This window comes from Rutidosis leptorrhynchoides, chromosome 9 (assembly GCF_046630445.1).
Source record: "Rutidosis leptorrhynchoides isolate AG116_Rl617_1_P2 chromosome 9, CSIRO_AGI_Rlap_v1, whole genome shotgun sequence".
In the NCBI taxonomy this organism is placed as follows: Eukaryota; Viridiplantae; Streptophyta; class Magnoliopsida; order Asterales; family Asteraceae; genus Rutidosis; species Rutidosis leptorrhynchoides.
This window is the reverse complement of record NC_092341.1, coordinates 245004632-245076720: the sequence shown is the minus strand read 5'-3', so window position 1 is coordinate 245076720 and position 72089 is coordinate 245004632. Positions and strand designations below refer to the sequence as shown.

The following is a 72089-nucleotide window of genomic DNA, read 5'->3' as shown; positions in this document are numbered from 1 at the left end:
CTTGGGTGGTCAATTGCCTATATGAAACATATTTCAATTAATCAAGTCTTAACAAGTTTGATTGCTTAACATGTTGGAAACATTTAATCATGTAAATATCAATCTCAATTAATATATATAAACATGGAAAAGTTCGGGTCACTACAGAATGGATCAACCAATCAGCCATCATCTATTCTGGATGAATTGGGGATGGGTTCATAGCCTCCTTAATCATTGGAGACAAGAAGAAGGCGATCCTTTCCATCCACCACATTGCCCTCTTGGCAATGAACCTGAAGCACTTACCGGCGAACCTGTTCGAAACACCATTTTCTCTCTCATTTCCAGAGTATCTCGTCATGATTATATACTACACCAAATTCTAGATCTTATTTATCCACTCGTCCGAACCGACAATCACCCCGGTGTAATAGAAGAAGTCAACGAGCTTCGCGCTCGGGTAGTGGCTTTGGAGAATATGGTGCAAAGGTTAAAAACACCAGCAGCAGCACCAGCAACATAACCAGTACCACCATCAACAATATCAACAGTACCATTACCACCACCAACAACAACCGCATCGCAAACCTCATAACTTCTAAAGTTTAGAAATTATCTATCCTAGCCTTAACATTCTATATTAAAGTTTAGAAATTATCTATCCTAGCCTTAACCAAAAATCAAGTGAGTTTAATTTAATATTAACTCATTAAATCATTAAATCTATATTACATCTGAAGAAATATACACATATATTTCCATAAAGACTGTAATAAAATTCTTTTGTATAAAATATTAATTGTGACATTTTTTTTAACGGGTAGGTAATACCCGAGAGATATATAAATTCACAATTAATATGTTACATTCTTCGAATCTGATTCAGCAAATCATCCATTATACTCCCTACTTTCACAACAATATACATTCTTTTATAGAAATCAAAACAACCATACTCATTCAAAAATCTAATTACATATTCTGATTTTGAAATCGTCGAATTCAATTCAAGTTATAACTGGTATCATCACTCTTAGATTCTTACATCTTTCAAAGCTATACTTTAACTTCAAAACTGTGTTAGAACATCGTATGTATATTAACGATTATAATATGTGTTCAAGCCCTTCAGAATACCTAAAGACACTTCAAATAATGAACAATCGAGATGATGATCCAACCACATGTTATCCACAGTTACGTACCTAAAAAACTCTTGAAACCAAAGTCATAATTTAACATGTATCCATGTCAGACCTTTTGGCATTTACTAGCTAAAATAACTTTCCAATCCCTTCTAAAAATAGACGATTTTGTCACAGCTCCAGCAAACCAACTTCAATTGTTCAATCGAATAAGCCTTATTATAATGATTACCCCTTCATCATTATTACCGGGGAACCTTTCATATCTCATTACATTAGCAGTAAACTTATTAACAACTTCATTGATCCTTGACTTTCCGAAAAATCTTTATATTTATCAAAACCCCATCATTTACTCATCTGCATCTTGTAACGAGAATTGCCATACAAATAATCAAAAATTAGCAATCAGTATTTTGAAATCTCGCAGCATGTCTACGCCAACAATTATATGTGTCTATCTTCTGGACTTATATACTTTGAATGTGAAGTTTCTGAAAAACACCCTAAACTGCGAACTAGTTCTCGAAATACTGATGAAGCAGCAAAAACTATAAACGACCTTAACAGTAAAAAGTTTGATGATAAATAGTAGTGTGTTGGCAAAGCTCAGAAAAAGAGAAGATTTGGTACTGAAAAATACGGATTGAGCAAACCATGAAGAAGGCTGTGGATAAATCACAAGGACGAAATCTACCTTCAAAGAATCCAAATGATTCCGTGTCTGCTGAAGTCATTATCGAATACCTTGCTCCTGACTTTAAACCCTTACGGACAATATTCTTCATCATCCTCTGATATTAGAAATTTTAAGATATCATCGTATCTTTCATTATAAATATCCTCCATATTTCTGAAGATATTTCCATAATTATTCTTATCTGAAATCATTTACCTCTTCGTGCTGTCTGTATTACATCATAAAAGAAACTATTTTAATTTCTAAATTCTGAAACTTTCGAATTTAAAATAGGAATATTTTTGAAGTAGTGTTGGGAACTGAAGCATGAACTAGTATAATATAATGACACTTGATCAACGTGATTATATTACAGTAATTCATGCTGAGTTTCTAAATGGAACGTGATGATTCACAGATCATAACGTCATCATGTGCTATGTTACACGACTCTTGTATTCTCTTTAACCTCTAAAATATCAAGAAAATATTTCTTAATGATTCAGCCTTTTTCGAGGTATTCTAGTAATTTGACAAGTCAAGATCGTGTCATTACAATTTCCTTCTTAGAACATTAACAATGTTCATTCCGAAATTCATATATGCGAATTCTGGACCATTACAAGCGGTGCTTAATCGCAAGAAGAAGAAACGAAAGGACAAAACTATGAAATAGAAATTGGGGTATAAATCGCAGCAAATAAAAGAGAGCATTAATTGGGGATGACAATGATTATAGAAGACAAAAGCAGGGACATCGAAATATAAGGGAAGATATAAAACCCAACAACAACCCAGAAACTATAAACCGTATATATCGATGCATATAGCAATATAAAGACACGAGAGAACTAAAAACATTATAAAACCAAGAGTATAGTAGAAGTAAATAGATTCTTCCGGAGGTAGATGAAAAAGAAGAACGACAGATATGAAAGTGAGGAGTATATCGAGAATCAGCACTGGATGAAGCATATTGATGAATAATTTTAAAGTAAGAATTGAGGGAGAAAGAATAGAAGGTATGAATTAAAAGGAAACGAAGGAGGTGGATTTATAGTGAAATATCCGACAGAAAAATCGAGATGAATCATCGCATTGAATCGAAGAGGATCATAATTTCCTTAATCACCGAAGAATCAAATCTTATATAGATTACAAAGATTTTCTTTAATTCGGAGATCAACCGTGATGACGTCAAAAGATAAGACGAATCCCTATTTTCTCATTTCACTCTTTTACGATAGCTTCACTCATATGTTTCGAGTAATCAAATTATTTTATCCATATTTCTCAATCATGATAAAACCCTATGAATCAACTTATATTCGTCATAATAACATTCTTATTGTTAGCCATGACGACCTCGATCAAATTTTGGGACGAAATTTCTTTAACGGGTAGGTACTTTGACGACCCGGAAATTTCCGACCAAATTTAAACTTAACCTTTATATGTTTCCGACACGATAAGCAGAATTTGTAATGTTGAATCTCAAAAAGTTTGGAACTACATTCATGTAATCAATTACCCTTTGACCGTGTTCGACGATTCACGAACAATTGAGTATATAGATATGTATATATAATATATAATATTAACTGAAAACATTAACAAAGTATTAGATATATGATACTTTACATGAACGTATTTGTTTCGATATATTTATCGACGGAATTAAGAGATAATATCAAATGATTGAATTATCAGATACATTATGATATGATTACGGGCCTAGTTATGAGGTCCACTGTGATTTAAGAAATCTATTCTTTTTGACAACATTCGGAAAATGGTAAAGTGATTTATAAATAAGAACAAATGTGTCAATTAACGGGAACTAGACAAGGGTTAGTGGAAATTCCTGTTTAATTTCCAAGGCATGTTTTATAATATTTTCCTCATGACCTTGATAAGATAACTATGTTAACTTTCATTTTATTTAATATGAAAATAAGAACGTGGAGTGTAAATAACTTAGATGTTGGATATCGACAAGTTAAGTAACTCAACATTTTTCATTAAGATGATTTCATACGTTTATTTAACCTTTGGACTTTATCCCATGCTTCACCAACAGACTGTAATTTAAAAACTTGAAATCTATTATGAATATATATAATTCTACTTTTCTAAAATGTTTTGTGATATAACGATTTCCATTATTTTAACCCTTTAACAAAATGATTCTTAAATATATTTAGTTTTGGAAAATAAAATTATCATATTTATTTGATTTAGTTTCAAAAGTACAAAAAAACATTTTCAGTTTAAAAAGAACTTTATTATTAAAACGTATATATCTTTTATAAATATCTAGAACCACTTTTGACAACTCATTACTTAACCAGTATGATAAAGATAACGATATTTATATTTTATTTTATTAAATATATATAACGATTTAAATTAATATTATATATATTTATACGCGTATTATACGTATATAGTTTTATACTTTTACTATACTTTAACTTTACCTTTACTTTACTTTTATTTTACTTTAACTTTAATAATTCATACTTTAATAATTCACTTTAATAATTCATATTTTAATAATTCACTTTAATAATTCATACTTTAATAATTCACTTTAATAATTCACTTTAATAATTCATACTTTAATAATTCACTTTAATAATTCATACTTTAATAATTCACTTTAATAATTCACTTTAATAATTCATACTTTAATAATTCACTTTAATAATTCATACTTTAATAATTCACTTTAATAATTCAAAAATCTATTATAAATAGAATTCAATAGGTTTCATTATTTCATAGAAACTTGAAAATATATTTCTCTAAACTCTCTCAATCGAATTACATATATATATATATATATTTTTTCTTTGTATTATTTCAAGATATTATTAGTATACATAAAATACTACGACGGAGTTATACTCAGACGATTTCAAAATAAGTTTTCAAAAGGGATAGAGCTAAGGAAATTATGGGTTATAGCTATGGAGGTTATGGGTATTGATCGAGGGTATTGCTCGTGAGGTCAACCTAAAGTTTATCATTTTCGTTGCGTCTATGCACTTTCCTGCAATATTGAATCACAATATTGATACGTTCGTGAATCCGAGACAAACCCTGCACTTGTTCAGTGCTGTCATATACATAATTGCTACGAAATACAGTATTGTGAGTTTCATTACTCCCTTTTTATATATATTTTTGGGCTGAGAATACATGCGCTGTTTTATAAATGTTTTACGAAATAGGCATAAGTACTAAAACTAATTCTATGTGGGTTTAAACCAGAAATATACCCTTAGCTTGGTAACATTAAACTACTTGTCTATGTACGGTAGGCGCGAATCCTAAAGATAGATCTATTGGGCCTGACAAACCCCATCCTGACTATGGGATGCTTTAGTACTTCGAGGTTATTTTAAACACACCTGATCTGGTGTACTTCAGAGGGTAAAACATGAACGTTAAGGCTTGTTACCGGGTGCCTACAACTTATAGAATACTTTTAAACACTTACGAGTGTACGGATATTTATGGAAACTGAAATCTTGTGGTCTATTACTATTACAGAAATGATTGATTATGATAAACTAATGAACTCACCAACCTTTTGGTTGACACTTTAAAGCATGTTTATTCTCAGGTATTAAAGAAATCTTCCACTGTGCATTAGCTCATTTTAAGGATATTACCTGGAGTCATTCATGACATACTTTGAAAGACGTTGCATTCGAGTCGTTGAGTTTATCAAGATTAATATTAAGTCAATTATAGTTGGATGTAATATGAAATTGTATGCATGCCGTCAATTTTTGATGTAAAGAAAGTTTGTCTTTTAAAAACGAGTGCAATGTTTGTAAAACGTATCATATAGAGGTCAAATACCTCGCGATGTAATCAACTATTGTGAATCGTTTATAATGTATATGAACGGGTCCTTTCAGTTCTGGGACGGTACTTCTCGTTCATCAAGTGCTTGAATGCTGACCACGGTAGTGCGTAAGAATCATCTTGTCCCACTTGCTCTAGATAGGTATTCCACCATGTTAACGCAGAACCTGTGAAGGTATGCGTAGCGTACTTCACTTTGTCCTCTTCAGTACACTTACTTATGGCAAACACGAAATTCCTCTTCGCTCATATTCAAGGTTTGTCGAGTAGTCGGTGCCATTTCCTTCAAATAGTCAAATGAAACAAGTTAATCATACAGAATATTAAGAGTAGTCAATAGTATCTCGTAGCATAATATGAACTCATTTATAAAAGCTTTTTCTTCATATTAGCGTTTTATAAGTTTAAATTCGGGTAGTACCTACCCTTTAAGTTCATACTTAGTAGCTAATATACAATTCAACTACTACAATTCTATATGAAAAACTGATTATAATAATATTTCGCGTTCAAACTTTTACACAATATTTTACAAACTTACAATACCGCTTATTTTACATATAGCATGAAATATAGCACACAATAACTTTGATACAAGATAGTTGTGAAGATAATTCTAGCTAGTACACAAGTCGTTCAGTAAAGACAATAAAGACACGTAATTCATACGTCCAGAAACAAGTCATGCATTCTGGTTTTACTAGGACTACTTCCCATCCTTGGTCTTGTGGAACATAACCGTTATGGCCGTTGATAAGACAGCGTGTTGTAACGTCGTCAAAGGGACGAGGGTTACGTAATATCCAACAGTCCCTTAACAATCTAAAAATCTCATTTCTTACCCCAATTACCTACTCCGTTACTTGTGGGAACATTTTGTTTAATAGTTGTAGCCTGATGTTCTTGTTCTCACTTTGGTAAGAAGCGAACATTACTAAGCCGTAAGCATAACATGCTTCTTTATGTTGCATGTTAGCCGCTTTTTCTAAATCACGAAGTCCTATATTCAGATATATTGAGTCAAAATAATTTCTTAACCCGTTGCGTAAAATAGCATTTGGGTTCCCTGCAATATATGCGTCAAAGTAAACACATCGTAACTTATGGATTTCCCAATGTGATATCCCCCATCTTTCGAACGAAAGCCTTTAATAAACCAAGGAATTCTTGGAACGTTCTTCGAATGTCTTACAAACTGATCTCGCCTTAAATAGTTGTGCCGAGGAATTCTGACCGACTCTAGACAAGATTTCATCAATCATGTCTCCGGGTAGGTCTCTTAAAATATTGGGTTGTCTATCCATTTTGTGTTTTTATACTGTAAAATAGACAAGAGTTAGATTCATAAAAAAAATACTTATTAATACAAGCAATTTTTACATATATCATAAAGCATAAGCACACTATATTACATATATTACACCACACGAATACAACTATCTTATTCCGACTCGCTCGTTTCTTCTTCTTCGGTTTTGGTTCATTTTGACAAGTTTCTAGGGATATATGATGTTCCCCTAATACGAGCCGTCATTTTCCACATTGGTTTAGAAAAACCTGGTGGTTTAGAGGTTCCCGGGTTATTGTCACAACTTAAGAAATACGGGTGTTGACGATACATATAAAGTTCATCAGGTTTGGAATCAAATTTCTCTATTTTTATGCCCTTTCTCTTATTGTTCTCTTTTGCCTTATTAAATTGTGTTGGGGTAATTTCTATAACATCATCGGAATCCTTGTCGGGATCCGATTCATCGGAGAATTGGTAATCCTCCCAATACTTTGCTTCCTTGGCAGAAACACCATTGACCATAATTAACTTTGGTCGGTTGGTTGAGGATTTTCTTCTACTTAACCGTTTTATTATTTCCCTCACTGGTTCTAATCTTCCGGTTCCGATTCTTCTTCCGGTTCTGATTCTTCTTCCAGTTCTGACTCTTCTTCCGGTTCCTCTTCGGGAACTTGTGAATCAGTCCACGAATCATTCCAATTTACATTTGACTCTTCATTATTATTAGGTGAGTCAATGGGACTTGTTCTAGAGGTAGACATCTATCACATAATATCAAACAAATTAAGAGATTAATATATCACATAATATTCACATGTTAAAAATATATAGTTTCCAACAAAATTTGTTAAGCAATCATTTTTCAAGTAAACACGGTCGAAGTCCAGACTCACTAATGCATCCTAACAAACTCGATAAGACACACTAATGCAAAATTCTGGTTCTCTAAGACCAACGCTCGGATACCAACTGAAATGTCCCGTTCTTATTGATTAAAAATGTTCCATATTAATTGATTTCGTTGCGAGGTTTTGACCTCTATATGAGACATTTTTTCAAAGACTGCATTCATTTTTAAAACAAACCATAACCTTTATTTCATAAATAAAGGTTTAAAAAGCTTTACATAGATTATCAAATAATGATAATCTAAAATATCTTGTTTACACACGACCATTACATAATGGTTTACAATACAAATATGTTACATCGAAATCAGTTTCTTGAATGCAGTTTTTACACAATATCATACAAACATGGACTCCAAATCTTGTCCTTATTTTAGTATGCAACAGCGGAAGCTCTTAGTATTCACCTGAGAATAAACATGCTTTAAACGTCAACAAAAATGTTGGTGAGTTATAGGTTTAACCTATAATCAAATCGTAACAATAGACCACAAGATTTCATATTTCAATACACATCCCATACATAGAGATAAAAATCATTCATATGGTGAACACCTGGTAACCGACATTAACAAGATGCATATATAAGAATATTCCCATCATTCCGGGACACCCTTCGGATATGATATAAATTTCGAAGTACTAAAGCATCCGGTACTTTGGATGGAGTTTGTTAGGCCCAATAGATCTATCTTTAGGATTCGCGTCAATTAGGGTGTCTGTTCCCTAATTCTTAGATTACCAGACTTAATAAAAAGGGGCATATTCGATTTCGATAATTCAACCATAGAATGTAGTTTCACGTACTTGTGTCTATTTTGTAAATCATTTATAAAACCTGCATGTATTCTCATCCCAAAAATATTAGATTTTAAAAGTGGGACTATAACTCACTTTCACAGATTTTTACTTCGTCGGGAAGTAAGACTTGGCCACTGGTTGATTCACGAACCTATAACAATATATACATATATATCAAAGTATGTTCAAAATATATTTACAATACTTTTAATACATTTTGATGTTTTAAGTTTATTAAGTCAGCTGTCCTCGTTAGTAACCTACAACTAGTTGTCCACAGTTAGATGTACAGAAATAAATCGATAAATATTATCTTGAATCAATCCACGACCCAGTGTATACGTATCTCAGTATTGATCACAACTCAAACTACATATATATTTTGGAATCAACCTCAATCCTGTATAGCTAACTCCAACATTCACATATAGAGTATCTATGGTTGTTCCGCAATATATATATAGATGGGTCGACATGATAGGTCGAAACATTGTATACGTGTCTATGGTATCTCAAGATTACATAATATACAATATAAGTTGATTAGGTTATGGTTGGAATAGATTTATTACTAACTTTCACGTAGGTAAAATGAGTAGTTTTTATCAATCTTGTTTTACTCGCCATTTCTTCGTTTCTAATCCGTTTTGAGTGATTCCAGTGGCCACGGTTTCGTATTGAACTTAACTTTATGAATCTAAATAGAAAAAGTATAAGTTTATAGTCGGAAATGCAAGTTACAAGTCGTTTTTGAAAGAGGTAGTCATTTCCGTCGAAAGAACGACATCTTGATGACCATTTTGAAAAACATACTTTCACTTTGAGTTTAACCATGATTTTTGGATATAGTTTCATGTTCATAAGAAAAATCATTTTTTCAGAAGTATAGCTTTTAAATCAAAGTTCTTCTTAGCTTTTAATTATCCCAACCAAAACAGCCCCCGGTTTTACTACGACGGCGTATATCCAGTTTTATGGTGTTTATCGTGTTTCCGGGTTTTAAATCATTAAGTTAGTATATCATATAGATATAGAACATGTGTTTAGTTGATTTTAAAAGTCTAGTTAGAAGGATTAACTTTATTTGCGAACAAGTTTAGAATTTACTAAACTATGTTCTAGTGATTACATGTTTATAACGTTGAATAAGACGGCTTTTTATGTATGAATCGAATGATGTTATGAACATCATTACTACCTAAAGTTCCTTGGATAAACCTACTGGAAATGAGAAAAATGGATCTAGCTTCAAAGGATCCTTGGATGGCTTGAAAGTTCTTGAAGCAGAATCATGACACGAAAACAATTTCAAGTAAGATTTCCACTCGAAATAACATTGTTATAGTTATAGAAATTGAATTAAAGTTTGAATATGATTATTACCTTGTTTTAGAAAGATAACCTACTGTAAGTAACAAAGGTTTCTTGATCTTGGATGATTACTTGGAATGGATTTAGAAAACTTGGAAGTAAACTTGCAATCTTGGAAGTATTCTTGATTTTAAGAAACTAGAAATTTTGGAATTTATGAAGAACACTTAGAACTTGAAGATAGAACTTGAGAGAGATCAATTAGATGAAGAAAATTGAAGAATGAAAGTGTTTGTAGGTGTTTTTGGTCGTTGGTGTATGGATTAGATATAAAGGATATGTAATTTTGTTTTCATGTAAATAAGTCATGAATGATTACTCATATTTTTGTAATATTATGAGATATTTCATGCTAGTTGCCAAATGATGGTTCTCAAATGTGTTACGTGACTCACATGGGCTGCTAAGAGCTGATCATTGGAGTGTATATACCAATAGTACATACATCTAAAAGCTTTGTATTGTACGAGTACGAATACGGGTGCATACGAGTAGAATTGTTGATGAAACTGAACGAGGATGTAATTGTAAGCATTTTTGTTAAGTAGAAGTATTTTGATAAGTGTCTTGAAGTCTTTCAAAAGTGTATGAATACATATTAAAACACTACATGTATATACATTTTAACTGAGTCGTTAAGTCATTGTTAGTCGTTACATATAAATGTTGTTTTGAAACCTTTAGGTTAACGATCTTGTTAAATGTTGTTAACCCAATGTTTATAATATCAAATGAGATTTTAAATTATTATATTATCATGATATTATGATGTACGAATATCTCTTAATATGATCTATATACATTAAATGTCGTTACAACGATAATCGTTACATATATGTCTCGTTTCAAAATCATTAAGTTAGTAGTCTTATTTTTACATATGTAGTTCATTGTTAATACACTTAATGATATATTTACTTATCATTTAACATAATTAACCAAGTGTATCAATATCTTAATATGATTCATATGTACCTAGTAAGACGTTATAACGATAATCGTTATATATATCGTTTTCGAGTTTCTTAATTTAATAGTCTCATTTTTATGTATATAACTCATTGTTAAAATACCTAATGAGATACATAATTATAATAAAATTATGTTAACTATATATATAACCATATATATGTCATCGTATAGTTTTTACAAGTTTTAACGTTCGTGAATCACCGGTCAACTTGGGTGGTCATTTGTCTATATGAAACCTATTCCAATTAATCAAGTCTTAACAAGTTTGATTGCTTAACATGTTGGAAACACTTAATCATGTAAATAACAATTTCATTTAATATATATATAAACATGGAAAAGTTCGGGTCACTACAGTTGTCTCCACAAGTACAGACATCCTATGTACCAGTGGACAATAGATCAATTACATGGATAATAGGACTCCTATAAATAGATGTTTTCCACTATTGTAATATTTAGTCGTGTGGGTTTATTAAATAGAGTTCAAAGGTGTAATAGCTTTAAGATAGCTTCTTTAGCTTAACTTAGGCGTAATCTGTGATTCTTTGAGATTTATATCAATAAAAGAATAACGGTGAAAATTACCCAAGACTCTTACTTAATTATTTGTTTAAATACACTTAACTGTTATATAACTTGTTTAAGAAAAAAGAATGGTATTCAACCCCCCCCCCCACCCCCCACCAACAATACTCCTGTTGTTATCTAAAGGACTAACAAAGTATCGCGAAGAAGCATTTACCTAACCAAATATTGGGGAATACTCATGTGTAAGATCTTTTACCTAACCAAATGTGTGTCGCCCATCCATCACACTGTAAACGGATCCGGCACACCATCCTGGAATAACCACGCTATTCCGGAACAATCATACAGTCCCGGAACAAAGCATGGTCCCGGAACAAATACATGGTCCCGGAACAAAACACGAATGAATCGTATGCCACGTCAGCCCACGAATCTAAAAAAGTTTGTCAGGATTTGTTTGATACACGAATCTAAAAGGGACATGTGTCACGTCAGTACACGAATCTGGTAAAAGTTTGATACAATTATGAAAGGGACATGTGCCACATCACCATTCCCTCAAAAACATCTATAAATACACCCAATGGGTCATTCATTACAATACACTGAACATATATTGTTACTCTGCTGAAATCATATCGTAACATTGTTCAGCTGAAAATACAACTCCGATTGAGATTTCAGTCGATATCGGAGTTCATTAATACAAGATATTAACGTATTCGATCTAATCGAGTAAGGTTAATTCGATCGTTTGTTTTACGCCTTTTGAATCCAGATTCTAAACGGGGTTTGCACAGTTATCGGAGTTAAAACAATCGATCAATACATCTTTCCCCCAAATTAAGCACTCAAGTCTAAATCTAAAACCATCATTTTAGATTTAAGCATGATCAGTAGTTTTTATTTTTTTTTCCCTTTTGATTATATAGTAACTATTTATATATACGATTAATGCATATAAAGAAATAAAAGTTATATAATTTGGATATTTTTACTAATTATTAGTAAAATGTTATAAACATATAACTAGCTTAAGACCCGCGAACTCGCGGGTTTTTTTAGGAACGAATCAAATTAAATTATAAAAGTAAAATTGCACTAATCTTTTAAATAAATAGTAACGACTTACAGTACTATAATTTGTACAATGACAAATGCACAACATCATTGGCATTGTATGGAGTCGGCTGGTCCTGTTGTTTGTTGTTTTGTGTTTGGTTAATTTTGTTTAAAAATCAACAGGTAAAATGACATTCCACTACTCATTTATATGTAACCAGTTCCATTATATCTACTCCTAAGTAACTACTTGACTAAATCAATCATTAATTACATTCACTATACGCTTACCTACACACTATACCAAAACAATCACTATGCTACTTACGTATACATTACATAAAAAGTTCCTGCAATAAACATCTCAAACTCAAACATGCCCATAGGTTCTCTCAAATAGCAGTTTTGGTAGTATCCATACATTCAATGAATAACTTGATGGATCTAGATCAATGTATCAAGAATATTAATTACTGGTAACACCTGAAATTGACCAATAACAACATGATGTAGTAACATGAAAAATCAAGCAATAAGTACCTTTGATAATGACAATTCCAAGGATTCCTGCAAAGTTAAAAATTGCACCATACCATATAAAAACAGATTTTGCAATTCGATATCAAGATACATTACTCAGAACCCAATTATTGATAACAGAATTACTTTTGATAGACATTCTAGATTTACAACAGAAGTACACAAGAAGTTTGTGATGCCCCGTACAAAACCATCGTGTACGAATCATCATCAACAGGATCATTACAAGGTCAAACACTATATGCGTTTTCAAAACAAGTTTGCATTCATGATAAAAGGTGACATCATAACTAACGTCGAATGTTTTACATCAAAAGTATGCTCCTATGAATAGAAGCAAAGATAATAGTACGTGACCCTTAGGTCGTTACAAATTATAGTTTCAAAAGTAATAATGTTTATGAATGCAAGATAAACGTTCATGCAGTGACATCTCTAAAGCAGCGGGTGTCTACAGCAAGACTTAGTACAACAGCGAAAGCAAGCAACCTTAAGCACCTGAGAAAAACAAGCTTAAAAACGTCAACACAAAGGTTGGTGAGCTATAGTTTAAGTATAACAGTAATGTAAGGTAGGCCACGAGATTTCAGTGCTACAAAGAGCGTTTCAAAACAGTATGTAAAGTATATGTTTAACCGTGGACACTTGGTAACTAACTTAACGTTTATAACCCCCTGAAAGTACACTTGGCGAGTGCGTATGTTTACGAAGTATTAAACACCCGTTAAATGCTAGCGCTACTAGCCCGAGTGGGGATGTCAAACCCTATGAATCCATATCCAAGATTCGCGTTCACCGGTTCAAAAACCAATGACTAAACGTTACCGAGCTAAAGGGAATGTTTATGCCGTTGTATAACCCACACATATATAAAGTTTAAGTACTCGTGCCTAGTATGTAAAACGTAAAATGCGCATGTATTCTCAGTTCCCAAAATAGTTAAAGTAAAAAAGGATGCTATAACTCACAGTGGTAAAGTAGTAGTAAAGTTGAGTCGGGAAGTAAGCAAGTATGTAGGTCCGGAAAGTCCTCAACCTAAGTCAAATATTACTAAGTCAGTAAATCGTCCCAATAGGTTTAAATGTATGTAAATTAGGTCTTAAGGGTCATCATCATTCATCATCGAACAAAAGGTGTAAAGTAAGTTGCGTTCATGAAAAGAGCTTAAAACAAAGGCTGACTTCGGTCAGTCACCACGGCCTCTATACCTACTGAAATAAGGTGAGACCAGTGGCCATGGCTCCGTATATGAGTCCTTTAGTTGCTGTAAAAATTCCAGAAGCAAACTCGTCTTTGTTTGACCGTGGCGACGGTTTAAGTGCGAGTAGGTCAGAATTTTCAGCACAACGTTAAAAGGACATAGTGACACTCGGAGGGCCATAAATCCTAAATCGTAACTCGGATTAAGACGAGTCTTAAATGAAAAGTTATCTAATCGAACAGAGCTAACTGAAAATAAAATTTACAGTAGCCCAGGTATTTTGATTAGTTCCAGAAAACAGTAAACAGTAGGTTCCGGTGGGTTCTTGGTGCATGACGTTCATCACGGTTCTCATCCTTGATGCATATAGCTTCAAGTGTACAACTCGTTGATGTGTTTACATCATATTTACCAAGTTTTGACCATCATAACACTAGTGCAAGTCTAAGATATGTAGCACAACTCAATTAAGTGTTGCAAGTAATTTGATGAACCAAAGTTACATCAAGATCTTAGATTTAACACATACATGAATTATAAAAGTAATATTGAACTACAAACTTGAAAGTAAACTAACTAATCAAGATCTTAAGTTGTAGAACATAGTTCTTAGTTAGATCTTGAAGATCCAAGACCCAAAAGTCTAGATCTAAAGTTATTAAGTTAAATCCTAAGTAATAATACTTGAATCTTTACTTTAATGAAACCATAAGCTATAAAACTTAGATCTTATCTTGTAAAGTATATGTAAGCTTACAAGCTTTTGTTTATAACAAAATAAGTAGACCATAAGCTATAGAAACTTAGATCTTTCATAAGTATTTGAAGTTATAACTAGAAAGTTAAACCTCCATGTTCTTGAACTTATAAAGTTACTTTTAGTTCCAAGAAGTATGAGATCAAGATTAACTTGTAATACTTGACCATGTAACCAAAATCACGAATTGAATAAGTGCAAGAAATGAAGTAATAAACTAAATAAACAAGTAACTAGTTCATGGTTGTTCATACTTTAAAGATTCAAGCCAAAGTCTTGATCTTTAAGGAAGTAAACTTTAAGTTTACTAACATGAATTCAAGTAATGATTTTTACAACACATGAACCTTCAATCTTTCAAAACATTAGATGTAGAACATAAACTAGAAAGTTTTGTTCTTGTATGTTCTTGTATGATCAAGATAAAATGAAGAACAAACTAAAGAGTTTGATTCTTAATAACATGTAAGTAATCAACAACAACTAACAACTACAAGTAATTAAACAACAACAAAGAACAAATGATGATGATGATTATGTATGTTACGGTTTTTGGACAAGGAAAAGAAGAGAAAATGTTCATATTACTTACAATCTTGAGAGAAAAATGAGATGAGAGAAAAAGTGCAAGCAAATGTGTGTTTGGAATGAATGAAGTATGAGTGAATACTAGTAGATAAGTTAACAAAATTTGAAACAAAAACACTCTCCAAGGCCATCTAGGCCGACGGTTTTGGGAGCCACAAAAGGAAGAGAAAAGTCCACAAGGTTCTTCATGTATTTAGCTCAAAAGTTGGTTATAAAGTTAGCTTACATGGGAAAGATGTGTAATGGAACAAGTAACTAGATTCCATAAGTACTTACTAACTAGTTAATCCTTAATATAATACTTACATGAAAGTAATGGGCTAATTAATCCATTAAGATAGGTATGGTGGGCTTCTAGGTCCATTAACATTAATAAAAGCCCAAGTTCAAGTAATTAACAAGTTAATCCAATAAAGTCCAAGTAATTAACTAGTAACCTTAGTTAAATAAAAATGATTAATAAAAATTAATCATGAATGTAAATAATATTTAAAAATATTATTCGTGTAATGTACGTGTGTCACAAAGACGTGTCGCGCAATTAAAATTTATGTATGGTAACAAGTAAATGTATAGAAATACATTCATTAAAACACAAGTATTAATAATAATAATTAATAAGTAAACGTTGGAAAATCCAGGGTCGTTACAAAGTTAGTACTTGTTGGTGAATATTAGATTGGGTAAACGATGTCTATAGGTATGATAGCAGAATCCAGAAACTACTTCCATATGCTGGATGATAAGCTACTATCACAAAACTTATCTCTTGTTATATAGTAACACAAAAAAGCAAAAATCAATCTTTTTTTGAGAGAAGTTTAGAGATGGAAGATTGGGCAGATTGGGTAGAGATTTAAATCATGTTATAAGTTAATAAACTTTAAACTTAGTACAGATCGAAAACATTTGCTAACCAACACGTTTTTTTTACACATTTTGTTCATTTATTAAATGAGTTTAATGCAGTTGACATGACTATAAAAGATTGAAAATGATCCACACGAATGTGGAATTATTGAGGGACTCATTAATTTCAGGCTATATGTTCTTTGGTTTATATTTTATTTTTACTTGATCTTAACTGCTATTGCTTACATTAGTATATAATGTTTCGTCGATGAATTATAGGTGAAAAAGTTTGCTATCCACACCTGCATGTATATGCTTGTTTCGAATTGACTCTTCAGTGCATATTCATTGAAGACTTATACCATCGATGGAATGATCACCTGTAAAAATAACTCCCCATCAATTGAATGATACAAATAATATTCGTGAGAACTAAAATAAGTGACAAACTACATCATGAAAAAGCATTATCTATTTTAGTATGCTTGGATGTTGTGTAAAAACTACACCAGTCCACAAAGAATGTTAGACCAACTTACAAAGATAAATGTATAGATATATGCAGCCATTGCAATTCGAAGTCCGATTGCATTAGATCCCTCAGGTAAATAACGCATTTGATTTATACTAATTCCAATAAGCAACAAAGCAAGAGCCTGCCACTAAAAAAAGAGAGAATTTTGCTAATTAACATTCGAAGATAGGTGAAACCTATATGGTTTTTAAATTCATAAAATAAATAAATAAAAAGCTTAGAGAAACAAACAGCATAATCTAGGCATCGTAACAGACCTGAACTTACATCCCAATGATTTATAGCTAGCAATTCATATTTAAGTGTCATTTATCATTACCATCGGTGATAGCTTGGGCCGACTACACTTCAAAGTTCAAACATAATAAGTCATATGATGCAAGAGCATGAAGAACAACTGGTAGGTGTTTACCTTCAGATTGCTCCACATCTTGACAATTGCAGGATTGAAGTAGAGATGCGCAAACAAATATAAATAAATCAACAACTTAAATTATGAAAATATATATGCCAAGTAAACATTCTAGAAAATTTCAAGCGAAATGTACTACCTCATTTCAAGCTACCCGATATACGAATATCAATGTTCTCTAACAAATATTTACTATGTGGGTGGATCAAACTATGACTCAAAATGAAAAATCATAGTTAAAGGTCTAAATATGTTGACCTAACCTAAAAACATCTTTTTATCTAATTTTTTATATTATACAGATTATTTTGGAAAAAATGATTTTAACATTAAATAATAAAAAATAAGCAATTCGAAGGATATTATGGACCTGGATACAATTCGGATGACATTCAACCTGCTTGACTCGTCCACGGACCTGTTATCTTGTTTAGTTGCTTAAAGTTGGCCCATTTGACCTGCTGGAAATAAAACGTAGCCAAAATCTGAGTATCTGACCCATTTATAAGTAAATATAAAGATTTCAACTCTGTATAAATAGCCTTTTTTGTTCCAACTTATCATGTGAATAACGTTTTATTATTTTAACTATAGTCTTCAAAATGACTTTTTAGTATTTCAACTTTGTTACGGTTATTTTGAAAAGTTTTTTCTCTATCGGTCTATTATTATCATTTTATATGTATTGAAAAGTTTAACGTTTATAAGATCTCATTTTTTATGTCTCGAACGGGGATTTTAGAATCACTGAGACGAACCTCATCATACGTCACATTATATACTAACATTTCGTTATACGTACCTTCTTCTATCATAACCCCGTGCTCTCTTCCTCTTTTCACCTACTTCTCTTGCCCGACGTGCTTCCAGCACGTTGTATAGTCAACATATCCAGTAAAATACATACAAGTATAGCAACAATAGTAAAAATAATTTAGTGGCAATTAGTCTAATAACTCACATTTTGGTCCTTTGTCTTTGCTTCCCCTGCTTCCTCCCACTCTTCTTTTCCGATCTAATTTTCAAGCAAAAAAAAATAATATAAGATTTAAGTGGTAGTTCAAGTAATAACTTGTGAATTAAACAGTTTGAGAATATCAAATGGGTCATATACTAATCCGCCATAATAGCAAAATACCTCTATGTTGGTGAAAATTTTGTTTATGACATCTTTTGCGTACTCTGGATCATCACATATCAAAACATTGTCATAAACACATCACCTGCATCCGTCAAACAACAGTTAAAGTCAATTTTAAAAAACTCCAAACAATCCAAAATAATACTCTTTTGGTATTTATTTAAAAAAAGTTATCCTTAACTAAGCTATGACAAAGGAACATACTTGCCAAACCTCAATTTCCACATATTAAATAGGCTTGAGCACATACAGATCGAGATCATCTTCAAATTATGAAGAACTACTCCAAATTTAAAGCAAAGGGATAAATTGTTATCCATTTGATTATAAACGGGTCAACTCGAGAGTGACAATAATATGAAAGTATATAACATATAACAACAATCCTATGCTGCTGCAATTATAACTATCAACCCATAAACATTATCAAAGACTATTCATCATAATTTATCAATAGTGGTCAAATTTCAATTAGAATGAAAAATGATTTCCTCTAATCAAATGACAACAATAATTGTCCATATATTTCAACCACTTGACGCTCAAAGTGACAACAATAGACTTACTTAGCTTGTTCGGTATATTTCTGTGAACATGAGTAACAAATAATATTAAATTAAGATTTCTGTGAATCTATACTCGTTAAAAGAAAATGGGTAGACTCGTTTTGTTTTTAAAAAAATAGTCTATCTATCCATCTTGACTCCTACTTCAACTCACTCATGTTGACATGTCACTACTTCAACTCACTCATGTTGACATGTCACGTGACCCGCCCAATTTTCTACCTATAGCTAAGTTTTAGAAAGATTGACTCAGTGAGATGTTGACTCACAGAGTAGATATGGGTAAGATATAGATAAGAAAGAGTAACATTCACTATGATGATCTTGGTGTAGTAAAGGCTCACTTACTGGTTCTTTAGTACTCACTCCAGTCGGTGCTTTTATAGTGATCTGATCCGACCCACTTCTTCTCCAGTTCGAGTTAATGGTGAAGTACAAGTCACTTGAAATATCTAAGTCCATCTTTCAGAGCCACCACCAGATCTCCCACCACCGATGGCCTTGTCCCATGTCTTGCACATATATTGTTGGCACTAAAATCACTCTGGGACAGATCTTCATCATAGATCAGAGATGGAATATGATTGCTTACCACCACCACCACCACCACCACCATCTTCCAAGTTGTAATCATCCTCGTCATCATCAAAATCGATGTTATGCAATGTTAATGACAAATACATATGATTACTCTTCAGACTAAGGTCCTTGTGCGTATTAAAAAGATCGATTTTACTAAAATACAGTACACCACAAAATCACCAGAAATACTTTTTGTCCATAAATAATAATTTTATTTTGGTGCAGAAGGTTTAGCTAGTCAGAAATGCTTTTTTTGTCCATAAATAATAATTTTATTGTTCATCAATTAACGTGCTAGACATGTTCTGTTACCAAGAAAATTAACATATGAAATCTAAATGAACACATAATAAGAGGAATGGGTCAAATGGTCCAAAAAAGCACAAAAGGTCAAAACGGGTCTTGTTAATAATTGAGCCTTTCCACAACAACTGAACCCACATTTTTGATTTAATGAGGGCAATTTCAATATAACTTTCAGCGCTTTAAGTAACTGACAACGGAAACGGGTAACATTTAATTTAATTAAAACTATTAATCAACACAAAATAATACAGTATACAAATCTGGTTAAGATCTAAACTTGCAAGTATCAACACAAATTCCATGTTATCAAAAATCACAAATTAATTAAAAACACATTGACAAATTTTTTGAATCTAATAAATTTAACAACAATATACATTCGATGTTGATGTATAAAATTCAAAAACTACAATAAATGATCATATAAATAGGTTATTAGTTTCATCAAGAAAAAACTAATATAAGAACCCTAATGTGACGAAGTCATAATTCACAATTTAATAAACACAATTGATTTCAGGAATTCAGAAAACATAACAACTACAGAAATACTAACCCGTGATTTGCATGTGACGATTATTCAACAGTAGATATTGATCCCACAAATCTACCCGTAAAGAATTTAGATCCAGATTTGTGCGATTAATTTCTGCTATTGAACTCTGCGATTGATTTCTGGAAACGATTACATGTTCAGATTGATTGTAGGTGGCGATTTAACTCAATAGGCGATTGTAGGTGTCGACCCTATTTGTATTCCGTATGATTTAATTGACCGTGTTTTTGTTGATGTTGTAGGGGCAATATCGGAAGGAAAATTATGATAGTGTACTTATTGAGTTATAATAATATCCAAGGGCTTAGAGAATGGGTATGTGACGATAATTTCCTTAATCCAATGGTTGAGATTAGGAGAAAAATTTAAATGTATCTTTTTTTTTACTTTATTATAATGTATAGTAGTGATAGTGATAGTTTTTGTATAAAAGAAAATAAAAAAAAAAGTTATAAAAGAAAGATTTTCTAAAAAAAAGTCCATGGAAGAATTAAAAAATAAATAAATAAATAAATAAAAAAGTAGAATGAGTTCAAATGAAAACTCAAATGAGACACGAGAGTGGAAGGGCTGAATTATGATAAAACTAGTGAAATGACCCGTGGAACCATGAGTTTGTTAACCATTCAGGCTTACCTGAGTGGCTACCGAGTTGCCCAATGAAGCACACCACCCGGGTTCAATTCTTGGCTATGCCAAATTATTCAAAAAGCGAGTGTGACTAGAGGGTGTGCATAATGCGCAATTCACCCGGTACCAGGTCTCGCGCTCGAGGGCTTGATTACCCGAGGTTTTATCTTCTATGAGGGAACCAATGTGCTCGTTCATATGAGGGTTTCCTCGTTTACCCAAAAAAAAAAAATGAGTTTGTTTAAACGAAACAGTTTAATGATATGTTTTAGGTATTACGTGAACGTAAATGCTAAAGTTATTTAGTTTAATGACCCGTGAAATCACATAGTCCGACTAAAAACTCGTCAGCTGAACATTTCATCAAACACCTAAAATGCATTTTAAATCATCCACATCTAATCATAAGAGATAATATTGGTTGTCATTTTATTTTAAAAGTGTAAATTAAAATATAGATTTAGACTTGGTTTTCTTTTGCCTATCTTTTATACCTTCTCGTACTCAATTCAAAATAATTAATTAAAATTATTCAAAATTATTTAATTTTAATAATTAAAATAATTATTAATAAGATTTAATAATAATAATTAATTAATAAGATTTAATTTTAATCTAAAATTATTTAGATTAATGACATCATCCACGCTTAGATTTTTTTTTTTTTTCTTTTTGATTTTTTCTTAACAAAGAAATTAGCGACATTATCATTATAGGATTTTAATATTAACTATAGATAGATTAGGAAGGGAGCAAAATGAAACATAATAAAAATGGGTTAAAGGCTACAAATTATAAAAGAAAAGAGGAAAAAAGAGAAAAAATACCATCGCCAGATCTTGAACTTATGAACAAGCGATGACCAAGAACCTAACCAATACTCCAATTTGTATTTTGTGAAATATATATGTTACAGTAATATTTATATAACCCGTTAGGATAAAGGTTTTTTACGGAAAAAATAAACACTAAATTAAACTGAAATTAGGTTAGGGTCTATAGTGGTTGCATAAGCTAGTAAGCCAATGAGAGTCGGATTGTCGCCCCAAACCTATTTACATACCGTTTCAAGTTGATAGTATATACTCCGTATAATTTTGTGATTATATATATAGCAATGTTGCAAAACACCCCGTCTAGAACCGTTGCGACGTCCATTGCGACAGTTTGGTGACTAGCATGTTCCGTCTCGAAGAAAAACCGTCTAATATGACAGTCAACATTCAAAATTCGGGTAAAAGTTAAAAAAAATCATGTCAAAGTCTCTCAAAATTCGGAAAAGCCAGAAAGTCGGTAAAATCGATCAAATTTGTCGTATTAAAGTTTGAATTTATAGTATTATATTAACGGTAATAGCGATTATGGGTACAAATTAGTCAATTAAAGTTTTGGCTTTAAAATATGTACACATATATTACTTATATATACTTACATATTTGAAAGTCAACTTTGGTCAACGTCCTTCTCGACTCCCCGTCTCGACCCCGTCTCGAACATCTCGACCTTTTTAGGACTCTACCGTCTCGACTCCGTCTCACGTCTTTTGCAACCTTGATATATAGGGTATGTTTGTAAAAATTAGTTTCTAGCTTTTAGTTGATAGGTGATAACGTTTAGATATTAACTGACAGTTTTTTTTTATTTTTATGGACATTAGTTTGGTATCAGTTAAGGGACTTAATCATCCACGCGTTTATCTTCCGTAGTTGCATAACCCGCCCCAACTACTGCCCTAGAGGAAATCCGAACCAATCCGAGGACATGACCGGTAACACCCCCTCCCTGTTGCCACCGCACTAAGCGAAAGGCGAACTATGTGGATACTTCAAGGCGGGGATCACTCAACCCAGCGAAGTCGAACTCCTGACCTCTCGCTAAGAGAGGCATGCCACTACCAGCTGAGCTACAACCCAATGTTAACAATTTTTATATTTATTTAGATGTTTGACATTGTAGTTGAAACTGTTAAAATAAAAAATAAAATGACAAAAACTGAGAATATTTTTTAAACGCTAGTTAAATTAGCTTTTAGTTTTAGCTTTTTTTTTTAACTTGTTCCTAAATATGGGGTAGATATGTAAGAGGTTAATTTTGGAGCTTGGCGTCCTCATTTTTAGCACGGGAAAGTTGTGACGTGTAACATATATAATATTAAAATAAATAAATAAATAAATAAATATATATATATATATATATATATATATATATATATATATATTTATTTTAATATTTGTTTAATATATTTTAAATACTTTTATCTTCTTTTTCACCTAACTTTCAACACACATCACCCAACGCGTCATTTCATTATTTACCAGTTTACTAGCACGTCCGTCAAGCACATTATCTCTACCCATTAACACGCCAACACGTCCGCAGATTGTCTAAAAGGTTAGCCCATCTTATATGTTAACGTAATCTTGTTATGATTAGGTTAGAATATAAAATGTAGAAATAGTGTTTAAAAAAGTACCACCTACTAGTAGAACAAGACACATACATTCATAAATGCGTATCTAACAACAACAATCAACACAGAAATGTAAAAGTTTGAAGCATGAACACATTATAACGAAGCATACTTTAATTGTACTAATAACGAAATCACAAAGTAAGAGTCAAAGCATAAAAATCAAGAACAAAAACCAATGAGCCCATTGGTTTGCAACAGTTAGGGATCATAAAGAAACACAAACACATACTAAAACCAAACTAATACTCATCTTCACCCTCATCCTCCCCATCAGCAGACTCAAGCCCAACTTCCTCATAATCCTTCTCAAGTGCAGCCAAGTCTTCACGAGCTTCCGAAAACTCACCTTCCTCCATACCTTCACCAACGTACCAATGCACAAACGCCCTCTTGGCATACATCAAATCAAACTTATGATCAATCCTAGAAAACACTTCAGCAACACTAGTCGAATTCGATATCATACACACCGCACGTTGAACCTTAGCCAAATCACCACCTGGAACAACAGTTGGTGGCTGGTAATTGATACCACACTTGAATCCAGTTGGGCACCAATCAACAAACTGAATTGTTCTCTTGGTCTTGATGATACCAACTGCAGCATTTACATCTTTAGGGACAACATCACCTCGATACATCAAACAGCAAGCCATGTACTTCCCGTGCCTCGGGTCACATTTCGCCATCATCGAAGCAGGCTCAAACGCACTGTTGGTGATCTCTGCAACTGACAGTTGTTCATGATATGCCTTCTCAGCTGAAATCACAGGTGCATAAGACGAAAGCATGAAATGGATTCTTGGGTATGGGACTAAATTGGTCTGGAACTCGGTCACGTCCACATTAAGCGCACCATCGAACCGGAGTGAAGCTGTCAACGATGAAATAACCTGCAAAAAGAATCAGAAATTAGACACTCAACATCGAAGTCAAATTACAAAATTTTAACTTCTTATGTGTTTTCGGTATATACCTGTGAGACAAGCCTGTTGAGATTAGTGTAAGTAGGTCTTTCGATATCGAGTGACTTGCGACAGATATCATAAATGGCTTCATTATCAAGGAGAACCGATACATCAGTGTGCTCTAAGAGCGAGTGAGTTGATAGCACAGAGTTGTAAGGCTCAACCACAGATGTGGAGACCTGAGGTGAAGGGTAAACAGTGAAACCAAGCTTTGATTTCTTTCCATAATCAACCGATAGCCTTTCGAGAAGCAAAGACCCAAGTCCAGATCCAGTCCCACCGCCCACTGCATGGAACACCAAAAACCCTTGCAAACCCGTGCAGTTATCGGCTAGCTTCCTGATTCGATCAAGACACAGATCCACAATCTCCTTACCAACTGTTCAATGAAAAGACACATTGAATAAGTCATAATTTCTAAATCAACTACATTAGCTGCAACACAAACAAAGGTAAACAACAGTTCAAACAAAAAACCTCAATAATATCACCACATAGCAATTTTTAAAATTACTATAACAGCTTGATAGGTTAACTTAGCCAATTATACAAATAACTCAATTTGAGCACTGCATAACACGAATCAAATCACAATAGTTCAATTATGAGTAGCAAATTCTAACCAAAACAAATAAATAACACTACATGTAACCATTTCACATATGTAAACAAGCTGTTCGACGAAATGCCTAAATTTATATTCATCAATCAGCTTAAAATTAACAAAAATAAGAACAAAATAAACAGATCTAGTTGTATAACTATTACTACTTACTTGTGTAGTGACCTCTAGCAAAGTTATTAGCAGCATCTTCTTTGCCACTAATGAGCTGCTCAGGGTGAAACAACTGCCTATAAGTTCCAGTTCTGACCTCATCAATCACAGTTGGTTCCAGATCTACAAACACAGCTCTCGGCACGTGTTTACCAGCGCCAGTTTCACTGAAAAACGTGTTGAAAGCATCATCTCCACCTCCAATGGTTTTATCACTTGGCATTTGACCATCCGGCTGTGATAATTCACAATTATTCAATTAATTTCATAACAAAACCCTAAGGTAAATCAATCAAACAATATTGACTCCAGATCTACTATCTCGGTAACAAAATAAGTATGAATTTGTATAAATCGCTTACATAATTTCATCATAAGATCAAATTAATTTCAAAAAATTGAACTATATGTATAGATTTGTGTATGTATAGGTGTACCTGAAGACCGTGCTCGAGGCAGTAGAGTTCCCAGCATGAGTTGCCGACTTGGATTCCGGCTTGACCGATGTGAACTGAAATGCATTCTCTCATTTTTGATTGAATATGATTTTGAAAGTGAAGATAATTTGGGAGTGAATTAGGGTTTATGTTTTGAATTTGTACTGTAAATCTAAATTGTTAAATGTTAAATTTGAATTTAAATAAATAAATGAAGGCAAGTGGCGTTAAAAAGGAAAATAAAGTGGCTCCAAACGCAGGTGTTTTGAATTTTGAAATTGGAACACAGCTGGCTCTGTACAATTTTTAACGTTACGATTTACGATTTAAAATTAAAAAAAAAAATTAAAAATTATTTCTGAGGTTCAGAGGTTAAATTATTTTATTGGGCCTAGATTGGCATTTGATTGGGCCTAATTGGGGCCTCTTAAAGTACCACTTATCTATCTATATATATATAGATATATCTAAATTTTGACTCTCATCTCCATTAATTAGCTTATTAACTCCATTAAGTAACTTTTTTTTTACCCATCTTCACCACTTAACCATAGTAAATAGTAAATTTATTTAAATTGAAAAACCAATATATTGTTTGGTTTTAATAATGTTTTAAAATTCTTAATATTTTATTTGCTTTTAATAATGTTTAAAAAGTGATAATATAACTCCTCATAAAACATAGCGGTGGTGTATTTGATTTTTAAAAATTAAACCCAAACCCCATGAACCTCCCTCTCCTCTAATTACTATATAACCGTCACAATCATGTGTGACCATCGCCAGTTTATCAGTCGCCGGAAACCGTCTCAACAACGTACATGCAATCGGCCACCACGTCTCCTCCGGTATGCATGCAATTTCAGGTGAGTTTACTTCCACTTCCGGCGATTGTCTGTTGACATTTTTCGTAGATCTGACAATAGATTATTAATTCTGGTAATTAATTCGATTCTCTATCTGTAATTTAATATTGATGAGTAACTCCCACAAATTAAATTGGGAATTTGTTACAAAAGGCCTTTCAGATCCCTTTTCAATTATGATTTTCACGGTTGATGGAATTGAGCCTGTCTCGTGTATGCCTATATATATTGTTATCATATGCACTATTGCTATTATACATTCTCACCCACAACCTATCTTGGATTAGTAGTAGACATTCGCAGGAACAACACATCTTGAAATGGCACTACCTACTGAAAACTCTTTATCACAGGCTCCTCAACGACCTTATGTTTATCTTCATGAATTGCAGCTAGGTCAGGAAGCGGTCGTGAAGGTCATGATATGCAGGACATGGGATACCCACACAGTGTACGGCAAATACCTCAGCACATACTTTATAGCTTCTGATGAGAAGGTGCGAAATTTCTATTTAGATTGTTGATTGATTTGTATATAATTATATTTATGTTAATGTAAATACAATAATGATGATCTGTAGTCCATATGCATGTCTCTGTCTATTTGTATTTGTTCATTTTACAAACCACCATGTACTACATTCATAAAGAGTGGTTCTGTCCATTAGTGATGTTAAATTTTTATAAGCCCCTACATAATACATACATATATGATAAATTAGGAAAATGTTTGTATAGATACCTACGTATCTACATTGATATGTATCTACATATGTATATATATATGTGTTTGTGTTTCTGTTTGTGTGTGTGTGTATATATATATATATATATATGTGTGTGTGTGTGTGTGTGTGTGTGTGTATGTGTATGTATGTGTGTGTTTGTGTGTGTGTGTTTATGTGTGTGTGGGTCTTTGTTTATAAATACATATATATCTGTCCAGCTATATATCAGACCTACATGCTTATATTAAGGTCTGTGTTCCTGCCTTTAACTGTTTTTCAAATATGCCTGGTTGTATCCATTTTTTTAGGTTACCTCTCAAAAAATGTGTTTAGTACGCAGGGTACAAGTAGGATAGGCATATGTCTATTATGTGTTTATATTAAAATAGATATAATTATTCCAATCATCTTTATATAACGTTGTGTGTTTATGTTAAAATAGATATAATTATTCCAGTCATTTACTCTATATAATTGTGTCATGTATGACATGTTACTAGGGGAATGTTATTCAGTTGACTGCCAAAAACACTGTGGCCCATTGCTTTATTCCAAGGCTCAAAGACGGTTCAGTGTATTTGCTAAAGAATTTTGAAGTGGTTCCAAATAGAGAAACTTACCGTATATTGAAGGACAACAAGTACCTTATTCAGTTGCAGGGATCCACCTTTCTCAGGAGACAGTCAATTGAAGGTTCTACCGGCTTCATACGCCACCCTTTCAACTGCATACCATTCGAGGCATTGGAGGCTACAGAAGGGAAATACTTAATTGGTATGACTTTTTATGAATTTGTTGGCCTCTTTGTTTAAAATACAGTGAAATAAATATACATCCTAACTGATGCACATCTTATAGATGTGGTTGGATGCGTTCTAAATGTGGGGTCACCACAGACCCCGAAAAAGGGATCATCAACGCTGGAATTTGAACTTGCAGACGAACGGTACTCAACGCATCTGCCTCACAGGCTGGCTACTAAAAAATGCTGCTTACACATTATTTCCTAATTAAATTTTATACCTTCTATGGTTATGCAGGGGTCACCGAGTGCGGGTCACATTATGGGAAAGCCTGGGAAATAATTTCCTAGGCAGGAAACCTTCCACACCCGCAAAGTATTGCATAATTTTGAGCTCTGTATCTGTAAAAGAAAACTACTATGGTATGCATCAATTCTCCCACTGTTGCGCACAAAACTATTACAACTCAATACTCAACCATTGTAAACCTACCTGTGCAGGAACGAAGGCGCTCTCAAGCACATCATCCACTATGGTCCTTGATGACATCGAAATCCCGGCCCTCAGTGATTTCATCAACAAAATACGGTAAATGTCGATTAATTTTCCACCACATTATTTACATAATGTATGTTACAAAGTCACTAACATCCACACAAATTTTGACAGGGATGTTGAGCTATGTGATGATCAGGAGGAATTGCTTTCCGGGCGTCATTACCCCCCACCCAAGGAGGGCACGCTAGCTGATCTCCTCGCATTGGTCCGGAAGGGGAAAAACCATTCTGTAAGTCCTCCTACATACGTTCCATACACTCCGCTTCCTTCTGTTATCATCCATTAGTTAACCCCACACAATATGAACCGGTTGCATGCTTAAACTGTAGAATGACGTTTTCAAGTGTAAAGTTGAGATCATGAATATCCACATGAAGAACGGCTGGCATTACACCACCTGCAATATTTGTCAAGCGAAAAAGGGCATCACCCGTCAGAATGGTGGCTATTGGTGAGAATCGTGCGCCAAAATTGTACCTGAGCCCATTACGCGGTATTTAATTTACTACCCTAGGCTGGTTAACTTAACTCCACCAACGTTTTGCCCTATGTTTAGCCACTTATTGTTTAGCCTTACATGCAACTCCATTAAATGTGACCAGGTTCAGGGTTCAATGTGACGTGCGATATGGGACTGCGGAGACTGTGATTGTTTTCTTTGATGAAACCGCTGAACAACTTACTCAAACAATGGCACCATGTTTGTTGGCTGCACAAGACGAGGTTAGAGTATACTTTCACATGTCTTATGTTTATTCTATACTCACCCTGCTTTATCTTTATCTACATACAGGAAACCTGCACAACCGTTTTACCAAATGCACTCGCAAATCTGTTGGACACGACGCAGGTCGTGTTGATAAAGATAGGCTCCCATTATGAACAAGGGACGTTTGAAAGTTTTAATTGCATTAAGGTTTACTTGGACGAGCCGGTACCCGAGACCCCACCTGCTGGGAATGTTGTGGAGGTGAGCGTACCTACGGTCGGTGAGCCAACTGCTGACTTGAAGGACCCACTACCTTCCGGCTCAAAAGGGCTAAAGCGTGAGATTGACTTGCCTACTCCAGCAAAGGATTCGGAACGTCCACGCCGCAGGCAGTATTCTACTACTTAATTTACATATATACAACCATATGCACTACCACAACTTAACGGTTAAAAATGTATCTATGTTTTTCCATTTTCGGGCCGATTGTTGAACTCATCATTGAAATACTCTGCAGGTTCATTGTAGCTTCTGATTCAGAAGATGAGGAAGGCCCCACCACCACATCCAGCGAGAAGAAAGAGGTCATGAACAAGGAATAAAAAGGGGACCTCATACCTAGAATAAATAACTCCAAAAACTGAGTTATACTTTGGTTCTTTTGCATTTGTAAGCACAATTTAATTTTTCCTGATGTTTTTGGCATGTTTCGCCTACAACATATAACATTATCCCCCATGGTTTTGGTCGGTTTAAATAAAGTTTGTGCTTCTACAATTCACTATTAATTTTTCCTTGTTTGTTTCTATCCGTTTACATTATGGTTGGTTTACTGTTATCACACGCTCTCGCTGTTTAGCGTCTCCCCCACTAATAATGAGCACACATCTATTTAAAATGCGAGTGCCTTTCTATGCATTCGGGTCATGTTGATTTCGCCCATTACTCCATTTGTTCCTTTACGGTTATTATAATCCTAGCATTCCTGCAAGAACATGATGTATTTGTGTTCATTATGTTAATCAGTAAAGGCAAAATTACATATCAAATATAATTCGAAACCAGTTGTTGTTTAGCCATGTATGCATGTTTCATAGACCTGGGTATTTTATATCGGCTTCGACCATGGTTATTTTGTTCCTGGTTCATTTATCTTTATAAATGCCCATTCGAAGTTTGCGCCGCGCATTACCCGATCCCACGACAATCTGAGGGATCAGTTAATGATGCCCTGAAGCTTTATGGGTATGTGTAATGCATACTTGGAACCCATACATGATAGATGACATGACCCATAAAATGGAACTACAAATTCGGCATGCTGCAGGAAAAAAGGATTTATATTGACCCGTGGTACGCAGGTATGCCCTCCAGTCTATATATTTAATTTACTCAATCCTATTTTCAAAATGTATGTACATATATCTAAATTTGGTACGCATGTGTGATTGCAAAAGTGGTTAAGTGAACGATAATTTAAAGCCAGCCTCAAAGAGTAGTGAATGATTGCCTGCAGCGTGAGGGATTTGTCTAACACATACTTGGAACCCCTACATGGTTGGCGGCGCGAACCGTAACATTACACTCCTAATTTAGCCTGCTCCAGGAAAAAGAGATTTATATTTGCCTGTAGTTTTCAGGTATGACATCCAGCCTATATATTTAGTTTACTGTAGCCTATTTTGAAAATCTAAGTATTTATAGCTAAATTTTGTATCCGTCCGTATGATTGTAAAAGTGGTTAAACTAATGGCAATTTAAACCCCAACACATCACCCTAATTGTATGTTGCATAGTTAGACTTACTTCACACACCTACATTTGGGAAATAAATGCAATCCCTTCATCTTCCCCTTCTGCAACCCTTGATATCCTCTTCACCCTTTCAATAAATAATCCATGACACATTAAAAATAAATAAGAAGTTGAAAGAGCATCTGGAGAGGAGAAGCCTGTACCCATATTTATTTGCTACTTTATATAACCCTAGGTGTATATCATCATTGTCCAATATCTAAAATGGCATGAACTCACATAGATCCTGCTCTACAAACATGACTTCAGGTATGTAGCACATTTGTAAGAGGTTTAACCACTTTAACTACAATGGATTCATATGAATACCTATTTAGATGTTTCATTGTGTTTATCAGATTCCACCACCCGCCTAGCACACTCAGGATTTGCTAATTGCTCACTTTCAATCTACTCATCGAAAACCAAAACAGAGTTTGGAAAAACAATACCGTTTTGCGTTCTGAAGATATGTGAACCGCGCCCCCTACAATCAGGTTATGTCTAAACCATGTTTAAATCCTTCTATTACAGATACTGTATGTCTGCATAGCGATCATTGTTTTCAATATAACCATTTCACCTATAGGGAACCCCACAGCCACCAAGGACCTCATTTCATTTTCCACCATTCTACACCATTCACTCAGTATAGAATCCACCACCACGCTGATGAATGGTTACGTACAGAGTTTTGTTGGGCTTCGATATATTGATCCAGCTGGTCCTACACATTCTGGTAAGGCTAAATTAATGGGATCCATCTTCAGGTTGTTTGTGAATCATGTTGACACATTCTTAAAAGTGTATGTATTTATGGTGTAGGACAACCAAAAGCCAAAAACCGCCACCTATCGTTCTCCAATATCCTTGACCATACACTCATTATAAAATAAATGAAGACAAAGATGCATGGTCAGCTCCAGAGTTTTGTTGGGCTCAAAATTATAGAACCACGTGCCCCAACCCCACCTGGTAAGCGCCTACTTTACGTTCCAGCTTTAGCGGTAAAAATGTTTACACATATCGTCTACCTATTGTAACGACCTTGGATTTTCCAACGTTTATTTATTAATAATAATTATTATTAATACGTGTGATTAAACGAATGTATGTTATTACATTTACATGTTGCCATGATTGCCCGTACTTGACTTTAAATGCCCGAAACGTCTTTGTGACACACGAAACTTTCATGAATAATATTTTTAGAATATTATTTACATTCATGATTGATTTTATTAATCATTTTAATTAACTAAGATTATTAGTTAGTTACTTGGGCTTTAATTGGATTAACTTGATAATTACTTGAACTTGGGCCTTTATTAGTATTAGTGGACTTTAGAAGCCCACCCTACTTCTTTAATGGACTATTTAGCCCATTCATTCATGTAAGTAATCCATTTAATTGTAACTAGTTAGTTTAAGAGCAATTGGAATCTAGTTACTTGTTCTTCCCATGTAATCACCCTTAGTAACCAACTTTTTAAGGCTTTACCATGCATGATCTTGTGGACAACTCCCTCCCCCATTATGCTTGTGAAACCGCCGGCTCTAGTGTCTACAAGGGGAGTTTTGGTTTTTAAATTTCATTACTTACTTACTCACATTTCTCTCATTCTCAAAAACACACACTACTTGCATTTCATTCTCTCTCATTTTTTTCTCTAAAGATTGTAAGTTTTATGAACAACTTCTCCTTCCTTTTCCCTTGTAAAAACCACGGCCCAACACCCCTTTATCATCATTCTTTGTTTGTTTAATTACTTGTCTTTGGTTGTTGTTGATTACATATAGTTGTTGTAGTTACTTACATGTTATTATGAATCAAACTCTTTAGCTTGATTCTTCATTTTATCTTGTATTTACAAGACATACATGAACATAAACTTACTAGTTTATGATTCTACTTTATTGTTTCAAAAGAAAGAAAGTTCATGAGTTGAAATCATACTTGTAATTCATGTTTGTAAACTTAAAGTTTACATTCTTAAAGATCAAACTTCGGTTTGAATCTTTAAAGTATGAATAACCCATGAACTAGTTACTTGTTTACTTAGTTTATTACTTCATATTATGCACTTTAAATTCATGTTGTTGGTTTAAATGGTCAAGTATTACAAGCTAGTCTTGATCTCATACTTTCTTGAACTAAAGTTAACTTTAAAAGTTCAAGAACATGTAAGTAAGCTTTCTTTAACTATAACTTTGTACACTTATGTTAGATCTAGACTTTTGGGTCTAGGATCTTCAAGATCTAACTAAGAACTATGTTCTACAACTTAAGATCTTGATTTCATAAGTTCACTTTCAAGTTTGTAACTTATTATTAGTTTTAAAGTTCATGTATGTGTTAGATCTAAGACCTTGATGTAACTTTGGTTCATCAAAATTCATACAACTCTTAAGTGAGTTGTGCTACATGTTTTAAACTTACACTTGTGTCATAATAGTCAAAACTTGGTTAATACTACTTTTATAGTTCATGTATGTGTTAAATCTAAGACTTTGATGTTACTTTGGTTCATCAAAACACTTGCAACACTTAATTGAGTTGTACTACTTATCTTAGACTTACACTTGGGTTATGATGGTCAAAACTTGGTAAAGATGATGTAAACACATCAATGAGTTGTACACTTGAAGCTATATGCATCAAGGATGAGAACCGTGATAAGCATCGAGTACCAAGAAACCCCGGAACCTACTGTTTTACTGTTTCTGGGTCTGATCAGTACGACCTGGGCTACTGTACTTATGATTTTCAGATATCTCTGTTCGAGTAGATAACTTTTCATATAGGACTCGTCTTAATACGAGTTACGGTTTAGGATTTATGGCCCTCCGATCGTCACTAAGTCCTTTTAACGTTGTGCAGAAATTTCTGACCTACTCGCACTTAGACCGTCACCACGGTCAAACGAAGACGAGTTTGCTTCTGTAAATTTTACCACACTTAAAGGACTCATAGACGGAGCCTTGTCCACTGGTATCACCTTATTTCAGTAGGTATTGAGGCCGTGGTGACTGACCTAAGTCAGCCCTTGTTTTAAACTCTTTCCTTGAACAAAACTTACTTTATACCTTTCGTTCGATGATGAATGATGATGACCTTTAAGACCTATTTTACATACTTATGAACCTATTGGAACGATTTACTGACTTAGTGATATTTGACTTAGGTTGAGGACCCGTTTGGACAACCTACATACTTGCTTACTTTCCGACTCATACTTTACCGCTACTTTATCATTGTGAGTTATAGCATTCCCTTTTTACTTTAACTTATTTTGGGAACTGAGAATACATGCGGATTTTATGTTTTACATACTAGGCACGAGTACTTAAACTTTATATATGTGTGGGTTATACAACGGCATAAACTTTCTCCTTAGCTCGATAACGTTTAGTCATTGGTTTTTGAACCGGTGAACGCGAATCTTAGATATGGATCCATAGGGTTTGACATCCCCACTCGGGCTAGTCGCGCTAGCATTTAACGGGTGTTTAATACTTCGTAAACATACTCACTTGCCAAGTGTACTTTCAGGGGGTATAAACGTTAAGTTAGTTACCAAGTGCCCACGGTTAACATATACTTTATCACACTGTTTTGAAACGCTCTTTGTAGAACTGAAATCTCGTGGCCTACCTTACATACCGTTATACTTAAACTATAGCTCACCAACCTTTGTGTTGACATTTTTAAGCATGTTTTTCTCAGGTGCTTAAGGTTATTTGCTTCCGCTGTCGTGCTAGTCTTGCTGTAGACACCTGCTGCTCTAGAGTCATCACCGCATGAACTGTTTATCTTGCATTCAAACTTTAATACATTTGAAACTATGTTTTGTAATGACCTAAGGGTCACATACATTTATTCATGCTTGCTATTCGTAGAAGCATACTGTTGGTGTAAAACATTTGATGTCGATTATGACGTCATCTTTCTATCGTGAATGCAACTTCTTTTATTACAGCATATAGTACTTAACCCTGTAATGATCCTGTTGTTGATGATTCGTACACGATGGTTTTTTACGGGGCATCACACATATGATTTATCACCATCTCTCATAAGAAACGTACTTCAACAGGTAGCGTGAACCCGTCAAGCCTTGGAAAAATTCCCGCCACAGTAACAGGTCCATTAGATGTTTAAAGTACCCCTCTTTCTTACTACACTATATATCGCTCTCTAAAATATAGTTTACCTCATTCAGGAATCACGCAAGACGGTACCCATGTTTCTCAAAAACGCAGTACAAAAATCGCGTCTATGTCTTCGGGTAATTTGTTTATCTTTAAACACCTAAACCACCACTGTTTGGTAGAGAATAAAATTACATTCATGAAACATAGTGAGTTAGGTATTTGTGCTCAGAAACCAGGCTACTCACCTTACAATAGTTATTAGGGCATGTTATGATTTTGTCACTTTATTTGGCAGGTACACAGGTATCTTACCATAACCAAGGGCCACCTTCCTTTAAGTGCATGAATTGTAATGCTACAATGTGGTACGAAGAGAGGAGTAACAAACCCAAAAAAACTACGAGCCCGAATTTCTCACTTTGTTGTCAAAATGGAAAACTACTTCTACCGAAGCTTCAAGATCCTCCTATGTTGTTGAAAACGTTACTGGACTACACGACCTCTTCAACAGCAAAATTCAGAGAACAAATACGGATTTACAACAGCATTTTTTCATTTACATCATTCGGGGCGAAAATTGATCACTCAGTTAACCACGGCCGAGGACCTTACACATTTCTGATAAGTGGTCAAGCATATCACAAAATTGGCTCACTTTTGCCTGAAGATGGAGGCCATCCAAGATACGCACAATTATATTTTTTTGATACAGAAAATGAGACGAGGAACCGGATGTCCGCTTTTATAGGTTCCGAAACACGACAACCACTGGACGAAGAGATAACCAACGACCTGATCACCATGTTGAATGAATATAGTGCTGTTGCAAAGGTGTTTCGGATGGCCCGTGATTGGTCTACTAATAATACATCATCGGAATTTCAGCTCCGACTGCTTGCTAAAGTGACCAACTCACGGCAATATAACACACCAACTGTCGCTGAGGTAGCGGCGTTGATAACAAGTGACTTTAACCAGTGTACGACGCGATATCATTGTGCAAAAAAAAAACTGCCCACCAAAAAGGATATCAGAGCTACACCAACTATATATGGACTTACAATATCCTTTATTATTTCCGTATGGTGAAACAGGGTATCACGAAGAAATCCCATATCATAATAATAATGGAAGGCGGAAAACAAATAGACGGTTTGTCAACATGCGAGAGTACTATTGTTATATGATTCAGCAGCGTGAAAATGAAGGCACTACGTTACTTAGAGGTGGGAGGCTATTTCAACAATATTTAGTAGACGCGTACACATCTGTCGAAGAACAACGTCTTAAATGGCTACGGAATCACCAAAATGAGCTGCGTCTAGACCTATATAATAATGTATGCGACGCTGTAACGCGTGGCGACACAAAAGCCACCTCAATAGAAAAAAGAATAATTCTGCCATCTTCGCACACCGGGAGCCCACGATATATGGTTCAGAACTACCAAGACGCAATGGCTCTATGTCGCGAGTTTGATAATCCAGATTTATTCATCATCTTCACCTCTAACCCTAAATGGCCAGAAATTGAAGGAATGTTGTCTTACATAGAAGGTCAGAGAGCACCCGATCGGCCTGACATTGTTGCGAGATTGTTCAAACTAAAACTCGATTCCCTCATGACCGGTATAATGAAAACTCATATCTTTGGCACCACTGAAGCAGGTACAACCACTATATCCTTTAATACATAATTAAGGTCTTTTGCCCTGTACGCAACCTGATATAACCACATTTTCTTTACAAACCACGAACAGCCCAACTCACATAAACCTCTTTTTGTTTTAAATCAGGTTATATATTTTTCGAGTATTATACTGTTTAACTCATTTTGGCAATTGTTTGCCCCGATAAAAAACAGTGCAAGCATTTACATAATAACCATTTAAACCTCCAGCTAAATATTGTAAGAATTGCACTATTTAGTCTTTGGATTTAGCCATTATTTTTTAAATAATAATGGTGCAAACAAATTAAATACCAAATACTATGCTTACGCTCCTGAACTGTAGACCTTTTTGAACTCGGTTTCGGCTTCAGATTATGGGTGTCATAATTTCCCATGTAATATTGTGTTGCAGGCATACATATAATTGAATTTCAAAAGAGGGGTTTACCCCATGTGCATATGTTAATTTGGTTAACCCGTGATTGCAAATGCAAGAGCCCATCGGATATTGATGATATCATATCAGCTGAAATTCCGTCTCAAATAAATGATCCAGAGGGCTACAAATGTGTTACTGAATACATGTTACACGGTCCTTGCGGTCCACAGAACATGGACGCACCTTGCATGATTGATAGAAAATGCTCAAAACACTTCCCCAAACCCTATTATGCAGAAACGACAATAGATGAGGATGGATATACAAACTACAGGCGTAGAAACAATGGAGAAAAAGTAAGAAAAGGCAAAGGTATGCTTGACAACAGCTTTGTTGTGCCATATAACAGATTCCTCCTACTCAAGTACAATGCACATATTAATGTGAAATGGTGTAATAGATCTCGGGCTATAAAGTACTTATTTAAATACTTAAACAAAGGTCTAGACCAAGCTACGATTGTCATACAAGAAAACCTAACTCCCATAGACAACTCCTCTCTAGAAAAAGTAACCGAAGTGGATGAAATCAAAAATTACTTGGATTGTCGCTATCTATCTCCATGTGAAGCTGTTTGGAGAATGTTTTCCTTCGACATCCACTTCTCTCAACCGTCGGTCATCAAGCTGTCCTACCATTTACCAAATCAGCAGGCCATCACTGTACACGATTCACAAAACTTACCTGCACTGTTACATAGAGAAAGTATAAATGAAACCATGTTCACAGAGTGGTTTGAACTTAACAAGCGAGATCAGCATGCAAGAAACCTGACATATGCAAAAATCCCCATACATTATGTATGGAATCAAGACATAAAGGAATGGACCCCTCGAAAACAGAGAAGGTGCATCAGACGTATTATGTATTCAAACCCTGCATCAGGGGAGCGTTATTATCTCAGGATGTTGTTGAATATAGTCAAAGGCCCCCTCTCATTTGAAGATATTCGTAGAGTGGACGGAACATTACATCCCACATTTAAAGATGCTTGCTTTGCACGCGGCTTGATAAATGATGATAAAGAATGTACGAAAGCAATATCAGAGGCAACATTATGGGCATCCGGCTCGCAGCTTCACGATTTATTTGTCACCATCTTGCTTTTTTGCAATGTTAGCAAACCACTCAAGCTGTGGGAAACACACTGGGAGGCTTTAGCAGATGGCATCCTTCGTAAAAAACGAAAGCTTTACAACTACCCGGATTTAATCCTTAATGAGGCTCAGCCTCGAAATTATTGCTTGGTCGAAATACAAGCAATTTTAAATAAAAATGGTAAATCTTTAGCAGATTACCCGGATCTGCCACAGCCCGACCAATCGCTCCTCACCCAAATGGACAACCGTCTAATACGAGAAGAATTAAACTACAATATTAAAGAGATGCAAGCTCTGCATAACAGCCTTTATAACTCTCTCAACCCGGAACAACTCAGCATTTATCAGCAGGTTATTACGGCTGTGACACAAAAAACAGGAGGCCTATTTTTCCTTTATGGGTCGGGCGGTACATGGGAAAACATTTGTTTACAACACCATACTCACCAAACTCAGATCCGAGAAGATGATCGTGCTTGCAGTGGCATCCTCAGGTACACTCCGTCTATAAAAATAGTACTTAATAATTTACGCCCCATGTTCACAGTAAAAACGTAACACAGAACGTGATAAAAAATTTAAATGCCCATCTTATTATGAAACTACATACCTTATTATGATTGATTAAATACTATTATTATGCTTGATTAAATAATATTTTCAGCTATTAATAATACGGGAAATCCTATTCTCAATGACTAAATAATATTTCCTCCTATTAGTTGTGATAAAAATGGACTTCACTATCCAATATCCTTTTGAAATTATTATAATCAGTAAAACTCATATTAGTTTAAAATTTTATACTCATTTCAATCATATATGTTATATATATTATCAAAGCACAAGTATAAAATCCGTATATGGTTAGTTATTATCAATATGCATACTTTTGTGATCATGGGCAATAATATTTTATATTGATTTTATCATCATTGACTTTATCAGTATTGTTCCTAGGATACATCATAGTTAATATTAATATTCAAAGGATAATAAACTCATATAAGATTTATGATGCAATTATTTATATACTTATAGTTACCCCATATAAAGTAATAGATTAGGTTGGCTACCAGGCATACATTACAAAAAAACAACATCCTATTAAACCAATTGAGCACTGCTAACAATCTTTTTTCACAGGAATAGCTTCGTTGCTTTTGCCAGGAGGGCGGACTGCCCACAGTAGATTTGTCATCCCACTTGAACTCATGGAGAACAGCACATGCGGTATAAAACAAAACACACACCTTGCAGCTCTGATGCAGGAAGCAAGATTAATAATTTGGGACGAAGCTCCCATGACTCAGCGATTTGCATCTGAAGCATTAGATAAAACCTTGCGTGATATTTTAGGCACTAAAGACGATAGAAACAGAGGCAAGCTTTTTGGCGGGATGCCTATTCTTCTAGGGGGAGATTTCAGGCAGATATTACCAGTTATCCCGAAAGGCAAGAGACAAGAAGTGGTACAAGCTTGCATTAATCGCTCAGATCTATGGAACCATTGCTAACCACACACACTGACACGAATTATGAGGGTCAATGAATACACTGTTGATGGTCATGTGGATACTCGAAACAAGTTATTCAATAAATGGGTCCTTGATATTGGCGATGGGCACGTTCCTGCGGTTTGTAGAGACGGGGAAGATGAACCATCATGGATAAAAATTCCAGCAGAGTTTATTGTTAAATCTGAAAAACCCCCAATTGAAGCTATTGCAGACACCATCTTCCCGAATTTCATGGAGAAACATAACGATGAAGAATATTTGCGAGAGAGGGCAATTTTGACGCCAAGAAATGATGACGCAGACCACATTAATAAACACATATTCAAAAAGCTACAGTCTGAAAGTATGATATTTCAAAGCTCGGATGAAATTTGCAAGGGATCAACAGACGCACTCGAGCAGCAAAAATCGTACCCGGTTGAATTTTTAAATAAGCTGAATTTCCCCGGCGTCCCTCCTCACAAGCTGAAGCTAAAAATAGGCCAACCGATCATGTTGTTACTCAATTTGTCTCCCAGCTCAGGCCTGTGTAATGGCACCCGACTTATCATAACAGACTTTCAAAAATTCGTTATTCAAGCTCGCATCATTACCGGGTCCCATATAGGAAATATGGTGATTATTCACAGAATAGTACTAACTTCTACCCAATCAAAGTGGCCTTTTGTGATGCAACGCATACAGTTTCCCGTGAGGCCATGTTACGCAATGACAATAAACAAAAGCCAGGGACAATCACTCGATCTGGTTGGTGTATACTTGCCAAAACCAGTCTTCAGCCACGGACAGCTGTACGTCGCACTGTCGCGGGTAACAAACCTCAGCGGCCTGAAAATAGTCATGGTGAATGATGTAAAAGACGGGTTGCAGGACCACACAAGAAATGTGGTTTACAAGGAAATTTTTTCAAGCCTACATCAAGTTATATAAAGGTTTATCATCCCTTACCCTTCTCCCATATTTATGTATTGTTTCTGTTTATTTTTTGGTTACACCAAATTAGCGTCATTATAATATATGGTTCATTATTTGTACCTGTATTGGCCCAATTGTAGAGTGATTTTACCAAATTCGCCCCTCGACTGTATTTGTGATATTAGGCCTGCTTGCACGACAATTAGCGATTTCGTAGCACTACCATTGTAAACTGATTTGCTAAGGATGAGCCATCCGCTTTATTTGTGTTACTATGCCCACCTGCATTATAGTTTAAAACTTTATGTAACTAAAATTGTAAAGTAATTTTGTTAAGTTGAGCCCCACAACGTATTTGTGTTATTAGGCCTCATTGCATGATACTTTGCCAATTTATAGAATTAACCTCCTGTGGGGACTTTTATTCTGCTAAAACTCAAGTTATTGCAAACGTCAATAAACATCTCTCAAAACGCATTATACTGGTGAAACCTGGGTATTGCTTCAGCGGGGCTTCGACTCTGTTTGAGGTATGGTGGAACAACATTTATATAGAAAACCACAATTATGCAACCAACTTAGTTTGTTTTGATTCTATTTCAGGTTGGTTACCAGGTCTTTTTGCTGTCCGGCGAGAAGGAAAAATGCTTAGCATACTTGACACTAAAGGCGTAAACATTTTCGGTTGTTTTATGATGTGTTCAACCTGTTTGTAATTCTATTAAACCTTGGTGTAATTTGATAAAAGATGAGATACATTTTTAAATTTTTGTTATTTTGCATTCATGTTTTCAACTGTATTGTTGGCACTGACCTCCCTGAAATTATTCAGTAAAAGTCTACAATACATTCAACTAGGCAGATCCCTTCGTCAAATACCAACAGTTTTGTGCAAACGATTTATGCAGCCTACTACATTGATTAATCACAAACAACCACACATTGTATCATGTTCAACCGCAAACCCCAATTGCCATACAAGAGAAGCCAACGTATACGTAACGCACGGGCATTGATCACTAGTATTCATAAGAAATGATGCGTGTTCTTAGCTAGTATGGAGTAGTTTTCTCTATTAAGTTGTAACTCGATGAAAAAAAGGGTAGCTACATTTTCATGTGCAAAGATGTCGATAGATGAGTAATTTCATCTTTAATAGAATGACATTTTTTATATAAATAATAAATATTAAATATTAATATTAATATTAATTTTAAGTAAGGAGCAAGGACCTTGTAGAATAGTAGAGGATAATATGAATATGGACGGAAAGGATAAGAGGTGACCGTCATCATTTCATTATTCATTACGGAGTATAAAATAAATTGAAAATATCAAACGTCTACACAAGATCCGTTGAATGAAGTTAGCTTCATTAGAGATTTTATCGAGTAGAAAATCAGTTCATAATATACACATGAATTTTCGTCTGTTGTGTATCTTGAATAAAGGTTCTTCATTCACTAGTGTGCTAAGACTTGTACGAACGAAAAGAAAGTTAAATCTAAGCGCCATGTGATGGTTTATTTTTGATAAAAAAAATGACATGGTTACTTGTCCCACATTGGTAGATGGAAGAAAAGAGGCGTAACCTCTTTGAATATAAAATGATGTTGTCCCACGTCGGTGGGAGGAAGAAGTTGGAGGTGGATGACTTGGTTATAAAAGGAGGTCATGGACATCATTCCAACTTGCACCAATCAATACATTTTAAGTATTTAATTATTTCTTTTTTTATTACCCTTGTTTGAGAGTTGTATTAGTTAAATACTTTAGAGAGTGTAATTGGCTTAAGAGACTTGTCTCTGTCATTGTAACAATTTGTGATATAGTGTATTTCTCTATTTGGAGGTCCGTGGTTTTTCTCCTGTTTTGGAGTTTACACGTTAAATTCTTTTTTTTTTCTTTTTTTTGGTAAGCGAGGAAACCCTCCTATGAACGAGCACATTGGCTCCCCCATAGAAGGTAAAACCTCGGGTAATCAAGCCCCCGAATGCGAGACCTGGTACCAGGTGAATTGCACCTCTAGTCACACTCCCTTTTTGAACAATTTGGCATAGCCAGGAATTGAACCCAGGTGGTGTGCTTCATTGGACAACTTAACACCATGATCTTTACCGTTAAATTCTTGTGTTGTGGATTGTTCTTATTTCTTTACTGTTTTTCATTGGATGTTTGTTGGGAATTAGTGAGGTCGTAATTTCTCAACACCATAATCTTATAACTAAAGTTGACAAAGGTTTATTAAACGGGTTAACTTTTGAAGCCCTAGTTGAAAGATTTTTAAAATACAGACTATTCCTTAAAATTACAACGATCAATGGGTAACTTTAGTAATTTTAGAGAAAGCTAAGAATTTTTTTTTAATGGAAATACAACTTAAATCCTTTGAATGGATTTCGAGTCGGAAGATAAATTGGCTAGGTTGGATCTCGGATCCATGGTCGTGTCTTGTCTAACGGGTGTATTTTGTAGTTGCTCACTCCGCAACTTATAGTTTTTTAGATGTCTTCTAGTGTATTTTGTAGTTGCTCACTCCGCAACTTATAGTTTTTTAGATGGGTGTATTTTGTAGTTGCTCACTCCGCAACTTATAGTTTTTTAGATGTCTTCTAGTTCATGTATTCGTTATATTTCTCGAGTCTTTGTAAGGGTTTTAGCCCCCCCGCCCCCCATCCTCCTGAAAATTGGGCTCTTCATTTTCTTATATATGATTCACTTGCTTTTTGAAATAAAAAATAAAAAATCTCTAAATGACAAATAATGAAATGAATGAAAAGTTACAACATAATGTAACCTTATCGAGTTATTAATAAGTAATTATGTGATATTACTATTTAAAAAAAAACACATATATAAATACGAGGAAACCTTTCATCCATGAATGAAGTGACCTAAAAGAACATTACAAGGACCTGAACGACTTGCGTATTAACTAGAATTGTCTTCACAATTGCCTTGTATCAAAGATATTGTGTGCTATATTTTATGTTATATGTAAAATAGTGGTATTGTAAATTTGTAAAATATTGTATATAAGTTTGAATGCGAAATATTATTGTAATCAGTTTTTCATATAGAATTGTAGTAGTTGAATTGTATATTAGGTACTAAGTATGAACTTAACGGGTAGGTACTACCCGAATGGAAAATTATAAAACGCTAATATGAAGAAAAAGCTTTTATAAATAAGTTCATATTATGCTACGAAATACTATTGACTACTCTTAATATTCTATATGATTAACTTAATTCTTTTGGCTATTTTTGAAAGAAATGGCACCTACTACTCATCAGAACTTGAACATGAGCGAGGAAGACTTCAGTGTTTTCCTTCCTGCGAACATAGCCGCAGTGCAGGCTGCAATGCAAAATAACAACAATAACTCTGGTTCTAGCAGTGGAACTAATTTCACAAGAAATCGTGTAGGATGCTCCTACAAAGAATTCACTGCCTGCAAACCTTTGGAATTCGATGGAACCGAGGGTCCAATCGGATTAAAACGGTGGACTGAAAAGGTTGAATCGGTGTTTGCCATAAGTAAATGTACTGAAGAAGACAAAGTAAAGTACGCTACGCATACCTTCACAGGTACTGCGCTAACATGGTGGAACACCTACCTCGAGCAGGTGGGACAAGATGTTGCTTACGCACTACCGTGGTCAACATTCAAGCATTTGATGAACGAGCAGTACCATCCCAGAAACGAGGTCAATAAGCTCAAGGTAGAGCTTAGAGGGTTACAAACACAAGGATTTGATATTACCACGAACGACGATTCACAGAGTTGTGTCTATTGTATCCGGGAGCGTTCGAAGATGAAGAAGAGAAAATCGACGCATTTGTAAAAGGGTTACCATAAAGGATTCAAGAAGATTTGAGTTCACACGAGCACGCCTCCATACAAAAAGCAAGTCGAATGGTTCATAAACTCATAAATCAGATTGAGGGAAGAATTAAAGAGCAGGCGGTCGAAGAAGCCAACACGAAACAAGTCAAGAGAAAGTGGGAATAAAACAGTGACAAGAGTCACCAACAAAACAACAGTAACTATCGCTTCGACAACCAACACAGCAATCACAGCTGCAATAGCCCCATTTTTCGCAAAAACAAACGCAACAACAACTATCCTAACAACAACAACAACCACAATAACCGTCCTAACAACAATAACAATCGCAACAACAACCAAATCAATAACAACAATGGCAATAACAATCAGAACAATAAATGTCTAAGGTGTGGAGGGTATCATCCAGATAAGTTCTGTGTAGTAGTGTGTACCAAGTGTAATAGAACCGGACATAGTGTAACGAAGTGTGATGTCTATGGAACAAAGGCATATAAAAATAACAGAACAAATAATTCCATTATTTGTTACGGATGCGAAAAGCCGGGCCATTTCAGCAAAGCATGCCCTAATCAAGGGAATAATAATGGGCAAGGCCGTGGATGAGTCTTCAACATTAATTCGGCAGAAGCGCAGGAAGACCCGGAGCTTGTTACGGGTACGTTTCTTATTGACGATAAATCTGCTTATGTTTTATTTGATTCGCGTGCGGATAGAAGCTATATGAGTAGAGATTTTTGTGCCAAATTAAATTGTCCATTAATGCCTTTGGATAATAAATTTTTACTCAAATTAGCAAACGGTAAACTAATTACAGCAGATAAAGTATGTAGGGATAGAGAAATTAAACTGGTTGACGAAACGTTTAAGATTGACTTAATACCAGTCGAGTTAGGGAGTTTTGACGTAATAATTGGCATGGACTGGTTGAAAAAGGTAAGAGCAGAGGTCGTTTGTTACAAAAATGCGATTTGCATTATGCGCGAAAAAGGAAAACCTTTAATGGTGTACGGAGAAAAGAACAACGTGAAGTTAAATCTTATTAGTAGTTTGAAGGCGCAAAAACTAATAAGAAAAGGTTGCTATGTCATTCTAGCACACATCGAAGAAGTCAAACCTCAAGAAAAGAACATCAGTGATATTCCCGTCGCAAAAGAATTTCCCGATGTATTTCTGAAAGAATTACCGGGACTACCTCCACACCGATTTGTTAAATTTCAAATAGATCTCGTACCAGGAGCTGCACCAATAGCTCGTGCTCCATACAGACTCCCACCCAGTGAAATGAAGGAACTCCAAAGCCAATTACAAGAACTTTTAGAGCGTGGTTTTATACGACCAAGCACATCACCGTGGGGGTTTGTTAGTCAAAAAGAAGGATGGTACATTCAGATTGTGTATCGACTACCGAGAGTTAAAGAAACTTACCATCAAAAACCGTTATCCATTACCGAGAATCGACGATATATTTGATCAACTACAAGGCTCGTCGGTTTATTCGAAGATCGATTTACGTTCCGGGTATCATCAAATGCGGGTGAAGGAGGATGATATTCCAAAGACTGCTTTCAGAACGCGTTACGGTCATTACGAGTTTATGGTTATGCCGTTTGGATTGACTAACGCACCAGCTGTGTTCATGGACCTCATGAACCGAGTGTGTGGGCCATATCTTGACAAATTTGTCATTGTTTTCATCGATGACATACTCATTTACTCAAGGAATGATCAAGAGCACGAAGAACATTTGAGAAAAGTGCTAGAATTATTGAGGAAGGAACAACTCTACGCAAAATTTTCAAAGTGTGCATTTTGGTTGGAAGAAGTTCAATTCTTCGGTCACATAGTGAACAAAGAAGGTATTCAAGTAGATTCGGCAAAGATTGAAACCGTTGAAAAGTGAGAAACCCCGAAAACTCCGAAGCATATACGCCAATTTTTAGGACTGGCTGGTTACTACAGAAGGTTCATCCAAGATTTTTCCAAAATAGCAAAACCCTTGACTGCATTAACGCATTAAGGGAAGAAATTTGAATGGAAGGATGAGCAGGAGAAAGCGTTTCAATTGTTGAAGAAAAAGTTAACTACGACACCTATATTGTCATTGCCTGAAGGGAACGATGATTTTGTGATATATTGTGACGCCTCAAAGCAAGGCCTCAGTTGTGTATTAATGCAACGAACGAAGGTAATTGTTTATGCGTCTAGACAATTGAAGATTCACGAGCAGAATTATATAACACACGAATTGGAATTGGGCGCTGTTGTTTTTGCATTAAAGACTTGGAGGCACTACTTATATGGGGTCAAAAGTATTATATATACCGACCACAAAAGTCTCTAACACATATTTAATCAGAAACAACTGAATATTAGGCAGCTTAGGTGGATTGAGTTATTGAATGATTACGATTTCGAGATTCGTTACCACCCGGAGAAGGCGAATGTGGTAGCCGACGCTTTGAGTAGAAAGGACAGAGAACCTATACGGGTAAAAGCTATGAATATAATTATTCGTACTAACCTTAATACTCAAATAAAGACGGCGCAACAGGGAGTTTTAAAAGAAGGAAATTTGAAGAATAAAACACCCAAAGGATCGGAGAAACATCTTAATATTCGGGAAGACGGAACCCGGTATAGGGATGAAAGAATTTGGGTACCAAAGTTTGGAGATGTAAGAGAAATGGTACTTAGGGAAGCACATAAAACCAGATACTCAATACATGCCGGAGCGGGAAAGATGTACAAAGATCTCAAGAAACACTTTTGGTGGCCGGGTATGAAAGCCGATATTGCTAGATACGTAGGAGAATGATTGACGTGTTCTAAGGTCAAAGCTGAACATTAGAAACCATCAGGTCTACTTCAACAACCCGAAATCCCAGAATGGAAATGGGAAAACGTTACCATGGATTTCATTACTAAATTGTCAAGGACTGCAAGTGGTTATGATACTATTTGGGTAATAGTCGATCGTATCAACAAGTCAGCACACTTTCTGCCAATGAGAGAAGATGATAAAATGGAAAAATTGGCACATTTATACTTGAAGGAAGTTGTCTCCAGACATGGAATACCAGTCTCTATAATCTCTGATAGGGATGGCAGATTTGTTTCAAGATTTTGGCAGACATTACAGCAAGCATTGGGAACTCGTTTAGACATGAGTACTGCCTATCATCCACAAACTGATGGGCAAAGTGAAAGGACGATACAGACCCTTGAAGACATGCTACGAGTATGTGTTATTGATTTCGGAAACAGTTGGGATCGACATCTACCGTTAGCAGAATTTACCTACAACAACAGTTACCATTCGAGTATTGAGATGGCGCCGTTTGAAGCACTTTATGGTAGAAAGTGCAGGTCTCCGATTTGTTGGAGTGAAGTCGGAGATAGACAAATTACGGGTCCGGAGATAATCCAATAAACTACTGAGAAAATCATTCAAATTCAACAACGATTGAAAACCGTCCAAAGTCGACAAAAGAGCTACGCAGATAGTAAAAGAAAAGATATAGAATTTGAAATTGGTGACATAGTTGATAATGCTAAAAACGAACATATATTTCATAGCATTATCCCTCAAGAAAGACAAGCTTTTAGTTGCAATTGTTCTATTTACAAGTGATATTCGTTTAAATAATAAAAGGTGAAGACAAAAGACAGATTCGACAATTTGAAGATGCAAATAACCAAAAAGCTAAAAAGAACAAAGTACAATCAAAGTGGTTCAAATTATTGATGAGAAACGTCTCGAAGTTACAAGAGTACAAGACGCAAAAAGTAAAGTACAAGATATTAAATAGTACGCAAGGACGTTCAAAAATCCAGAACCGGGACCAGAGTCAACTCTCAACGCTCGACGCAACGGACTAAAAATTACAAGTCAACTATACACATGAATATAATATAATATAATATATAATTAATTCTTAAAATTATATATATATTATATTATTTAATAAAACCGTCGGCAAGAAGAAAACAAACATTTGTGAGCTGGAATCCCAGGCCATGCGATCGCATGGCCAAGAAGAACAATATTCATGCGATCGCATGGAGAAAAAAATCTGGTGACATCTTATAAATTTCGCAGTTTTCGGCCGAATATCACACATCCTTTTTCTATCTCTCACTCTACGATATATATATACATATATATATATATATATATATATATATATATATATATATATATATATATATATATATATATATATATATATATATATATATATATATATTTATAATTTTAATTTTAATCTTAATAATAATAAGGGTATGTTAGCGAATGTTGTAAGTGTGTAAGTCGAAATTCTATCCGTGTAACGCTACGCTATTATTAATCATTGTAAGTTATGTTCAACCTTTTTAAATTAATGTGTCATAGCTAAGTTATTATTATGCTTATTTAAGCCGAAGTAATCATGATGTTGGGCTAAATATTAAAGACGGGGTAATTGGGCTTTGTACCATAATTGGGGTTTGGACAAAAGAACGACACTTGTGGAAACTAGACTATGGGCTATTAATGGGCTTTATATATGTTTAATTAAATGATAGTTTGTTAATTTAATATAAAGATTTACAATTGGACGTACCTATAAATAACCACATACACTCGATCGGACACGATGGGCGGGATATTTATAAGTACTAATAATCGTTCATTTAATCGGACACTGGATGGATTAATAGTTAATGGACTTATTAAAACAGGGGTGAATTATATTCAAGGAAAATTGGTATAATTATAGTTTAAGTCCCCAATTAGTTGGAATATTTTACTTCGAATATAAGGATAATTTGACGAGGACACTCGCACTTTATATTTATGACTGATGGACTGATATGGACAAAAACCAGATGGACATATTGAATAATTCAGGACAAAGTACAATTAACCCATGGTAATAAACTAAAATCAACACGTCAAACATCATGATTACGGAAGTTTAAATAAGCATAATTCCTTTATTTCATATTTAATTGCACTTTTAATTATCGCACTTTAATTTATTGTCATTTTAATTATCGTACTTTTTAATTATCGCAATTTTATTTATTGTCATTTTATTTATCGCACTTTTATTTATCGCAATTTCATTATCGTTATTTACTTTACGCTTTAAATTAAGTTATATTTTTTTTAATATTTTACATTAGGTTTTAACTGCGACTAAAGTTTTAAAATCGACAAACCAGTCATTAAATGGTAAAAACCCCCTTTTATAATAATAATACTACTTATAACCAAATATATTTATATACAAATATAGTTTTTAAAAATATAGCGTTAAACTTGGCTAGCTCCCTGTGGAATGAACCGGACTTACTAAAAACTACACTACTGTACGATTAGGTACACTGCCTATAAGTGTTGTAGAAAGGTTTAGGTATATCCACTCAATAAATAAATAAATAACTTGTGTAAAATTGTATCGTATTTAATAGTATTTTGTAGTAAAAATATAACTATTTCGTATACACCTCTACGCACATCAATGGTCATGCTTAAGGTTTCACCTTGGAAAGGCGTTGTTCGATTTGTAAACATGGGAAACTAAATGTAAGGTACATTGGACCATTCAAGATTATAGATCGTGTCGGACCAATAGCCTACCGATTTGAATTACCTCAACAACTCGCCGGTGTACATGATACTTTTCACGTATCGAATCTGAAGAAATGCTTAGCCAAAGAAGATCTCACTATTTCTTTAGACGAAATCCAAATCAATGAAAAACTTCAATTCATTGAAGAACCAGTCGAGATAATGGATCGCGAGGTTAAAGGACTTAAGCAAAATAAAATACCAATCATTAAGGTTCGATGGAATGCTTGTAGAGGACCCGAGTTCACCTGGAAGTGTGAAGATCAAATGAAGCTGAAATACCCGCACCTATTTCCAGAAGATGCATCAACACCTCCAACTGCTTAAAAATTTCGGGACGAAATTTATTTAACGGGTAGGTACTGTAGTGACCCGAACTTTTCCATATTTATATATATTAAATGAAGTTGATATTTACATGATTAAATGTTTCTAACATGTTAAGCAATCATACTTGTTAAGACTTGATTAATTGAAATAGGTTTCATGTAGACAATTGACCACCCAAGTTGACCGGCGATTCACGAACGTTAAAACTTGTAAAAACTATATGATGATATATATATATATATATATATATATATATATATATATATATATATATATATATATATATATATATATATGGATATGTATATAGCTAACATGATATTATGAAAAGTAAGTATCTCACTAAGTATATTAACAATGAGTTATATACATAAAATGAGACTATTGAATTATGAAACTCGAAACGATATATATAACGATTATCGTTATAGCAACGCCTTACTAAATACATATGTATCATATTATGATATATTCATTGTTGGTGATTTGTGTCACCAATATGATTTAAGTGTAATGGGATTAATTTGTTAACCAAAATAACCTTGATAAATATCGAACAAGTTTTGGGAAAGTGTGGAGTGTACACTTGTTTGAACTTATCTTGATTATGACGGGGGTTCGGGGGAAGCGGCCCTGATAGCGGGGTCCAAGTGGTGGCAACCCCTGGCAGGGTCTAAGGGGCAGAGCCCCTGGCTGGGATCGAGCTGCCAGGTCAGCTCGGAATTTTTTTTGTTTGGGTTAACATCGCTTTATTAAAAATGTGTTAAAATTTTGATTTAAAGCTTTCAACAACATTAAATGAGATCGTTAACTTAAAGCTTTCAAAAACAACACTTACATGTAACGACTAACGATGACTTAACGACTCAGTTAAAATGAATATACATGTAGTGTATTAAGATGTATTAGTACACTTTTGAAATACTTCAAGACACATATCAAAGTAATTCTACTTAGAAAAAATGCTTACAATTACATTTCCATTCATTTTCATCAATAATTCTACTCGTATTCATTCAGTATTCGTATCCGTATTATACACAGCTTCTAGACGTACTTACTATGAGTATATACCAATAGGAACTAGCATGGGATTCCACTCTTGATTATGTCATGCATGACTAATCAAATTTAACTTTTACCATGAACTAGTCAACTAACTAGAACTCCTTTTAACCTCACTCACCACTCATCATTCACCACTCACCAATCAATCCATTTCACTTCCAATTCTCTTTATAATTCTCTCTCAACACCTACACACACTTATGAACAAATTTTTCCAGTAAACTAATCATCATCTTCATCAAAAATTACTTCAAGAATCAAGCTATAATCATCATAGGAAGAACACTTCAAAAATCCTTTCAAGTTTACTAGTTTACTTCCAAGCTTTCTAATCCATTTCAAGTAATCATCTAAGATCAAGAAACATTTGTTATTTACAGTAGGTTATCTTTCTTATTCAAGGTAATATTCATATTCAAACTTTGATTCGATTTCTATAACTATAAACTATCTTAATTCGAGTAATAATCTTACTTGAACTTGTTTTTGTGTCATGATCCTACTTCAAGAACTTTCAAGCCATCCAAGATCCTTTGAAGCTAGATCATTTCTTGTCACTTCCAGTAGGTTTACCTACTAAACTTGAGGTAGTAATGATGTTCATAACATCATTTGATTCATATATATATAACTATCTTATTCGAAGATTTAAACTTGTAATCACTAGAACATAGTTTAGTATATTCTAAACTTGTTTGCAAACAAAGTTAATCCTTCTAACTTAACTTTTAAAATCAACTAAACACATGTTCTATATCTATATGATATACTAACTTAATGATTTAAAACCTGGAAACACGAAGAACGCCGTAAAATCGGATATACGTCGTCGTAGTAAAACCGGGGGCTGTTTTGGTTTGGATAATTAAAAACTATGATAAACTTTGATTTAAAAGCTATTATTCTGGGAAAATGATTTTTATTATGAATATGAAACTATATCCAAAAATCATGGTTAAACTCAAAGTGGAAGTATGTTTTCCAAAATGGTCATCTAGACGTCGTTCTTTCGGCTGAAATGACTACCTTTACAAAAACGACTTGTAACCTGTATTTTCGACTATAAACTTGATATTACTCAAATTAGTCATATCTTTAGTCGTAATATCACGTCCTATTGTTGTTTATTTTGTATGTAAACATAGTAAATCCGTTTGTATCTCATATTATTGTAATATAGTCTAGAATCATTGTAAACTTGAAGAAATATGGAAGATTATGTATGATACAGCTCAGATATCGAAACCAAGACCAGAAATCCAAAGACAGAAGGGTGCGCTCAGCGCACCACAAAGGGTGCGCTCAGCGCACTATGTATAAATTTGATCAGAAGATTTCTTGGCCAAAACCAAAGTGCGCCAAGCTATGTGCGCGGCGCGCACAGTAGTGCGCTCAGCGCACCCCAACGCGCACTTTTACCAGAAAAGTAGATTTGAATGTGCGATGTCGAGCTGTAAAGAAAAAGTGGAGTAGGTGAAGAGTGCGCTTAGCGCACCCTTACTGTGCGCGCCGCGCACAGTACTTTTCAACAACTGTTCAACTTATTTAATTCCATTTCCAGCTTCATTTCTTGGACACCAGTTTCCTTTCTGTTCAGAGACAAAAACATACGAATCATAGTAATTCTTGGGCTTATCAAAGTGCATCTAAGCACTCAAATCATTGAAGAATCAAGGATCATTCAAGAGCTTAATCCAAGATTACTCCTAAAAGGTCAATCTTGCATTTACAATGAATTCTATCTTTGTTACTGTTTTGTTTAAGTTTTCAAGCATGATTGTTGGCTAGTTCATTTTATGTTCATCTAGATAAATAACCGAAATATTGAATGTTTACTATTGATTGATTGTTATTATGCACGATAGTTTGATGTTTGAATACAAGAACCATTCTTGTTAAGTTTAATCCTTTCTATTCAACTAGTTGATATGTTCATTTGATTAAGAAACATCATCTTGTTAAGTTAATGTATTGATTTACACCTAACGACATGTGTTTATCCGTATTTTACCAAAAGGGATAAGTTGAGTTCAAATGGTTAATTTACATAAGAATGTAAGAACGACTCTTGTAGATACTTTGGAATAGCTTAATTAGTATGTGTAATTGTCTAGGAGAATGACCAATTCCTTAGAATCTGTTATACACACTTTCAACTACCTAGTTCCATTAATTAACATGTGTTAGTGATTTGCCTTATCTAGTGACGTTTATAGGGATCTTATTATTACACTTAATTGATTACTTGGGTTGGGTGAATTGAGCATTTAACCGGACAAAGGGAATGAACTAAGTTAAACCTTTAGTTGATATAGGAGTGGATCATGTACAACACACCATTGACTTGATCATTCTTCAAGTCTTCAAACTAGTAGAATTGGTTGATTACAAATAGGAGGTCTTAGATGACAAGAACATCACTTGCGTCGTGTAATCCCGTTTGAGTGTTTGCGCAAGACTACTCTTGGTGAACCAATTAATTAGTTCTCGTGCATAACTAATCAATCCGATCTTAATCCTAAATAACATTCAACATTAAGGGTAAAAAGTCTAGATGAGCATATTTTCTTAATTTGATATCAAAACTATCTTTTACTTTCATAAACTTAAAATACCAAAAATATTGTCTTTTAATCTTATTCATCACTTGATTCGCCCATCGTAAAAGGGCAAAACATAATATTTTGTACCTTTAAGTTTCATTTACTTAGTTAATCATAATATAGTTTCTAATTCTAGTTTGACTAATACAGCTGTCCTTGAAACGATACACGGAACTAAACCATTATTTATACTACTACACGATAGGGTACACTGCCCGTTAGTGTGTAACAATCTTTGATCGGTATTTTTCCATACTATTTCATATAACAATTCATATACCACGTTTTGCACATCAAGTTTTTGGCGCCGCTGCTGGGGACAGTTTTGTGTCAAAATAGAATTGTTAACTAATTTGTGATTAAGTAGTTTCTTAATTCTTTTTAAATTATTAATAGTCTTTGATTATTAGACTTATAGAATCGGTGCATTTAATAGTTTTGTTAGTTGTGTGATTGACAGATTTTAGGGTGCATATGCCACATACCCGAAGTTCAGATTCTCCATTACTTACACCGCTTACAGAACCTGATAGAAAGCTTGGTAGGATCCCAAAAGAAGTACTTGAATTTTTTGAATCTTCATCAAAGCAAGAAACTTTTAATTCAGAATCAAGTACAACCAAGCCAAGATACTCTGAATTTAGTGAACCAGTTCATACTCTAAATTTTGAAATGGAAGGAGAGGCAAGGCAGGTGGTACCAAGATAATCAATGGCAGCCAAGATGAAAGAAACCCGAACTGGACAAGGTAGTGCCATTACTCCACCCACAGGTGAAGAAAAAATTGAAATAAAAGGACCTATTCTCTAAATGATTAACAACAGATGTCAATTTGGTGGTGGTCCGAATGAAGATGCAAACGAACATATTCGTCTTTTTCAAGAGATATGTCTTCTATTCAAACTTAAACCAGACACTGATCAGGCCATATTTTTAAGACTATTCCCATGGACACTCCACGGGGAAGCACGAAGTTGGTTAGATTCATTGGCTGAGGCTACGATAGAAACTTGGGATGGTATGATGGAAAAATTTCTTAAGAAATATTTTTTAGCTTCTAAGTCCGCGTGACTCCAAAAAGAAATTACCCAATTCTATCAAAAGCCGATGGAAACCTTATATGAAGTATGGAATCGGTTTTCCAAAATGCTAAGAGGTTGTCCAAACCATGGTCTGGATACCTTCCAACAAGTTCAAATTTTTTACAAGGGTTGTGATGTTGCAACCCGAATTTCCATTGATCAAGCGGCCGGAGGTTCACTCATGGACAAAATCGAGCAAGAGGCTTATGAGATAATCAAGGTGCAAGCCGATTATTCTCATGAGTGGCATCAAGAACGACCAATTACTCGTAATGCTCAAGTCCAAAGCGCCGGTGCTTATGATGACCATAGTTCCCTAAGTGTGAAAATAGACGGTGTTGCTCGAAACATGAACAAAATCACCAAGGAAATTCATAGTATGAAGGTAGGTTGTGAATACTGTGGTGGTCTCCATTTAGGAAAAGATTGTGATGCCAGTTTAACAATGGCTCAAAAAGAAGAAGTGGCTTTCATAAGCCAAAGAAATAATAATCAATTTCAAGGAAGAGCCCAATTTAACCGAAACTTCAACAACCCCTACAACCCTCAAGGTCAAAATTCCAATTACCAACAAGGGTCAAGTAGTGGGTTCCAACAACAAACTCCGGGTTTTTATCAAAAACCCCAACAAGAAGAGAAAAAGTCAAATATGGAGAGTTTGTTGGAGAAGTTAATTGCATCTCAGACCCAGCTTGTCACCAATATAAACTAAACGAACGAGAAAAACAAACATTAGTTTAGAAACCAACAAGCCTCAATTCAAAATTTAGAGAAGCAAATGAATGGTTTAGCTAGTTTACTTAGTGAAAGAAAACCAGGGAGTTTACCGGGCGATACTAATAAGAACCCCTGAAATGAGCACGCCAATGTTATCACCACACGGAGTGGTCTAGCATACGAAGCTCCAAGAATGCCCGAAGATTCTGATTTCAGTGTTCCGTTGAACAAAAATGATGAACCGGTTAAGGAGCCGGAACAGGTGGTTGAGAAGGAAGAACGTGAGAAACTCGTAGTGAAGCCATATCAACCACCGCTCCTATACTCAAGGAAACAACAACAAGAAAGGCTCGAAGCCGAAAGGTCAAAATTTCTAGATATGTTTAAACAAATTAACATAAATATGTATTTCATTGATGTGATTTCAGGTATGTTCAAGTATGCTAAGTTCTTAAAAGACTTACTTACTAATCGGAAGAAAATGGAGGAACTTTCATCCGTCACCATGAATGCTAATTGTTCCGCAATTTTGATGAACAAAATACCAAAAAAGTTAGCAGATCCTAGGAGTTTTACCATACCATATCTCCTAGGAGATTTGGAATGCATTAAAGCATTAGCGGATTTAGGGGCTAGCATAAATTTAATGCCTTATTTATTATATGTTAAGCTAGACTCCGGGGTACTAAAACTAACCCGAATGGCAATTCAACTAACAGACCGCTCTGTTAAATTTCCTCGTGGAATTTTAGAGAATATGTTAGTAAAAGTGGGTACCCTAGTATTTCCGGCCGATTTTGTAATTTTGGACATGGAAGAGGACACACGTGTGCCTCTTATATTGGGTCGACCTTTCCTCAATACCGCAAGAGCTATGATAGATGTTCATGGGCAGAAATTAACCCTTAGAATTGAGGATATTAAGGTTACCTTTTCCGTTGACCATGCCTTGCAATACCCCGAGTCTACTGATGATAAATGTTATTATTTGCAAACCGTAGGCACATATTCAGAGTTGTTGCAGGAATTTCCAGAATTGCAAGGTTCGGGAGAATGCATTTTGGCAGAAGGTGATGAAGAGAACATGGTGGAAGAAGTGGAGATGTTGACCACCTTGATGGCTAACGGTTATGAGCCAAATGATGAAGAATACAGAAAGTTGAAATTAAAAAATGAGTACCGATATAAAACATCGATTGAAGAAACCTCCCGTTTTGGAACTAAAGCCACTTCCAAGTCACTTGGAATATGCTTACCTTCAAGAGGATTCTATTCTCCCTATTATCATTTCATCTGAACTCTCTGTAAGTGAGAAATCTAAACTTGTTTCCATGTTAAAAGCCCATAAACCGGCTCTAGCATGGAAAATTCATGACATCAAGGGTATAAGTCCCTCTTATTGTACACATAAGATATTAATGGAAGATAACTATAAGCCATGTGCACAAAGACAAAGGTGACTGAACCCTAATATGCAAGAAGTCGTTAAAAAGGAGATTGTCAAACTCCTTGATGCGGGTCTTATCTACCCAATTTCGGATAGTTCTTGGGTGAGTCCGGTCCAATGTGTACCCAAAAAGGGTGGCATGACCATTATCACCAACAAAAATGACCAATTAATTTCCACTAGGACTGTCATGGGTTGGAGGGTATGTACTGATTATAGAAAATTAAATGATGCTACCCGAAAAGACAATTTTCCCCTTCCTTACATTGATCAAATGTTGGAAAGGTTAGCAGGAAAGAACTTTTATTGTTTTCTTGACGGTTTCTCGGGATATTTCCAAATCCTTATAGCACCCGAGGACCAAGAGAAAACTACCTTTACATGCCCTTATGGTACTTTCTCTTATCGACGTATGCCCTTTGGCTTATGCAATGCTCCTGCTACCTTTCAAAGGTGTATGGTAGCTATTTTTCATGATATGATTGAAGACTTTATGGAAGTATTCATGGATGACTTTTCAGTCTTCGGTGATTCTTTTGACACATGTCTTAATAATCTTGAGCGTATGTTGATTAGGTGTGAAGAATCAAATCTTGTGCTTAACTGGGAAAAATGCCATTTTATGGTAAGAGAGGGCATTGTATTAGGTCATAAAATTTCTTGTGCAGGTCTGGAGGTGGATAGAGCTAAAGTGGAAGTCATAGCCAAATTACCACCACCGTCGAATGTGAAAGGTGTAAGAAGTTTTCTGGGGCACGCCGATTTTTACCGTCGATTCATTAAAGATTTTTCTAAAATTGTAACCCCTATGAACAAACTTCTAGAGAAAGAAGCTCCATTTGTCTTTACAGATGAGTGTCTAAACGCCTTTAATCTTCTTAAAGCAAAGCTCACACAATCACCCATTCTCATATCACCGAATTGGTCACTTCCATTCGAACTTATGTGTGATGCGAGTGACTTTACTATTGGTGCCGTCTTGGGGCAAAGAATTGAAAAACATTTCTAGCCCATTTATTATGTTAGTAAAACATTGTAAGGAGCCCAACTTAATTACACTACCACCGAGAAGGAACTTCTGGCAATTGTCTTTTCATTTAACAAATTCTGATTTTACTTGGTACTAGCAAAGACGGTTGTCTACACGAACCACTCGGCCTTTAAGTACTTGCTTGCTAAGCAAGATGCTAAACCCCGATTAATACGTTGGGTCTTGCTTTTGTAGGAATTCTACATTGATATTAAAGACAAAAAGGGGGCTGAAAACCTAGCAGCCGATCACCTTTCTCGCCTTGAGAACCTAAATCTTGAGGTTCTCCATGAGACCGTTATTCAAGATAATTTTCCTAATGAAAATCTCATGAGGATTGAGAAAGTTGATGATCCTTGGTTTGTAGACATAGCCAACTATCTTGTGGGTGGATTCCTAGAAACCGGTATGTCACATCAAAAACGGAAGAAATTTTTCAGTGACTTGAAATACTATTTTTTGGGAAAACCCGTATCTCTTTAGACGGTGTCCCGATGGGACAATCCGTCGATGTGTCTCCGGGGAAGAATGCAACCAAATTCTTCTTTAATGTCATCTTGGTCCCACTGGTGGACATTTCGGACCCCAAATCACGGGGAGAAAAATCTATGAGGCCGGTTTTTATTGGCCTACCATCTTCAAGGATGCCCACCAAATATGTAAATCATGCGATTCTTGCCAAAGGGCGGGAAAGATTAGTCAAAGAGATGAAATGCCTCAAAACATAATCCAAGTTTGTGAGGTTTTCGATATTTAGGGCATTGATTTCATGGGACCATTCCCAAAATCTCATTCCAACCAATACATACTCGTTGCCGTTGACTACGTATCAAAATGGGCGGAGGCAAAGGCTCTCCTCACAAACGATGCACGAGTTGTTGTAACTTTTCTTAAAGAGGTTTTTGCCCAGTTCGGTACCACGAAGGCTTTAATTAGTGATCGTGGTACCCATTTTTGCAACACCCAATTAGAAAAGGTGTTGAAATGCTATGGGATAACCCATAAAATTTCTACATCTTATCACCCACAAACAAGTGGGCAAGTTGAAAATATGAATCGGGCACTTAAAAGGATCCTTGAGAAAACGGTTGGATCCAATCCTAAGGTGTGGCCAACGAAGCTTGACGATGCTTTGTGGTCATTTAGAACCGCCTACAAAACTCCTATTGGAACCACACCTTACCGCCTAGTCTATGGGAAAGCATGCCATCTCCCTTTGGAGATAGAGTACAAATCACATTGGGCTCTTAAGATTTGTAATCTCGATCTTGAAGACGCGGGAAACCTTCGTTTAAAATAAATAAATGAGTTGGATGAGTTGAGACATAACGCCTATGAAAACTTGCTCATATACAAGGAAAAGACCAAAGTTTGGCACGATAACTGTCTTAAGAATCTGAAAGATTTTAAAGAGGGTGATCGTGTTTTGTTATTCAACTCACGATTTAAACTTTTCCCTGGAAAACTCAAGTCCCGATGGATGGGACCATTTGTTGTTAACAAGGTTTTTCCATATGGAACGGTGGAATTAAGGAATGCAAAGGGTGATACGTTTAAGGTAAATAGACACAAGGCCAAACTATATGTTGATAGACCCATGAACATTGAAGATGAGGTAAAACTCATTTTCAACCCCAAAGCTACCTAAAGTTTGGGGGAGAGTCGGGTGAAGCGACTCAATTTTAAACCTTCACAAATGTTAGGATTAGGATTGCGTGATTTTTAATGATTTTGAGTGATTTTAATTTTTGTTGAATATCATTACGATCACCAATCTGTTACCAACCTCCCTGTACTGACCAAACTCGAAAATACCTGAAAAACAACTGTGCGCGCTGCGCACCCCTCATATGTGCGCTCAACGCACTTTGTAAAAACTTGGTCAGTAGGTTTTTCAGCTCAGAGCACTAGTGCGCGCCGCGCACCCATAAGTGTGCACTCGGTGCACTCTCCCATTTAGCTCGGATCTGCTTCAAATTTTTGTGGGGTTCACAATTTTATCTGCTCTTTAACACCACGCACTAGATTTCATTCATTCCTTACCCAAAAATTGCAGATCCATTTGCTCTCTTTCACTAAAACACTCCAAATCCTAATTTCAATTCTTCAAATTTTAACCAATTCTTCTCAAATCAAAGCCTAAATCAAGATGCCTAGGGTATGTTCATATGATTCTACTTAATTTTCTTTCCAATAATTCAATTTCATGCTTAATTTTTAGGATTGTTTAAGAAATTTATGTGGGTTTTCTTGAATTGATAATTGTTATAAACATTAACATGCTTTAGGTTGTTATAATTGCCTTGTATGCCTTGAAATCATATTACATTGTGTTTTTAGGGTATATTCATGATTCTAGGGTTTATGTAGAATTTAAATCCGAATTTTAGCTTTGAATTTGGTTGAATTTGGTTCCTAGCTAAGTGTTTGTGAATGTTTGAGATAATTTGTGTACTTCATAAGTATGTATCACATTTTGAGCATGACATGGTTCATGTTTTGGAAATCTAACATGTTTTGATTCTTAATTGATATAAATTCTTGAAAATTTTTAAGTTTCCATTACTTTGTGTCTAATGTGATAGTTTGTTAAAGGGATGAGAATGATATGAGGTTCATGTTCAAATTTGGTTTCTAAAACGCTAGACTAGTTATGTTAATCTTGGATCTTTTGAGAAAATGTTTACATGAATAATTAACATAATTATGTGCTATATGTATTTTTGAACATATACTTGATTTATGATAAACTCACACTAATGCATACTATTTTCTATGCGCCTCTTTTGTTTTGGTGTATGTTTTATGTGTGCAGTACAACTTTAGATCAAGGGTAAATCAACGACAAGAAGAACCTTCACACCGGTACCGAGAAGAACAAGATTCTTCAGATGAACAAAATTCTCCACCAAATGAACGACAACCTTCACCCGAAGGATCACCGGATCAAAATGATCCGAGGATTTGGTTAGCTTATGTCCGAGACCATCCGAATTACGCAAGTGCATATAATTGGGTAGAGAACAAATCATGTGATGCCATGTAGTATTTTGACCCGGCTCCATTGGTAGAAGCACGAGAATATGATAGAGTGTCGAGAATGTTGGAGGTCAAATACTGGATTTTAACGGGCAGGTTAATAACAATCAGGGCATGGGAAAGAATTATGCGGTTCAATGATGTCATATACCCGCAATTATGCAAAGAGTTCATAGCATCTTTACGTTTTGATCTCATTATGGACCCGACAAATCAAAACTTCATGAGATTTTGTTTAGGTGGGATCGATCGGGCACTTAGTCAAATTGAGCTTGCTCGAATATTCGAGCTGTATATCAAACTAGATGATGACCAACTCAATGCTTATTTACGGTCATCCGAGTATTATGACGATTCTTATGATCCACGCCCGTTTTGGAACGATATGAGCGACACTCAATTCTCCTCTAGCCTAAGCAAGTTTACCGATATAAATGATAAAGACAAAAGAATGCTTCATCGGCTAGTTGCATGTATGTTTAATGCAAGAAAACATGGCACAAATAAGGTAACACGTCTCGATGTTTTTCTTGTAGACAAAATCTACAACCAAAGCAGTGTCGACATTCCATCTACGTTGGCGGGTTATCTTGATAATTCGAGGGGAGATAGAGGGTTGAATTAGATTGTTGGCGGGCATTACATCACCCAGATTGCTAGGCATTTTGGTGTCGATTTATCTCGGTTGATTCCAAACAGTACAACAATGAAGCCTTTAAACAAGACTTATTATTTGAATGCAGAATTTTTAAGCTATAATAATCATCAAAGGCTTATTCCATTTGTCCCGAGGGTAAACAAACCACCACGTGCCCATGATCATGAAGCGGGTGGTAGCGGTGTTGGAAGAGATGATGTGTAGGAAGAGGTTCGCATGGAAGAACCTGAAACTGAAGAAGAGTTACCACAAGCTCAAAGGCGAAGGCGTAGGCGGACACAAAGGTCAAGGGAAGAAGAGTTGGAGGAAGTAATTTCTGGTTTTCATGACATGCAGGTAGGTTATCAAAACAGGGATGACCAATATGAGTAACAAAGGCAACAATTCAACCAATATCATGAAGAGCAGCGCGAGCATAATAGGGCTGTAAGGTATGACCAAAGGTGGGGGAATTACAGGGGCGATTGGCTTCGCCATAATGTTGGTTTATATATGCAAAACCCACAAGAATATTATGCTACTTCCTACTAACATCTGACCTATTACCACACACCAAACCGAATTCCTAGTCCTCCGTTATATGAGGAACAAGCGGCCATGCAAGATGCACAAAGACGCTTTGAGGAGCAATACTCATAGGGAAGACATAGGAATGATGGTTCGGGCACCTACTCCAGCTGGCCTTTTGGTAACTTATTTGGTGACAATTAGAGGGCTCATGTGCCCTATTTGGTAACCTTTTGGTAATTTTCAGAATTGTTTCTTTTAAAACAATGGTGTGTAATAATTAGAATATTTATGTTGTACGCTTGACGTTTGTGGTGGTTGTGTTAAATACACCACTTTTATCTATTTTATTTTGTGTGTTTGTTTATTTCTTATTGTTAAGGTTTAGTGATGATGGCATTAAGTTCAGCGAAGTACAATCAATTTGGAATTTGTGATAGAGATCAAGGAATGAACGATGTTCTTATGCTGGCATTAAGTTCAGCGAAGTACCATCGCTCACCTACATTTCACGATCTCCGGCTTTATGCCAATGTTTTTCGAACTCTTTTCACACTAATGCCCTCGTGAATTTTTAAATTATTTCTGATTTTAAGTAATGAGGGCCTTACTTATTCTTAAATGTGGGGGAGGGGGTAATTCTCTCGGATATGCAATGCAACTTGGCTTATTGTCGCATTTTATGAAAAATTTTAAAATTTTGAACTAAAAGTATTAGCGAAAAGCCAAGCGTGGGGGATGTTACTAATCTTTTCGAATTATTATCACAAAGTTTTGCAAAGTTAAAACGATTAAAGTACTTTTGGCTTGGAAATAAAAGAAATAAAAGTCACTAAACGGAAAGGATGCATCTAGTCCATCCTTGAAGGAAGTAAAGTCTTCCGAATGCCGCCTTACTTGATATAGCAAACTTCCTAAACTATGTCATTTCATACCAATATCATTTCACGATATAAGGTACAGTGGGAAAGGAAAGTCTTGAACTTTCAAACCCGAAAATAAACTTGGTAGGGTAAATTCAAGGAGCTGTCCAGTGTAAAACCGATTACGGTATATAAGCTGGAGCAGGATCTGTCCCGCGCGATAGCTCAGTCTTCGCAGTTTTAACCCTTGATCTAAATTGTACAAATTGACATGCAAGACCGATATTTATATCGCATCAGGGGGCATCCGGTTAAGAGTTCCATGATACTACAATCATGGGGGCGGATAGCTTGCTAATCGCCTACTGAGAGTTCGGTTTTCAGTTACCCTCAACCGGAATTTGAGGTTAAAACCGGAAAACTTGTCTAGTTTAAAAACTAGCATTGACATTTTCAAAATCTTAAAACTTTTTCTCAAAGATCCAATTTTCCCTAAGGATCCAAACTTTTAAAGAACTTTCACCGAAGTTCGTCTCTCCCAAATAATTCAAATGTGTGCGTGTGTTTCATAAATTGTGTGTGTACCTCAACGAGTGTGTATTCCAATTGTGTAAATATGAGTTCATAAAAGTGTGAGTGTGTAGTGACCCGTCCTAATCCATCTGGACGAAGTCATCAACATTTGATCCCAGAGCGATGATCGACTCCAAGTAATGTCCTTAAAATGAGCAAATGCACAGCGGAAGATTTCTTTCATACCTGAGAATAAACATGCTTTCAAGTGTCAACCAAAAGGTTGGTGAGTTCATAGGTTTATCTTAAAACAATAAAATTCATCATTTTGATAGACCACAAAATTTAAATGCTGCATGGTACAAATGGGCCCGAATCCTATACCCACCTGTAATGTACATGCTATATCTTTTAAATACAGTACATCTTTCTCATGTACGAAACCATTTTCATAAATCAAAGTAACCGTACACATATCTTGTGCACAAAAATAACATACACATAACCTGTGTATAAAATCATTCTCTCGATATATAACATTCACATCAACTGGTGGCAATTATCATGTCCACATAATTCAATGGTGGCAATTATCATATCTACATAATTCAATGGTGGCAATTATCATGTCCACATAATTCAATGGTGGCAATTATCATGTCCACATAATTCAATAATAATCCGCAGAACTTCTGTCTGTATAATAATTCATTCGAGGAATGGTTTTCTTGTGTCTATCTCGTCAAACATTTATAAAAACATTTCATGTATTCGCAGCTCAAAATATATTTCAAAAGCAATTAATAAAGCAGTTGTAAAAACAGCGCATGTATTCTCAGTCCCAAAAATGTAAAGAGTAAAAGGGAGCAAATGAACTCACCATACTGTATTTTGTAGTAAAAATACATATGACGTCATTTAACAAGTATAAGGTTGACCTCGGATTCATGAACCTATATCATTTATGTATATATTAACACACATAATTGTAATCGAACAGATTTATATTATATAAGAATTTATTAGTTATATAATTTTTATATTAATAACCTATATGTTTCATATATTTATTTTATATATTTAAAATAAATAAAAATATTAATTTTGTTATATTATATGTATTTAATACGTTTTTGTATATATATGTATATACATCTTTTGTTTGTTAAAATTATATTAATACTAAAATAATATTAGAAATGATAATAATAATAATAATAATAATAATAATAATAATAATAATAATAATAATAATAATAATAATAATAATAATAATAATAATAATAATAATAGAAAGAAAAAAAAAATACTTTTAATATTAATGATAAAATGATAACTTTAATAAAAATAATACTTTTAATAAAAAATGATAATTTTAATATTAGTGTATACTAATAATAATAAAAAAATGATTTTTCTTATAATAATAATAATTATAATACTAAGTAATAAATAAACTACCTCAAATGAGAAAAACTAAAAATAAACTGCCTTGATTCGGGTTCGAACCCGAGGCCTCTCGTTTAACCAATACACACCCTACCATCTGCTCTGCTCCCCACTTCTGTTTTAATCCACATCCTAAAACATATATCCTATTTAACCGTTTTTGCTTCTTCTTCATAGTGATCATCATCATCAAATTACTATCATCACCATTATTATCTACGGTTTCATCATCATTGTGATTATATCAAGTATTATCACCACCCTATCATTTGCTTCATCGTATCATCTTCATCGTTCAAACATCATCAATCATCATCATCGTAATTCATCTATGTATCATCATCTTTTCATCATTAACGTGCTCGCATTATCATTATCATTATGCCAACATCATCTTTATATTTTCTGTAAATCAGCATCATCTCAATCCTTATCTTGTATCACCATCATCATCGTGTATCATCACATCATCTCCATAATCATCATGACTCACGTTCCTAATAACTTCACTCAAACACCTTCACCAGTATATGGTCCAACAGACTTGTGAGATGGACTTCGGCCCATCAGAAGATGGAGAAGTTGCGGTTCAAATAAATAAAAAAAAAACATTTGGCCCAACAATGAAATGTCCCGTTCTTATTGATTAAAAACGTTCCATATTAATTGATTTCGTTGCGAGGTTTTGACCTCTATATGAGACGTTTTTCAAAGACTGCATTCATTTTTAAACAAACCATAACCTTTATTTCATCAATAAAGGTTTAAAAAGCTTTACGTAGATTATCAAATAATGATAATCTAAAATATCCTGTTTACACACGACCATTACATAATGGTTTACAATACAAATATGTTACAACAAAATAAGTTTCTTGAATGCAGTTTTTACACAATATCATACAAGCATGGACTCCAAATCTTGTCCTTATTTAAGTATGCGACAGCGGAAGCTCTTAATAATCACCTGAGAATAAACATGCTTAAAACGTCAACAAAAATGTTGGTGAGTTATAGGTTTAACCTATATATATCAAATCGTAACAATAGACCACAAGATTTCATATTTCAATACACATCCCATACATAGAGATAAAAATCATTCATATGGTGAACACCTGGTAACCGACAATAACAAGATGCATATATAAGAATATCCCCATCATTCCGGGACACACTTCGGATATGATATAAATTTCGAAGTACTAAAGCATCCGGTACTTTGGATGGGGTTTGTTAGGCCCAATAGATCTATCTTTAGGATTCGCGTCAATTAGGGTGTCTGTTCCCTAATTCTTAGATTACCAGACTTAATAAAAAGGGGCATATTCGATTTCGATAATTCAACCATAGAATGTAGTTTCACGTACTTGTGTCTATTTTGTAAATCATTTATAAAACCTGCATGTATTCTCATCCCAAAAATATTAGATTTTAAAAGTGGGACTATAACTCACTTTCACAGATTTTTACTTCGTCGGGAAGTAAGACTTGGCCACTGGTTGATTCACGAACCTATAACAATATATACATATATATCAAAGTATGTTCAAAATATATTTACAACACTTTTAATATATTTTGATGTTTTAAGTTTATTAAGTCAGCTGTCCTCGTTAGTAACCTACAACTAGTTGTCCACAGTTAGATGTACAGAAATAAATCGATAAATATTATCTTGAATCAATCCACGACCCAGTGTATACGTATCTCAGTATTGATCACAACTCAAACTATATATATTTTGGAATCAACCTCAACCCTGTATAGCTAACTCCAACATTCACATATAGAGTGTCTATGGTTGTTCCGAAATATATATAGATGTGTCGACATGATAGGTCGAAACATTGTATACGTGTCTATGGTATCTCAAGATTACATAATATATAATACAAGTTGATTAAGTTATGGTTGGAATAGATTTGTTACCAATTTTCACGTAGCTAAAATGAGAAAAATTATCCAATCTTGTTTTACCCATAACTTCTTCATTTTAAATCCGTTTTGAGTGAATCAAATTGCTATGGTTTCATATTGAACTCTATTTTATGAATCTAAACCAAAAAAGTATAGGTTTCTAGTCGGAAAAATAAGTTACAAGTCGTTTTTGTAAAGGTAGTCATTTCAGTCGAAAGAACGACGTCTAGATGACCATTTTAGAAAACATACTTCCACTTTGAGTTTAACCATAATTTTTGGATATAGTTTCATGTTCATAATAAAAATCATTTTCTCAGAATAACAACTTTTAAATCAAGGTTTATCATAGTTTTTAATTAACTAACCCAAAACAGCCCGCGGTGTTACTACGACGGCGTAAATCCGGTTTTACGGTGTTTTTCGTGTTTCCAGGTTTTAAATCATTAAGTTAGCATATCATATAGATATAGAACATGTGTTTAGTTGATTTTAAAAGTCAAGTTAGAAGGATTAACTTTTGTTTGCGAACAAGTTTAGAATTAACTAAACTATGTTCTAGTGATTACAAGTTTAAACCTTCGAATAAGATAGCTTTATATGTATGAATCGAATGATGTTATGAACATCATTACTACCTTAAGTTCCTTGGATGAACCTACTGGAAAAGAGAAAAATGGATCTAGCTTCAATGGATCCTTGGATGGCTCAAAGTTCTTGAAGCAAAATCATGACACGAAAACAAGTTCAAGTAAGATCATCACTTGAAATAAGATTGTTATAGTTATAGAAATTGAACCAAAGTTTGAATATGATTATTACCTTGTATTAGAATGATAACCTACTGTAAGAAACAAAGATTTCTTGAGGTTGGATGATCACCTTACAAGATTGGAAGTGAGCTAGCAAACTTGAAAGTATTCTTGATTTTATGAAACTAGAACTTTTGGAATTTATGAAGAACACTTAGAACTTGAAGATAGAACTTGAGAGAGTTCAATTAGATGAAGAAAATTGAAGAATGAAAGTGTTTGTAGGTGTTTTTGGTCGTTGGTGTATGGATTAGATATAAAGGATATGTAATTTTGTTTTCATGTAAATAAGTCATGAATGATTACTCATATTTTTGTAATCTTATGAGATATTTCATGCTAGTTGCCAAATGATGGTTCCCACATGTGTTAGGTGACTCACATGGGCTGCTAAGAGCTGATCATTGGAGTGTATATACCAATAGTACATACATCTAAAAGCTGTGTATTGTACGAGTACGAATACGGGTGCATACGAGTAGAATTGTTGATGAAACTGAACGAGAATGTAATTGTAAGCATTTTTGTTAAGTAGAAGTATTTTGATAAGTGTATTGAAGTCTTTCAAAAGTTTATAAATACATATTAAAACACTACATGTATATACATTTTAACTGAGTCGTTAAGTCATCGTTAGTCGTTACATGTAAGTGTTGTTTTGAAACCTTTAGGTTAACGATCTTGTTAAATGTTGTTAACCCAATGTTTATAATAACAAAAGAGATTTTAAATTATTATATTATCATGATATTATGATGTACGAATATCTCTTAATATGATATATATACATTAAATGTCGTTACAACGATAAACGTTACATATATGTCTCGTTTCAAAATCATTAAGTTAGTAGTCTTGTTTTTACATATGTAGTTCATTGTTAATATAATTAATGATATGTTTACTTATCATAATATCATGTTAACTATATATATAACCATATATATGTCATCATATAGTTTTTTTACAAGTTTTAACGTTCGTGAATCACCGGTCAACTTGGGTGGTCAATTGTCTATATGAAACCTATTTCAATTAATCAAGTCTTAACAAGTTTGATTGCTTAACATGTTGGAAACATTTAATCATGTAAACATCAATCTCAATTAATATATATAAACATGGAAAAGTTCGGGTCACTACAGTACCTACCCGTTAAATAAATTTCGTCCCGAAATTTTAAGCTGTTGAAGGTGTTGACGAATCTTCTGGAAATAGATGCGGGTATTTCTTCTTCATCTGATCTTCACGCTCCCAGGTGAACTCGGGTCCTCTACGAGCATTCCATCGAACCTTAACAATTGGTATCTTGTTTTGCTTAAGTCTTTTAACCTCATGATCCATTATTTCGACGGGTTCTTCGATGAATTGGAGTTTTTCGTTGATTTGGATTTCATCTAACGGAATAGTGAGATCTTCTTTAGCAAAAAATTTCTTCAAATTCGAGACGTGGAAAGTGTTATGTACAGCTGCGAGTTGTTGAGGTAACTCAAGTCGGTAAGCTACTGGTCCGACACGATCAATAATCTTGAATGGTCCAATATACCTTGGATTTAATTTCCCTCGTTTACCAAATCGAACAACGCCTTTCCAAGGTGAAACTTTAAGCATGACCATCTCTCCAATTTCAAATTCTATATCTTTTCTTTTAATGTCAGCGTAGCTCTTTTGTCGACTTTGGGCGGTTTTCAACCTTTGTTGAATTTGGATGATCTTCTCGGTAGTTTCTTGTATAATCTCCGGACCCGTAATCTGTCTATCCCCCACCTCACTCCAACAAATCGGAGACCTGCACTTTCTACCATAAAGTGCTTCAAACGGCGCCATCTCAATGCTTGAATGGTAGCTGTTGTTGTAGGAAAATTCTGCTAACGGTAGATGTCGATCCCAACTGTTTCCGAAATCAATAACACATGCTCGTAGCATGTCTTCAAGCGTTTGTATCGTCCTTTCGCTCTGCCCATCAGTTTGTGGATGATAGGCAGTACTCATGTCTAGACGAGTTCCTAATGCTTGCTGTAATGTCTGCCAGAATCTTGAAATAAATCTGCCATCCCTATCAGAGATAATAGAGATTGGTATTCCATGTCTGGAGACGACTTCCTTCAAATACAGTCGTGCTAACTTCTCCATCTTGTCATCTTCTCTTATTGGTAGGAAGTGTGCTGATTTGGTGAGACGATCAACTATTACCCAAATAGTATCAAAACCACTTGCAGTCCTTGGCAATTTAGTGATGAAATCCATGGTAATGTTTTCCCATTTCCATTCCGGGATTTCGGGTTGTTGAAGTAGACCTGATGGTTTCTGATGCTCAGCTTTGACTTTAGAACACGTCAAACATTCTCCTACGTATTTAGCAACATCGGCTTTCATACCCGGCCACCAAAAATGTTTCTTGAGATCCTTGTACATCTTCCCCGTTCCAGGATGTATTGAGTATCTGGTTTTATGAGCTTCTCTAAGTACCATTTCTCTCATATCTCCAAATTTTGGTACCCAAATTCTTTCAGCCCTATACCGGGTTCCGTCTTCCCGAATATTAAGATGCTTCTCCGATCCTTTGGGTATTTCATCCTTTAAATTTCCCTCTTTTAAAACTCCTTGTTGCGCCTCCTTTATTTGGGTAGTAAGGTTATTATGAATCATTATATTCATAGATTTTACTCGAATGGGTTCTCTGTCCTTCCTGCTCAAGGCATCGGCTACCACATTTGCCTTCCCCGGGTGGTAACGAATCTCAAAGTCGTAATCATTCAATAATTCAATCCACCTACGCTGCCTCATATTCAGTTGTTTCTGATTAAATATGTGTTGAAGACTTTTGTGGTCGGTATATATAATACTTTTGACCCCATATAAGTAGTGCCTCCAAGTCTTTAATGCAAAAACAACCGCGCCTAATTCCAAATCATGCGTCGTATAATTTTGTTCGTGAATCTTCAATTGTCTAGACGCATAAGCAATCACCTTCGTTCGTTGCATTAATACACAACCGAGACCTTGCTTTGATGCGTCACAATAAATCACAAAATCATCATTCCCTTCAGGCAATGACAATATAGGTGCCGTAGTTAGCTTTTTCTTCAATAACTGAAACGCTTTCTCTTGTTCATCATTCCATTCAAATTTCTTCCCTTTATGCGTTAATGCAGTCAAGGGTTTTGCTATTCTGGAAAAGTCTTGGATGAACCTTCTGTAGTAACCAGCTAGTCCTAAAAACTGGCGTATGTGTTTCGGAGTTTTCGGGGTTTCCCACTTTTCAACAGTTTCTATCTTTGCCGGATCCACCTTAATACCTTCTTTGTTCACTATGTGACCGAGGAATTGAACTTCTTCCAACCAAAATGCACACTTTGAAAACTTAGCGTACAATTCTTCCTTCCTCAATACTTCTAACACTTTTCTCAAATGTTCACCGTGTTCTTGGTCATTCTTTGAG

General features: G+C 34.8%; 4 protein-coding genes across 5 annotated transcripts; 3 read left to right on the top strand and 1 right to left on the bottom strand.

The window, feature by feature from the left end:
* Window positions 1–23874: 23874 nt before the first annotated feature.
* Window positions 23875–26098, bottom strand: LOC139867533 (tubulin alpha chain-like). Of its 2 annotated transcripts, XM_071855896.1 has the most exons (5): window positions 25941–26098; window positions 25504–25738; window positions 24737–25107; window positions 24193–24653; window positions 23875–24110 (listed from the first exon to the last, which is right to left on the bottom strand). In XM_071855896.1, exons 1-5 carry the CDS (start codon window positions 26031–26033, stop codon window positions 23966–23968), a joined length of 1305 nt encoding a protein of 434 aa, XP_071711997.1. In that variant the 5' UTR covers window positions 26034–26098; the 3' UTR covers window positions 23875–23965. The 2 variants fall into 2 exon arrangements, with proteins under 2 accessions (XP_071711997.1, XP_071711996.1); XM_071855895.1 differs by having other exon boundaries at window positions 23875–24653.
* Window positions 26099–27126: 1028 nt separating this feature from the next.
* On the top strand, window positions 27127–30146 carry LOC139868644 (uncharacterized). Its single transcript, XM_071856976.1, has 10 exons — window positions 27127–27303; window positions 28035–28308; window positions 28393–28480; window positions 28575–28699; window positions 28778–28865; window positions 28947–29064; window positions 29165–29286; window positions 29438–29558; window positions 29629–29936; window positions 30062–30146. The coding sequence occupies exons 1-10, from the start codon at window positions 27127–27129 to the stop codon at window positions 30144–30146; spliced, it is 1506 nt and encodes a 501-aa protein (XP_071713077.1).
* Window positions 30147–31598: 1452 nt separating this feature from the next.
* On the top strand, window positions 31599–40220 carry LOC139868643 (uncharacterized). Its single transcript, XM_071856975.1, has 8 exons — window positions 31599–31608; window positions 31698–31835; window positions 31928–32077; window positions 35562–35699; window positions 35789–36472; window positions 36588–37160; window positions 37577–39112; window positions 39850–40220. The coding sequence occupies exons 1-8, from the start codon at window positions 31599–31601 to the stop codon at window positions 40218–40220; spliced, it is 3600 nt and encodes a 1199-aa protein (XP_071713076.1).
* A 21-nt stretch (window positions 40221–40241) lies between these two features.
* Window positions 40242–61932, top strand: LOC139868642 (uncharacterized). The gene is made up of 2 exons (XM_071856974.1): window positions 40242–41033; window positions 61702–61932. Exons 1-2 carry the CDS (start codon window positions 40242–40244, stop codon window positions 61930–61932), a joined length of 1023 nt encoding a protein of 340 aa, XP_071713075.1.
* The last annotated feature ends 10157 nt before the right edge of the window (window positions 61933–72089 follow it).

Excerpts from the sequence above, each read along its gene's own strand:
- LOC139867533 (XM_071855895.1), bottom strand. The coding sequence starts at position 26,033 with ATGAGAGAATGCATTTCAGTTCACATCGGTCAAGCCGGAATCCAAGTC. Across the intron at positions 25,739-25,940 it reads GCCTCGAGCACGGTCTTCAG|CCGGATGGTCAAATGCCAAG; the intron begins GTACACCTATAC and ends GAATTATCACAG. Across the intron at positions 25,108-25,503 it reads TGCTAGAGGTCACTACACAA|TTGGTAAGGAGATTGTGGAT; the intron begins GTAAGTAGTAAT and ends TTCATTGAACAG.
- LOC139868644 (XM_071856976.1), top strand. The coding sequence starts at position 27,127 with ATGGCACTACCTACTGAAAACTCTTTATCACAGGCTCCTCAACGACCT. Across the intron at positions 29,065-29,164 it reads GGAAGGGGAAAAACCATTCT|AATGACGTTTTCAAGTGTAA; the intron begins GTAAGTCCTCCT and ends CTTAAACTGTAG. Across the intron at positions 29,937-30,061 it reads GAACGTCCACGCCGCAGGCA|GTTCATTGTAGCTTCTGATT; the intron begins GTATTCTACTAC and ends AATACTCTGCAG.
- LOC139868643 (XM_071856975.1), top strand. Across the intron at positions 32,078-35,561 it reads AGCTGGTCCTACACATTCTG|GAATCACGCAAGACGGTACC; the intron begins GTAAGGCTAAAT and ends TACCTCATTCAG. Across the intron at positions 39,113-39,849 it reads TTTCCTTTATGGGTCGGGCG|GAATAGCTTCGTTGCTTTTG; the intron begins GTACATGGGAAA and ends CTTTTTTCACAG.
- LOC139868642 (XM_071856974.1), top strand. The coding sequence starts at position 40,242 with ATGAGGGTCAATGAATACACTGTTGATGGTCATGTGGATACTCGAAAC. Across the intron at positions 41,034-61,701 it reads TGTACGTCGCACTGTCGCGG|TACAACTTTAGATCAAGGGT; the intron begins GTAACAAACCTC and ends TTATGTGTGCAG.